Source organism: Lepeophtheirus salmonis, chromosome 6, assembly GCF_016086655.4.
Source record: "Lepeophtheirus salmonis chromosome 6, UVic_Lsal_1.4, whole genome shotgun sequence".
In the NCBI taxonomy this organism is placed as follows: Eukaryota; Metazoa; Arthropoda; class Copepoda; order Siphonostomatoida; family Caligidae; genus Lepeophtheirus; species Lepeophtheirus salmonis.
Window position 1 is genome coordinate 6,954,027 of NC_052136.2, and position 60,948 is coordinate 7,014,974.

The following is a 60,948-nucleotide window of genomic DNA, read 5'->3' on the forward strand; positions in this document are numbered from 1 at the left end:
CTGCCGCAAGCGCATCAATTCAAATTTGTATCTTACGCGTCGTTCTCCATCGTTGGGCATCTCTGTGACATCGTTGTGGCGAATTTAGCGAAAAGATCTTGCCCTACACCCGTATAAGATCAAGTTGACACAAGAACTGAAGCCACTTAACCACTTCAAACGTGGGGAATTCGTAAAATGGGCTGAAGGAAAATTCGAAAATGATCCTGATTTTCAACATAAAATCATCTTCAGCGATGAGGCACATTTTTGGCTCAATGGCTTTGTTAACAAGCAAAATATGAGCTATTGGGCCGAAAAAAACTCACAAGTGATTCTTGAGGCGCCATTACATCCCAAAAAAATATTGTTTGGCGTGGATTGCATGCTATAGGTATCACTGGGCCGTACTTTTTCGTCGACGATGACAATTGCCAGGTTACTGTGAATGGAAATCGTTACCGTGCCATGATAACCGATTTTTTTGGCCTGAATTGGAAGATATGGACTTGGACGATATGTGGTTTCAACAAGACGGTGTCACTTCACACATAGCAAATGTTACAATCGATTTATTGAAAAGTAAGTTTGGTAAGCGTCTTATCTCCAGAAATGGACCAGTCAATTGGCCGCCTCACTCGTGCGATTTAACGCCTCTAGACTATTTTCTTTGGGGTCATGTGAAAGCCTTGGTCTACCCCAATAATCCGTCGACGTTAGAAGAGCTCCGAACAAATGTTCAATGCGAAATTGCTGCAGTTTCAGACAATTTATGCGGAAAAGTAGTCGAAAATTGGGTTCAACGATTGGACTTTGTAAAACGTGCACGTGGTGGTCATTCAAACGACATCGAATTTCATTCATAAATTAACTTGAATGTATGTTAACGGCAAATAAAGAAATCGTCGATATCTCAAACCGTTTTTGTTTTATTTAAAAAAAATGTGAGCGCTGTTATTGAAAAACCCTTTAGTATCAAAACATATCGATCACTCCATTAGTCAGAATTGGTCTCAAGAAATGTGTCTTAGATTTGCAGACTTTGAAACAGTTTGTTTGACTTTTTTGTAGCAAAAATCTTCCATGCTTTTGTATTTTAATTCATTGAAAGCCTTTATTGAATATCATTAATGAAATTTAGCAAGGCTTTTACCATACGTATTTTTGATTATGAAATTTACGCACTGTCAAATAAAGCTACTCCAATAAGTTCCTCGAACAAGTACCATAAGTGCTTTAACATTATATTTTTATGTTGACTTTGATATGTTTGAATTAATGGAAGAATATTTAGGGAGGGATTTTATTTAATTAAGGTCAATATTAGGTGCACTTAAGGAGTAGGAGGTATAATCGAAGATACACTATCACTATAAATAACTAAACTAAATAACCACTCTCCTCGCTACTCAATACTTATTAATTAGAATTTAGATCGAAACAACCAAATTTTAGGTATTATTAAACCTTTGATAGCCATCTGGCATGGTGTATAGCACCAAGTGACATAAATTTTACACTTCGTGGGTGCATATCACCAAAAATATAATTAAACAAGTTAAATAATTCTTTCGAAGAAGATTCGTCTCCATACATTTCTTTGCATAATCAAGGGACTCGTGTCGCACATTTTCTACGAGACAAGCTATTTCACGACCTCAATTCCAGTATAATACTTAGCTATATTAATGGATGATCATTTTTCTTGAAATCTTTGGAACATTTGAGCATCAGGAAAAGAGGTAGGTCCAAAACATGACTGGAATGCTGGGCTTATGATTAATTCCATAATACAGACAAGAAGTCAAAGTTTTTTCTGAAGAAAAACACAAGTTCTAACATACCTACCCGTATTTGAATTTATTGCGTAAAATCAATTGAATTTGAATTTTCCTTCATGAAAATTTTTAACTATATTGCAGTGGTTAGAAATATCATCTAAGCTTTAAATAAAATAAGGTTTAATTACTTTAGTTATTGATTAAAATTTGGCTATTCAGACTTCTTGCATCAAGTAAAGGTCAGAAAAAGGTTTAGACTTGACAATGAGTATTTCTGAATACTCAATTACAATTTGTTAAATGGATTTATCTTATATTTATTCAAAAACAAAGCTCAGTAAGACATCGGAATATGGTGCAATTTATATCAACATAACCTGTTTATTCTATTTTGAGTAATAAATTAACCATTGCTAATCATTTGGAGCACGTAAATTGTAAATATACATATCATTTCTTTTACACGAAGAGAGATGAACATACTGCAAAAAACGCAAGTTATTATAGTTCTTACTCTTTTTGACCAATGAACCCAAAATATTAGTAAAAAATTATTGAATAATTTTGATAGAAAATTTATTTAGTTAAATTTCTTGTCCTTTAAGATTTGTTGTAACACAAAGTGATTAGATGATATGAAGGTCAAAACACTCTTGTTATAAAAAATAAAGTTATAAATTTTCAAAACTTTGCAACCCTTAAGCTACTTCTTCAGATTTTTCAAAACAGTTCAAATTTTTTTTCAATGTTTTTAGCGTAACAGGGAATATTTGTGACCGTCTGAGCTTAACATGTCTCAAATTTAAAAATAAGCTCCACTATAATACATATACATTTTCACACACAGGACAACAATATCTATGAATGAAGACAAACATGTTTGAGCATGCAGGGATCTCTTTAACATCAGAAAGAACAGTCAGTGTGTTACTTTAAATTTAATTTATTTTCAATTTATAACCTATAATTCAGAAATCCTGATTTAAAAAAAAAATCTAAAACTTGAAGAATTAAAAAAAAAACATTTTTGTTCTTAGAAACGGACAACAATTCTAATTTTAAAAATTAAATAAACCAAGTGTGTGTTATAAATGTATATTTATTTGCATACTGATCAAAGATAAATTGATTGATTGAAAAATAGAGTCAACAATTTTAAAAATACTCGAGATATGTCTTGAAAAAAACTACTATAAATATTGAATCTAATAGATTAATAATTTATGCTAAAAAATTAGAATTATATCTATATTATGACCAGGGATGTGAATATTGGGTACATTGAGGTGAGTTTTAATTAAAAAACTGTATATGTTGGTTAAGTCAAAATATAAGGGCTCTTTATAATTACACTATGCAAGTATTTTATCCTGTTCTAAATATTTTAGAGGCAGGAAGATTAACCCCAATTAAAATATGTTTCATATGATCGTAATTTTTTAGTATTATATTTATTAATTGGATATAAGTAATCTAATTGACTCATTTATATTTAATTTTTTAACCTTTTTTTGGCTCTAATATATTCATTAAAGTACATCATACCACCCCCAAGTAAAAAAATATTGATTTGATGGTATGATAAAAATGTTTTACCTATAATAATAACACACAATTTGAAATATTTCTAAATTCGAATAAATTTTACCAGTGGCACATTCAGCATTTTGAAATGAGAATATTATAGTATATGGTTATATTACTATGGCAAGTAACGCTAAACATTTTTTTTTTAAATAATTATATGTTTAATATTGTCATTGTTAACTTGCACTTCCTCGAAACTATGTTGTTTTAATTTTAGTTAGTAAGGAATGCATGGTATTCATCTCCAAATATGGATTTAATGGCTTAAGAGAGCCAAGTGAAAGAAATTGTAGAACTTCAGTGGGATCAATACTTATGGGTACTTTGACAGATAAGATTGTTAATAGAGAGCAGCTGACTGTATCGATCGGTGATGTGAAAGAAGCTCCTTGGGATTCCATCTTACAAACCAGGCACTGACTAAAACTAGGAAATATTATAACTGAGGAAAGCATGGAAATGCTGAATCTATGGAAATGTGAAAAATCAATTGTATCCAGAGTATTCGACACAAATGCATCTAACATAGGCAGTGTTACAGTTTCTTGACTTTATATGCAACAGGTCTTAGAACAGCTGTTACTCTGGGCAGCATTTCATCATCATATTGGTGAGGCGATACTGACACAGATATTCAAAGACCTGAAAATAGAAATGTCACAATTACCAGAAGTAATTCGTCTTCTAAATATCTCTAGACATTTTTGAAAGTGTGAGCTGCTTCAACAAAAAAAAGCTGACACTCTTTGATATAAGACTGTGGTACAACAATGGAGAAATGAAGCACTCCAGTTTGTCAAAAGTCTCAACATAACATCAGCATTAGAATTAAAAGTAATTCTCTGATCTGTGAGTCCTTTATTTAGATACCATCATCACTAAGAATTTTTGCCTCAAACATCCTGGTGCAGTGCACAAGGCCCGGTGGATATTTGAAATTGATATTTTCAATCAAAATAGTTCTTTTACAACACCATATATTATCTTGGTGTACTGAAACTATTTATTCCAAATATCAGAGCGAAAAGTTACATATCTTTGTCAGTTTTGTATATTTATTTATAGTTCATAGTGGAATACCTTAGAATGATTTGTGGCTGTACAAATAATCCCATCAATATATGGTAATCATTCCAACCGTGTCTAAGAGTGCCATATCTGCTCTATCTCGTCATCTGTGGTATTTAGCCACAGAAATGATACCACTTACCCTTATCAGTGATTTAACACAATTAAGTGAGCGACACATTATGGCTAAGAGGCTCATAGTAATTAAATATGAACTCGGTGACAGACAAGACAGCCATAATGGCTCATCTTTACACTGCTTGGCTTAGAAACTAATTTCGTGACCAAAAAAGTCACAGAGTGGATAAATTTGAGGTCTTATATGTCTTCCAAATCAAAGATCAATTCTATTAATGTCATGAAAGATTGAGCAAAAAGAGGCGTAAAACTAGGCTCGGACTTTACTCGTGTTCCTAAGTTAGAAGAACATTTTCAGAATTTGTTACAAGTAGTAGGAACAGATAGAATTGTGCAAGAGAAAGCTAATGTAATAGTGAGTAAACATAAGTAGCTGTGAAAATATATGTTCAATAATATTTTCATTTCAAAATGTAATGTGGCACCAATAAAATTTATTTGAATTTAAAATATTTCATACAATGTGTTTTATTATAAGTAGAACCTTTTCATCATACCACTAAGACAATATTGTTTACTTTGGCGGGGGAAAGGGGGAGGGGTTCTGACATGCACCTTAATATTCATACTGATTACAATTAGTCAGATAATAGATTTAATTATAATTAATTTTGAAACATATTCAAGCAACCTTACTTGATCTTTTTTTTTACTTAAGTTTCTGTCTATATTTAGTTTAATTACCCCCCCCACCCCCATGGCAACAGCCTTGTGCATACATGAATGATTTTAAATCATTGGTTAATATTTTATTTATTTGACCATAAATAAATTAAATACAATTCGTTCTTGAAAAAGATTTTATTTAGATAAGATTCACACAATGCTGTAATGAAATCACGTTTAATATTTTGGGGGTGGGAAAATTATAAATCGTATTCTTTTAAAATCTTGTTAAATTAGACATTACCATTTTTAGGCAAGAGTGCGTAATAACTAACTACTTCCATAATCTGTTTTATTAAAGAAACGAATAAAAGATTCATGCCCCTCTTAAAAAATTACAGCTGTACACATAGTAAATCTATGTTCAAGACATCAGTTGAAAAACAAAAATAAAAAATGGTATTCAACGTATAATCTACGTACGAGTACAAATATTATTTCGAAATTTCAATGTTGCTTATTTATTACTTAATTATAACAACCAATAATATATATTAACAATTATTAATTGATGCTACCATTTCACTCGGTAAATTAAAGTTACTTATTTATCATTAGAGAGGTTGTTGCATAGTAAATTCATAAATTTTGACAATTAACGCTTTGGTAGTGTGTATGAACCTACTCAGCATATCTATGAAATTTCAGTGAAAAAATGCTATAAAAATTACAGTTTATGTGTCTTGTACGTGTCTTACATTTTTTTATCAAATAAAATTATATTCTTTAAAAAATATATCTATTTCAAAAATATTATTATACACATTTAAAAAACCAAAAATGTGATTCTTGACACTATTTCCAAAATTCCATTGTCTTTCTACTCAAGGTTAATATTAATATTTCATGAAACTGCACAAATCTGTGTTTCTTGGGACTATATCCAGAATGAAAAAAGAAAAGGTTAAGTTTGTTAGGACAAAGTTGAAGCGTAATTTTCACCACTCGTAGGGGTTCTTCAATTTTTAAATATTCTACATATTAGTATTATTAGTTAGCAGATGTGGAAGAAAGTCCCTACATAGGAAGTCTAGAAGGGGTCCAACATATTTGGAATAAAGTCTTAAAACGAGTGTTTGCTCAGAATTTTAAGTCCGCAAACATTGATATTTAAAAAAAAATTATATCATAGTATCAACAATATTGTTAATTTTTCACAAAAATGTTTTATTACATTTTATAATTGCAACTCGTACAAACTGTATGTATAAGTTAGAATTTGAATAAAGAATGCATAAGCAAATTCTAAACAATTGTTAGTACAATAAGATTTGATCATATATCTTGAGAACAATAAGCGATATAATTTTTTTTTTCAATAAATCATTATTTAATTAAGTTATAAACCCTCCCATAGAAATTTCAAACTTTTAACTTTATTCTTTGATCTCCATTTTAAACAATTTATGCTCCTCCAAATTTCGGTTACACACACTTTTTATACAATATATAATGTATACATAAACAAATTAAATATATATAAAAGTTATTACACATAAAAATCCAATATTGAACATATTTTAGAAACTACATAGAAAGATAAACCATTAAATTTTGAATGGACGTCTAATAAAAGATTCAAAAATTGCCCATTAAATTAAAAAATGCTCTGTAGGAAACAATTGTTTTTACAGTCAATTCTCGATGAATTACCACCTTATGAAAACATATACTCTCTATACTTCATTATTTTTAGGTACCTAGAAAAATATTAAAACATATATCGGTGCATCTACATTATACACCCATAGATATATGTAGTTGTAAGAGTTAGGCATTTAAAAAAAATATAAAGGTCTTTTTCATATTGTTAATATATTATGTGTACGGTAGATGGACCTTAGTTTGTTATTTTTTCAAAATACTGGAGAAACATAGTCCAAAAATATTAATAAATAATGAAACTGTATAAATTTTCTGATATATTGATCAACTTTTAAAGATTATACATTGCCATTAAAGTCTTCTAAATTTATTAAGTTATTGAAAAAAAAAATCATTTTGAACTAAAAATAGAGAATACAATTGAAAATATCAAAGTTTAAAGAAATATTACTCTAGATTAGGGTTTCCCTAATTTTGTCAAGGGGAAACCCCTTGACTTCCATATAAATTTGTAGCAAATCCTCCTCCACCACCACCATAAACGCATATGAACATTGTCTTCCAAAATAAAAACAGCACATTAATGACTTAAACACAAAATTAACTTTAGGTTTTCACAATTCCTGCAATGGGATGGCTCTACTTGGTATAAAGATAATAGTTTCTTCACAAAGGTTGAAACTCACTAAGAAGAAGGAGTTACCATATTCGGTAATTCTAAGTTTGTTTAATTGCTTGGAAACAAGTATAGAAACTACATTGCATGCCTGTTCTTCCAGATATGATGCTGGAAAAGTAATCAAATATATACTCACCTTATTGCTTAAATGGATGGAGGTACGAGATTTTTTTTGTTGCCACCAATCTTCATATGATATCTTAAACTTTGGGATTAGCTCAATATTGTTTTTATTATGACTAATTCGTCCTCTACCTCTCTTGTTTCTTCACTACTAACTTCTAGGAATGGATTAATAACCCAGTCTGGTACTTTTAGCCATAGTATACCCTTATATCTTTTAAACCCACATTTTGTTGTTCGTCATAGTGTGATGTCGGGCCTTATTTAATACGGAAGACTGCGGTCCCACCCAGTTCAGTCCTGCATATTAGTCCTATCAACATATAAAGTTCGATCCTTGATGACGTCACCCATCTTCATTTCATTCCTTTTTTTAAAGTTAGTTCTAGTACGGACAGACTTAAGGACCGGTCTCAAGGATCGATAGGCCAATCTTAAGACTGGACGGTACTAGACCGATTAAATAAGGACCAATATAATACAAGTCCTTCATCTAGATATAACATAAGATCTAAACTTTTTGTAAAAAGCGTTATTCAATGTGAAAAAATGCATATTCCTCCATATACTACAGTTATTGATAGAAAAATGCATGATAGTTATGAAGTGATTAAAGGGTTTTTTGTGCTACCTCCGATTTAGTTGGACTGTACTCCACAATTTAACAGTTCCATTAAAATACAATATACTAGGTGAATGTCATAAGATATATACTTCATAAAAATATGCATTTTTTCACTTTGAATAACGTTTATTTAAAAAAGGTATACATCTAATTTGAAAAATAAAAGACGAAAAAGTGAGTAAAATACGTGGTAGAACTCTAATTCCCTAATAATTGTATATAAGAACTAATCATTTAAGAAGATAACTGTATTACAACTATAGATAGATTCCTAATTTATCTAAGGTATGTAATATTTAAAACTTGCTTCAATTAGACTTATGGAAACTGTTTTCAGTTATAAAAAAAACAATTCAATAGATAATGAGGAATTTTGTCAACAATGTATAGAAATTTAGTTTAAAATTAACTAAATTTGTTGATTTGACTAAAAAACTGTAATGTATAGTAAAGGGATAATATTTTAACATAAACACGTTTTCTTCTTAAAAAATGTAAAGTTTCAAAATTTAGGATCCTTAAATTACATTTAAACATATATAAAAAGTTACTTAAACTTCTTGAATCGTACTTTTATCAAAAGGACCGCATTTGAACCTCTCATTGTTTTGTTTTTTTTTACAAGACGTGGAGTAATTGCCTCTCTAAAATACATATTTAAATACTATTTTAATTTGCAATCAATTAAAGCAAGTCTTATAACAAATAAGATGCCCAAATATGAGTTTTTTTCAAATAGATGTTTCATTTAGGGAGTGTTTTTTTAGTGTATTCATGATGACTGTTAAAAAAAAAACGATTAACAAAACAAAGATAAATATTTAAGAGTATTCTTGATGACTCTTTTTGTGGGTGTAATCAAAATTGGAAGGGAGAAAAAAATCTAACTTTAATAAATGATTTATTTCTTTGGCAAGAGAAGGCACACATTAAATATTCAGTAACGTGATGGGATATAGTGTTCAGACACTGAATTTGATTTTTAAATATTAAATACATTTAAATTATAGATTCACGTATTGTCGGTCCGAAAACATATAATTATGTAAAAACATTTTGCAATTTACACCCAAAAATTTTATAAGTCTTGGTGTGGTCCCAAATCTGGATCCAGTGGAGTCTATTTTTTAATTAATGTTGAAATGGCTAAAAATATATCTATGCTTAACAAAATTTCTTGAGTTAAGGATTCGTTGAAAAGAATGGAAAATTATTTCAACAATTTGAAAAATATTTCGGAGGAGAGGAGCTTAGCTGTCATGACGTTTCATTAGATAAGTTGTATGTACATATGAGAGCAAGGGGAACAATATTCCAATCCCTTATCCAGGAAGGAATGACTACGTTTTCAATCTTCAATTTTACTCTGAGACCAACAATGACTTATACTTTTTTTAACTCCACCAGGGAAGCATCAGGGTTATTCTCTATCTTTCATAAGACCAGGCACATGTTGTTATTGCATACTAAGATTATCCCTCTCCCACAGGAATTAAATAATAATGATAACAGTATCTTGTTTTTTTTAAATCTGTTCTGGTTGTCAGCAAACAAATTGCACATGGAATGAATTTAAATTCTAAACTGCGTTAAAAAAATATTTATTTTAATTATATTTAACAATTCAAAGAACTGGATACAAGTATATAAATCAAATTTAATCTACGAGTTTTGGAATCTTCGATTTGAAGCAGTTTGACAATTTTTTTGTAAAGAAATTTATGGATGCAATAAAAAATATCATATCAATTTTTAATTGAATAGAAAAAAAATATTTTACTTAAGAGTATTGCAAACGTATTTTCTTATCGTAAAAGTGTTAAAACCAGGTGTTCTTAGAAATATTAGGCATCTAATTTGAGAAGTGGTGAATGTAGAAAAGATTTTTTTTTGCAAATAAAAAATTTCAAATACAAAAATTGTCAATTTAAAATCAAAAACTCTTATATTTCTATTTAAAAAAAAAACATTCATCATTGATTTTGACCGATTTCAAAAAACATACAAAATTCTGATCTTAAAAATAAATAAGGATTCTAAATTTAAAAGGTCAAAATAACTCTAATCACGCGTTAACCTATTGGCTATGTATGATTAACATTAAAAAAAAATTAGATACCTTGATTTCAAATGACAAAAATTGCTTTGTCCTTGATCCAAGAATTCAAATCTAAATAAATTATCACTGATTACATAGTTTACTCATAAGTTGTGAAAACTAAATCTAAGTATATTGCACTTTTTTATATGAAACTAAATTTATTCTCAACAAAAAAAAATTATTTTTAACATTTAAAATAGGAACATTTTCATTATTCTTTAGTAACGTAACCTCTCAAATAACTAAGTATATATAAAATACTATAAATTTATAGACTTCATCAAATTTCCGTTACAATAATACGTTGTGAATTAAATGTCCGCCTTAACAGTAAAATAATCAATATGAATTATTTAAAATGACTCTTTTCAGTAACATTTAAAGATAATGAATCTAAAAATTGATTAAAAAAACATTTTTTCATTAAACTTTATCAAATACATATCTACTTATTTTTGAAATTTTTAACATTCTAAATTCATTTCAATTCTTTGTACCTAGAACTAAAACTTTCAATTTTTGTTTTTAAACACAAAAAATTTATCGTTGATTTCACTATCTTGGAGGACTAAACAGTCAAATTGAAAGAAAAAAAAGTTATTTCATATATTTGAAAATACTGACCTACTGCATTGTATTGGGATGCCAAACTGAAACGGGAAAATAAAATAACTTCAACTATCAAAAATATATTCTAACATATATTTATGTTAAGTTGCGTATAGTAACATATGGAAGAACAAATTTTATTTTTGATATGTATTACTGTAAAATTAACAAAGCAGATATACTAGGGACAAGTTAGATTAGAGAAAAAAATATCTGTACAACAATTTGAGCAGGACAATTATAAGGAATAAATCAATCAAAAACATAGATCCAACTAAAGATGAGATAATCTATACTCAAAATATTTAAAATTTTGATCATTCGAGTTTATTCCCAATCATTACAGGAATTCCTATTAAATTCAATATTTACTTGAATAACAAAATACTTGTTTCAGCATCACTTTCAAGAAAATATTTGTGCCATTGAGCTTTAAAAAGATAATGTCTATTTGCACACGATGCAGTTCTAACTCCATTTGATTATAACTAGAAACAAAAATAGTAGAAACATCCATAAAATAGGAATAGAGTAGAAAAACATCTTCCAATAAATAAATCCAACATTGCATTATGTTATTTATACTTCAATGAATTTCCATGTCCACTTAATAACGATGGTAAATATGACGTCTTTACGAATCAACCATGTGAGCCATCGACGAATTGATGGTTGAACATAAGTAAAGATATTTCAGAAAAGAATGCACAACTTGAACCAAATTGATTAAATAATGTTTTGATTGATGAAATGTACTATAAATTTTTTTTTAATGACTTAAGTAACGAACAGGGTTATAAATACACGTAATATATATCAGTTAAGATCTTATCCAAAGGATAATGTCTAAATACATTAATAACTATATTGAAACCAAACTATAGTTAAAATTTGTTATATAATCTGATAAATTAGTGATGAAAATTTCATAAATTGTTAGTCTCTAAATAATGGAGGAGCTGAGTGTTTTTCATCATTAAGAGCCTTAAGCAGACAGAAGCATAAATGAATGATTTATTAATATGTACAAACGGACGCAAGATTTCTAAGCTATGTAATCAACTTCTCAGTAATGAGAATAAATTATATCGTATTTGTAGAATTATAACAGAAGGAGCTCATTAAATTTACATCGATGTAAATGATTTTACTTATTTCTATAAAAATAAATAAAGCATTAGTTGAGTAGAATAAAATATTTCAGTAATTAATTCATTGATTCTTGAGAATTATATGAAACGTATTGCAAGTTTGATTATTATCATAGATTTATCCTAATAGACCAAATTACAATGATAAATGAATACAAATATTTTTTTGCTTTGTTTTTTAAATCATTTTGAATAGATAATTTTACTGTGTGGATGGTCAACATTATCCTTCAGTTACTTATTTGCTTCATAAAATGAAAAGTTCCATAAAAGCTTTTCATTATACTATATCTTTGAAGAACTATCTGTATTTAGTATTACTTATTAGTTTGTTCATATTTAGTTCGAAACATATCTTCAGATCGGTAAAAGATGAATAAATAATCGAGTCATTGATAAACTCGGTCGCCTAAGAGTTTGCATTGCCTCAGGAGAGGATACAATTTATAATTATTTATTGAATAATAAAAATTTAAGATATCTAATTTAATACAAGTCTATGTTTTGCACAAATAAACTAACAACGCAGAGGAGAAGGTGAGACATATTTTACAGCTAAATTAAGACCCTAGTTAATATCAGTTACCTATTATATTATTCTTGGGGTAGTAAATGAATTACTCCTATAAAATGGAGAACCTTCTACATTCAAAATAGAATTAGTACATGGAAATTTTTGTCATTATATTGAAGTTCGTATGTATATTTTTTAATATGCATTTTGAAAACAATTTACACGAAGGATTGGCAATAATGCTTACTTCAGAGGGAGGAGTTAACATCATGACTATTAAATAATGAATACAAAAAGAAGAAAGAGCACACACAACAAATGTTTTTATTTTTCTAATTTTTTAACGTAGTCATTTCATTAGAAACTGTCCACTCTAGTCATAACTCAAACCCTCAACAGAATAACTATTTCATCCTTCGTGGTCCTTCATCATTGAAAAAAATTATATTAAAATGAAATAATGAATAATGCTTCCATCGACAAGCTATTGAACGAAAGTATTATCTACCACTGAGACACAAAGAGACAATAATGATAATTCATTCAGATTAAGAATCCAATGGGAAAACTTCAAGGATGAATAGATACTTGGTTTTTAAATTGTATAAAAATCAATAATTGACCTTCTCTTTTTCACCTCTGTTGGTGTTCAGTAAGTAAATCAAAAATCTTCCTTCCTATAGACTTCCTTGATCCATCTATGATACTTCAAAAAAACACCCCAAAAAAGTACAAGAGGTTGTACCATGTGTTTCTAATTTATGTATAAAATTTTAGGAAAAATAATTAATAATTCATACCTTTAATGCATTGCATAAAACTTTGTAAAGTTAATAATCATACAAGCATAGGTAATATTGTTTAACTTTAATTATGAGGATAAAGTTTGAGTAATAAAAATCCAATATACATTAATTAATTTTTGTGCTATACATGTGTATTAGAAATATGATGATGCACCAAACTTGTTCAAACCAATTTAACTTTTTTTTAGTATCGTGTATGGTCCTAATGAACCTATATGTGCAGTTTAATTAAAATCTTATAATATCACACATTTTTGGGTTCTTGAATGTGTCTAACAATTTTTTATTAGATATCTATATTGGATGAAAATTTAAAATCCCCCCTTCCGAAATAGTGTGTATGGGGTGCGTCGACATCAAAACAATCTTAAACATAAATAGGTTCATCCAACATAACAAAAGCTTTTTTTGGTTTATGGACCAATTGTTGTTGTTGGACATGTCATAACTAGTGACCTTGTATCAAACACCTTAAAATTATTATGTAATTACTTATCTGCTTTCATTTTATTTACTTAATAATAATCTTAAATCTTTGTTAGAAATAAGACAATAACGGTTTATCTATTAATTTTCAAATCATAATTTTAGACTTTGTTATGACATGACCATTCAATCCTCGTTTATATTTTTATTTGGATTCTTTTAGATTATACAGAAAATAAGTACCAATATGAGTATTACCTTTCATTGAACGTATTAAAGAAAGTAAAACATTTTTTATGATAACTGCAAAAGCGTAAATGACGTAGATACTAACGACGTCATTTCAACTAGAAGGTGATCGGCTATAACTTATAATACTCAAGGGTTATACATTATAGGCATCTTTTATTATTTTGTTCGTCTATATATTCTTCAATCCTAGCTACGAGTGAAGAAAATAAAAATATATCTAGGACTTAAGGAATGTCTGATCGGTCCTCATTTTTTAAATGGTAAAGATGAAGATTAGGCCGTCATAAGTCAGATTGAAAGGGATGTGACTGATTAGGAAATTACTCTTTGGGCCAATCCAACACTAGTTGTTGAAGATATTGTGAAAATTTGAATTTTTCAAGCTGTTAGTTTTTTAGTCATTTATCCAAATGTTACAAACAGTAATAAATAAATTTGGTTTTGGCTATCTATAGATGTGGTTTTTTATAATTATTCTAATGATTAAATTTTTTGCACTGCTTACAAGATTTTATTTGTTAAACCAATACATTTTTAATGCTTAATTTAGACCAGTTATTTTTTAATTTCAGATATCTCATTTCCTACGATTTTTTTTTTTTTTTTGAAACTTTGGGATCCCGTTAATAGATAATAAATACTGTGAAATATTTCTTTATATAGGTTTGACTCAACTTTTGAGTTTGAAAAAAAAATCAATAATCAACATCAATATCAATTTACTTTTTGCAAATTTTATGCTTATTTCAAATATTTTTTTATGATATTTGATATGTATCCAATCCTATAATATTGCAATTTCAAAGTTATAAAAATAGCATCATTTGGATTTGGTTTTAAAAGGAATATGACCTCAGTTCTTCTATTGATTTTACTTTATCTGAAGCAAAACTAATTAGGAGTTTAATTAAATAAGAGTGTTTGGTCCGAAATAGTGTAGTTCCACTGCGACATTGATTAGATTATATCTCTAAAATTCAACTGTTTAATTAAGTATATTAGGATGTACTTATTTATTTCCTTTTTTATGAAATATGTATAGTTCATAATCAAATAATTTTAAAAATCTTGGATTTTTAGTTTAACAAATTTTTGCTTTTAACAAAATTTTCATCAATATTGCAGCTGGATCCCATAAGAAAACATTTCATGTCAATATGCTTAATTCAAGTGAAGGAAAATAAACTATTTTGAAAGTTTTTTTTTTTTTCATGATTGGAAAAAAGTTGAAATAAGTTTATATTTTGGAAGATAAGTATTATCTTAGCTTCTACCTTATTAATAAGCTTCAAAAAATTTAAGTTATCATATGATATAAGAATTGATTAAAACGCATCTTTATTGTTGTTAATATCAAGAATAGATGTATAAAAATTGTCTTATGGAAGACGAATTTATTAAGTCAATTATTTTTTTTTTCTTTTTAATCATGTTTGAACTCAAATAAGAAGGTACATGTACTCAACATTTGATTAACTAAAGCAGCGTTGTACACAGATAAAATATGCACATATAAATTGCTCTTTATGTACTATGTGTTTATTCTATTAGGAAATCAAAGAAACGTAGTATAAATATCATTTTTTATACGTATATTTATACAGATGACATCCCTACTCCTCTCCTGTTTTTCCTATTCCCTGTTGCCAAAGTACTCACTAACATTAAAAGAGAATAACTATAATATATCAATAAAATCCAGATCCTTTATTCTACACGCAAAAAACAATTAAAAGCATACAATTTAAAACGAATGTAAATTTTTGAACTATACGTTTATAAAGTCATCCAGACCAAATAATCATATGACGTGGCTTGTTGTTCGGTTGAATTATAATTTGCACAGTTTTTTGTTATCAGAGAGTGTGCTTTTAAGTGGAGCATAGTTGTGAACAGAAGTCTTCCTCTTGAATTTCAATATCATATTTTTCTTCTATTTTTTATCTATATCATCTATCCTATCCATTTATCTCTGGATTTGGTGAACATATTTCAGAATCAATTCTGAGTTAGACCAACCCAGCTTCCAGAGACGTATATCTTATTTAATAATAAAAAGAAGATTAGAAATAATTAATTAACTATTAATTTATTTTGAGTATATGGTACAAAAATAACAAGCAAACATTCAGAGCTTAAAAATTACACCGGTTCAACTAGCTGAGATTCTGAAAACGTTTTTGTAAACCAATATTATTTCCACTATTTTAACTTTTTAGAAAATAATTTTGTACATTCCCTTAATTTTTTCTGTTAAAGTGCGGAATTTAGACATGCCCGGATTGAACAAAGACAATATATGCAAGATAATTTTTCTAATGTTGAGATAACAATTATATTTTACAATTTTTAAGATTTAAACTGCTGATTGATATAATCACAAAATAGGCCCAAACAATCAAATACAAAATTTTGAAATGTACTTTTAAATTTTCCAAGTAACTGAGGTCTAGACTAAATGCAATGTAACTATCACTAGTCTACCTCACTCGTATTTATGTAACATTTCTTTTTTGTGACACAATTTAAATGAAAAAGGAGTATATTATATATAAAATTTTGACATGCACATCAAGAGATAATATATTTTTGTTAGTTTTAAAAATAACTTTTTTGAAAACTAACATTTATCAAGATATATTTTTGTCTCCTAAATGCTAGCTTTTGTAATGGTATCCCATACGATAAACCCTTAATATTAAGTAAATTGTTTGACAAAATTTAACATTTGTTAATTGTTTATAAATGAAAAACAATAATATTAATGGTGGATATGACGGTTTATGTGTACAAGAAGAATGGGTATTACGAAAATATGTAAATGATGGCTTTATTGACCACATAAACTGTATCTATGTAACGAACTCCTGTTCTACTTTGTAAATCTACTTCAGTATATAATGACAGTACTATATAAATAGTACCCATGAAGGATGGTGTTAATTATTTGCTTGGAAACAAGTTAACGCACTCTAGTGGAAACGACAACATAAAAGAAAAGAGATCTAACTGATTTTTATTTTCTATCAGTCGTGTCTTTTGTTCATCTTGGTATAAAATTTAATTTCACTATCACTAAAGGATTGGTGATCCTTCAAAATAATATCCCGTATATATATCTAAAGACCGACGGTGGTTTTTTTACAAAGTTTTGACAGTTTGATTACCCGGAAGGCCCTCTCTGAGTGACCCATTCGAATGACAAATATATCGTTCGAAGAATAGAAACTGAAGTTAGAACATTGCGATAATAATAAGTGAAAATATAATTATGTCTTCAGATGGAAATACAGTCGGATATAATAATTTGCAATCTCTGAAGAAGAACTTGGCAACCAATAAGAAAAACATATCATATACCTGAATTATTGAATAGATGACCAGTTTCCTAATAGACCTACTAACTATGACGTTGAGAACATCATTTTTTTGAGGTGTTAAATTAGAGCAAAAAATGTACAAGGAATTATTGTATATCCTAGCTATAAAAAGATTATTGTATTATAACTTAAAGAAGCAATTGATATTGAAGATGAATTTGTTAATAACTAAGGAGCTTTTAGAGGTATTAAGGCTCAACGTAGGGACGAAAATAGAAATCCAATGATATGTAATAAAACTATTTTAATACATGCTCCACACGAGAATGTAACACCTGAGGATATTGGAAATGTCATCAAAGAATTTGGAGAGGTAGTTGCTCCTGTTAGAGAATGTTGGTTTCAAGACAGAAGACTTCAAACTGTGAAGAACGGGAATTTCATGATTAAAGCTACCTTAAGATATAAAATACCTGGTTTTATTCCCATTCAGAGTTTCAAACACAGAATTAATTATGATGGTCATTATATTACCTGTGCTAAATATTATCAGACAGGACACTTTGCAATGGACTGTGCGAACAGATTTGTAAAATGGCAAGATCATATCGATATAATAAAAATAAAAAATCAAACGCAGCAAAGGCATTAAGTCTGAGGAAAATGATGTAAAGATAGTTTTAGGGAAAGTGGTGGAAAAAGAGAAGTAATGAGAAAACAGGTGTGCTCATTATATTGAAGTTACTGAGAACATTTATGGATAAGAACAAGATATAAGAGAGAAAAACAATTAGTTGGAAACCAATATACGATCGTGTGATAAGAGTGCGGGAAATAAACTAATTCTATGACAGAGGAAAGTATGAATTGTATGAGTTAATCTAATCCTCTGATACAAAGAGGGATATAGTCATCACAAATAAATGCTCTCAAACCGTTGCAAGAAAAGTCTACTTCAGAAATAGAGGAAGGGCCTTGTAGAAATATCACAAAACAATGATTTCCAAAAAGATTGCAACTATTAATGAATATATGATATCCTCGAGATTGACAAGTAGATTGATCCTTAAAAGATCATAGCTTGACTCTGGGGTATCCCCTGAGAAAAAGGAAATTCCTTAGAAATTCATAAGAGCTAGTTGTATCATTTATTATATTATTTGTATTTTTATCATGACACATTATAATAAATTTTATATTCTTCTTTCTTTCATGCTATTATTAACAATCAAAGAAAATATATAATGTCTTTTACTTTGATTGGTGATTTGAATTTTGATCTTTTTAAAACTCCACCCTGCCAATACAATCATTTTGAGAAATTTAGCTTGCAAATTTAATATTGTAGATATCGTCTATGTGTTGAGCCTATTTGATATCTTTTTTTGGAGAAGGGGAAGTGATATGTCAAGAATTGACATGGTTTTGGCCTCTCTTCAATCAGTTTGTTTGTTGAAAACAGCTTCATACAAATCAGAGCTTTATTCCGATAATATGTTAGTTATTATGGAGCTTCAACGGAAAACAGAAAAATTACTATTTTAAAATATTAGGGAGAGTTATCGTAGTGCAGAGTCTAAGAAAAGTCCGCATAGAGCTAATGAGTTCTCGTAGCACTCAATTGAGGAAGAGTTATAGGAAAGTTATTTTGTATATTTCGCTATATTTCAGTGCTTTTAAGAAGTTTTACAATCATCTGATTTAAGCCAAGTATACCCAATTCTGTGAAATAACTTTTAGCCAACGAGAAGTGTATTTATGAAAATGGAAAAAAATCGAGTATCGAGCTGTCATTAAATATTTGTTCCTAAAAGTATAAGCTTAAAATTGATTCAAACAATAGTGGACATATAAAAGCTTGATGTGTTAAAATTTGACGGGTATAAGGCAATCCAACTTGGAGTAATTGAGCTAAAAACAAAATGGGTCCTGGAAGAAGATAAACTGAAGATGAAACTAAAAAGGCTTAGCTAGAAATTTTGATGATTCCTTTTCACAAAATCAAGCAGAACAGATGCCGAGAAGAATTATAATAGTTACTTTAATGCAATTTATTGATAAAAATAAAAAAAGAGAGAGATGAAGGATCCAAAATAAAGTCGAAATGATTCTTAAGTTGCGTTCAATTTTCTCTCGAACAATTCTGGAAGATTCCACCAATTATTTTCGGTTTGCTAAAGTTGCTGAGGCAGAAATGGAGGATACACAGAGTCTGGAAAGTAATTACCCTTTTATACTAAAGCAGCTGTCAGTTAAGGATAATTTCTCAGTGCAAAGAATAATGAAAAAAATATTTATAAATATCGGTAAAGTTCTCACGAATACGAAGGATGTTATTAATTATTTTCATGCTTGATTCTAGAAAATAGTAGTCACAGAAAAGAAATGTTTCACTAAAAGAAAATCAATATCAATAGTACTCCTGTGAATAACCTATTTACGAGGGAAAATATCGTTCATTAGATTAAGTTTTATATGCGGGATGGTAAAACATCAGGTCCTGATGGCATTTCTGGTAAAATAATTTTACTTTGTCCGGATGAGGTTACACCTTATCTACAAAAAACTGGTTACTCCATGGAGAGATTCATGAAAATCCCAAAAACGCAGACGAAGTGAGGGATAGCTCTCATTCCAAAAAAAGAGGATGGAATCTATTTTCATCACTGGAGGCCTATCACAGCTCTCAACTAATCCTATAGAATTATCACCAGAGTACTAGCTCTTGAAATGGAACTAATTTTGAATAAAAATATTGGAATTGCACAAAAAGGTTTTTTTAAAACATATAAAAATATCAGATGTATCTCGCTATATTTAGGCTGCTATTGACTGTAAGGAAAAGAGAAAAATTTGGTGTGATTTTAGCAATTGATTTTATTAAGCTTTTGATTGGATTTCTCATTGGACAATTATTAGAATACTCAGGGTTTTGCTCACAAGTTTTCTTTTTAATTCAGTTCCGGCAGTGCTATTTAATATCACGTTATTTTCATGTTTTAATTTAATTTTAATGTTTTAATTTTTTGTGAAAATTTGACTATTTGAGAATATTGAAAAATGATTATTTCTGAAGAGGTCTCTAATGGAGACAAAATCGATAAAATGATACTGATTCTGTACCAGGTAGGTGCCCTTAAAGGATTTTTTTTTTTTCAATTTTGAACGTTTATTGTGAAAAAAGAGTTACAAATTTAGTTTTTAATGTATGTGCTTTCGCTAGCCACACATTTTCTCCATCTTTCTGACAATTTATGGATGCCTATCCAAAAAAAATTGTTTGTATTCGGCTGCAAACCAGCCATCAATTCATTTTTTGCTTCAGCGGGAGAATAGAAGTTGAATAGAATTGAGTGCGTGGCCAATCGATGCAAACAAGGGATAATCTAAAGGCGCCAGGTTAGGTGAGTAAGCCGCATGAGAAAGAGGTTCCAAGTTGTACGATTCCACAAGGTGGCGGGTTTAATTATTATTAGATATTATTCATCTGGGCCATCTATAAATTTTTGAATATTGCAGAAGATAGTAAAACTTTTTAGAAACATCTTGAAAAAAAGAGCTAGTTTCTAGTCTAAATACAATTATGCTCTAAATATTACATATTTGTATTTTATTGATCTTAGTGGCTTCTTTGCTGTTTATTTATTTCTATGTTGACAGAAATTGATATGAAAATTAATGAATGCCCAATTGTTTTATTTTATTACATTGTATTCACTGTATAATTTTAGGGAAATTTTGTTGTTGAGCTGCGAATGTTTTTAAATTAAATTTATAAATTATAATGATGGTAATCCTTAATCTTGTGAATAAATTTTGAATCATAATATTTATAGAAAGGCATCTCCACAAAATTTTTTTTTATATTTCTTTAATGTTATTTGCTATCGAAATAAAGGTTTAAAAAAAATGCCTTTGATGAAAAATTTAAAACTCCCATAATCTTTGATACTAATTTGTAATATCAACATATATAAGTTTAATTAGATATGTTTAATATTTCAACAATCCTTTGTACATTTTATTTTCGGCTTCTGGCTTAGGAAGATGTTTTTTTTTGTTTACTTTTTCTTTTGTTTTTTTTTATTATTTGACCGGAACAATTCAATTTTACTACATTCACAAAAACTTTGATTTATCTAGTAAAAACGAAATGTAAATATTTTTTTTACTTTACCAGTCATAGTAGGTTAATAACATGAGAGTACAACCATTCAAATGAGAAAAAAAATGTATACTAATGGTTTAGTTGTGTAATTAGAAACAATTTTGATTGACAATAATTTTTTTCATGCATAACAGTATCATACTATTTATATGATACTTATATTTATTTATATCAAAACAAGATTTGTCTCGTTCACTGGACCGATAATGCTGTTATAACTGTAGCATCTAATATTCATAGCCTCAATCTAACAGTGAACGTAAACATGTGTTCATCGAAAGAAAAGAAAAGTGGTGGAGTAACAGTTGAAATGTATCAACATAATACATATATGGGTGAGACTGATAGAATGGACCAACAAAGCAATGGTTACAAGATAAATCAATAAGATCGAAAAAGTGGTGGTTGGCAATTTTTAGTTGTATGATTGATGAATGAGGTAGACCTTGAAATTTTTGTTCAGTAATCAGTAACGTCCGATGATAATATTGGACATTTCATAGAATCTATGCTCGTACAAGAATGGAAATGCGCACTGAAAACATAGTAGTCCAGGCCGTCCCAACGGTGCCCCAAATGTGAAGTTCCTCCCTGTGTAAAATCCTTCATTCAGTATCACCAGCAATCAGAGTAGTAGTTTCATTCTGAATGTATATTTTTTATGATTTAATATTTTAATTTAAAAATCTATGTGCAAAGGAAATCCACGTTTTTGTTCGTCAATGACATATTTTTATAACAAGTCTAACACACGTCTATATTTGTTGTACGCAAATACACGGAAATCACGTATAAATCATATTTTATTTAACCTGTAATTATCTATCACACAAGCGCCCAACCTATTATACATAGTTTGTGTAATATTTTGAGTATTTGAATGTAGATTTATATTTAATTCATTATTATATATACTTTAGGTATAAATGACTTCAAAAAAATAACAACGAGTGTAAAAAAAAAATAGGCGTTATTGGTTAAAAAAATCATAAAAATCAGCTATTTGAAGTCTAATTTTTTAATCAAAAATCAATTTTATAGGTATGTTGCATCAACTTCTCAGCAACTAAATATCCCCTAAGTTTTCTTGTATAAATTTTTAACATGACTAATTGCTTAGACAAAATGGTAATACAAAGTAACTCACTATTTTTGAAGAACATAATAGCCATCGTCATCATTAAAATTAATTTATTTGAAAATGAGTTAAAATTTTTTAGAATTTATGTCTAAAAGAGAAAAAATTGAAATAAACCATAAATTAAAAATATTTCCCATGCCGGGAATTGAACCCGGGCCTGCTGGGTGAAAGCCAGCTATCCTAGCCATTAGACCACATGGGAGGGATATAATCTTTTAAACAAAACATAATTTAAAGCACACATTGTTCAACACCGGCAAGTTCTCAAAGCAAGCCCATTGTTTCAATGAGCCGAAAAAATAGATATTATGTAACGTCTAGAATTAGGCAACTATACATATTTTCTCTATATTACAAAGATAAAAGTACCACCTAAATAAAAAAACTCCGAGTTATGGAATAATTTATCAGCTTATTAACATAAAAACTAAGAATGCCGCCACATAATAAAATTAATGAAAGGAAATTTAGTAAACAAAGATTTGTTATTTTACTCTTATTATACATATAGTTACTATGTACACATGTTGACTAAATTTAGAGCTATACCAATCTCTAGAAGAATATGATGGATTTACACTGAATTTAGACATTTTAAAATTAATACAATTATTTTTAATGTATTGTATTCAAATTAGAAAACATACATTTTGTAATATATCAATTAAAGAGCTGAAAAAAGACCTAGAATAACATTTTCTTTCTTATAAAATTTTAATTATTTATTTTGAATTTCCAAGTATATTCAAGTATAATTAAGCTTGTATAAAGCTAATGGACATGATTTTGGAAAAGATTGACTTTTTTCACATATTAAACGCTATGTTACTTTACTTAAGTCTTTGAAGATATTGAGTTTTTTTATAAGTGTGTGCATATTTCTTATTCCCTTCTGTTGTTTACTCTTTCTTCCTTCATCGGAAATTACTGATTTATCTACAATATTGGATATTGACTTTTCCTGGCTTTTTCTTAATTATTTTAGGATTTATTATCGATTTTTATTCATTCTTCTAGCAATTTTCTCTTTTTTATCAAGTTTTTGTGAAACATAAAGTGGAATTATTGAATTATATGTCCTTGATGTAGAAGCATGATGTTAGATAAAGAAAGTGTGAAAGAGGACACAAGAATAATATATGCAAAGGAGATAATGACTACAAAGCCTCTTAATAAATTATTAGTACAAAATCACAAATTATTCCTAGGATCCTCATTTTTTTACCAAAATCAAGTTTTGGATTCTATATTATATGTTATTGATGTACTCAGTTAGAAAAACCTCTTAAACCTCTTTAGTTCTCTTAGGATATGTGTACACTCTAAGCATGGTAGGTTCATTTCCAATGGTATTTGGTTTCAATAAATCAAAGTCATTTGATAAATTTGTTGTGATTAATTAAAAAAAAGTAATAGTAGTTTTTTGGAATGATCGGAGATCAAAGAGAAGCTGTCGTAAATCTTTCTAAAAGAGGTTTCAGTCCGAAGTACATTTTTTTGGAACTTATATACCGACGAGAAGTTTAATAGTTATTATAGGAGTCTGTCACTATGAACTCAAGGGCCAAAGGAATTAAGCATGATACTGAAAAGGACTGAAGAAGTGATAAAAGCCGTCCGGATGAGGATTTTCCAAAATCTATAGAGATTTAAAAACAATAAAGATTGAATAATGAATATGTCTAATTATTCTATGCACTAAATCATAAAGATTTCAGGATAATGGTTTTGGTTCTTGAATTAATCATTAACCTACAGAAGACTCCAGTTTAAAATAAGAAGTTGTGCATCATCACCGCTTGTAAAAATCACACAACCTCATCACATTGTATTTAGCAATAAGAAACTTTTTGGATTTTAGCCCATCAACCACATAATAGGCAAATAATCATATTTACAGACATCAACAATATCCCAGAGGATAAAAAAATTGTGTCCAGTGAGATGAAACGTACATTTGTGATGATTAAGGGGGCGATTTTGTTACGAAAGCAAAATAACTCAAAATCAATTAAAGATTCTTTACTTGCATCATTTTGGAGGGTTGTTGTCAAGCCGTGATTTTAATCTAATGGAACACGCCTCATAAAATATGAGCTCTAGTTAGATTTGGCCCCTGTTTATTGATCAAAGATGACTCAAAAGTGGATTTTATCCAACATATCCTTTAAATTGAAGGATTTATGAAGTCTTCCCTTGCCAGATTTATTCCTATGGAGTTATCTCACAAGAAAGACAATGACATAACTTAATCAAATAAAAAAAATCTTTGAATTCAGATATTGTTGGAGAATGAAATCGTATTATATTTAAATTTATATGTGGCTTCTACAATTGAAAAGACTCATTGACAATTAAGGAAGATAAATTGAACAATTATATATGATTTCATTTTATTGAAAGATTATATTTATAAAAAAAAGCTTGTTTTAATTAATTAACTGTGTATTTAATCGGTAATTAGAGAGAACGCTTATGCTGAGAGGTTTATATTGCATTCAGGACATTGAAATAAGATCTTTATATTTACTTGGTATAATGATCTTCAATAAAATTTATAAAGTTGAAAAATGCTCAGAGTTTATAACTATATCCATACTATCTGGAATATCTTATAAATATTTTTTTTTTAAGTGTTCATAATTTTTTTTACCCACAGGAAAGTATTCATATTGAGATTTGAAGATAAAGTAAAAAATTATTTGGTTTCAATTTCATTGGACATCAGTTTTTCAATTTATCCTCTAAGCAATGGAACTGGTTGTGGTTTATTCAAAATTTAAGAGTCAATGCATCTGCAATTATTAATTGACTTTGAATAGTAATATTTCTAAATGCTAAATTTCAGTTGTATAAAAACTTCCAGTTATGAGTTGAGTCGAAATTAAAAAAGTTTAATGAACGAACTAACATTATGTTGATATGTACATATTATCCAAAACTTCTATTTTATTTCAATAAAAATACACTGCCTAACTTTTGAATATATAATTATTAATTTTTTAAATTTACACTAGTTATTTTTATTGCATCAATTTCAGGGTATTGTCCACATTAATCAACATCTACTTAATTATAGGGACGTGACTGCATTAGTTGTGGAAACAATTTCAAATTAGATCATATATAATTCATACGGTATTTAGTTCAATGGAATAAACATATCTGAATAATATTAATGAAAACTAAATTTAGTTGATTACCCGGTTGATGTTAAGGCCTCTGAAGATATTTAAAATTGTGGAAACTTTAAGACTATATAAATTTAAAAAATAGGTATATATTAGGAACCTTCACGATATTAAATAATGTTCTCGTTAATTTTTTCTTCTTATTTTAAAAATTCAAGCTTATCAACAAGCAAGGATGATTATAGTTTTAATGGGGATCTCCAGAAATGAAAAAAAAGGTTTTTATAAAGGAGGCCCGGTTTTGCAGTTGTTACCTAATTTATATTTTTTATTTACCAAAGCTGTCATCAATAATTATTATTTTTTTTATTTTCACTTCGATATCACAAATTCAATGGATTTACAAAGTAACTTAGTGGTGTCAGGGATTCAGGAAGACTTTTGGGAAATTATATTTTTCTTTCCTTAGACGAAATTACAGGTAGAACAGGAGATTACTTATTTTTCTATGGACCCGTAGCATGAGGACCTGTACTCAAAACCAGAATAATGTAGATCATGATGATTCGGAATTTACCTGAACACTGAGAAGGTTGACTCAAATATAGGTCTGAATATTGGATCTAATGTACCTTTATTCTCCTCTTTAATTATATTTGTTATTTGCTATTTCGAGTAAGTAATTATTTATGGAATATGAAGATGATCTATAATGAAAATGCAAAATATTTAATGAAACTTGTGAATATAAGTAGATACGAGTATAATGTTAGAAAACAATTAATGATATACTAGACAAAAATAGGTAATAGCCTAATTCATGAGTCCACATTTTCAGTTGTGCGTACAAATATATCTATAACAAAGTTCTTATATTTCATGAATGTATGATTTATTGCTGTTGATTCTTTGATTGCATCACTGTTTTGATTATACTATTAAGACGGAATTGAAATGCTCGGCGTAATGATAAATTGTTTTCAATTACCATAATTAATTGATATAAAAAATACTTTAGAGTTTGATGGTATTTTCGAAGTAATCAGATTAAACCGTTGCTATTCCGTTCATACCATGAACGAGACCAGTAACAAGAAACATCATTGGAAAATGTTGGTGAAGGCTTTAATGTTTTTATATAAGCTTACCATCGATAATGGAAGCCTTAAGTCTGTCGTTACAGAAATCGGAGACTTTGTTAAGACTTTTGACTTCAATACTTATCCTTGTTATTTTGTCAAACTTCTTAACATACCTTAAAATAAGGACAACCTAACACCGAATATATAGAAAACCAATCATCACTGCAAGCATGGATCTTAGTTTTGTCTAAGAAAAAAAGATTCTCACATCCTACAAGTTCTTTCTTAATCTTTGAAAACACTAAATTGACTTTTTGATGGCGTAGCAAGGGGAAATGATATTGTCTGTATAAAATTCCATTAATTTTACAAAAAATTTAGATGACCGTCAATATGGAGTGAGAATTTTCTAAAGGCTTGGATCCCAAAAGTACAACGACAGCATGCCAAAAATCTGGAAGCTTTATCAAACATCTTAACTTTTTCTCCTTCATTATCAGCAGAAATGGAATTAGAATTAATATTGATATATAACAATTATACAATGAAATTCAATTTTTAAAATGAAATATAATTTATTTGTTTATTTGTTCTTGTTAAATGCATAATATTTTATTTAAACATTGTCAAGTTTGATATCTGTGAATAATAAAATAGAAAAAATACCAATTACTGATTCATGACTTTCCAGTATTGCAAACGTATTTTCTCATTGTAAAAGTGTTAAAACCAGGTGTTCTTTGAAACATTTAACATCCTATTTTAAAAGTGGCGAATGGAAAAAAATTTAGAAATAACTGTAAATAAAAAAATTCTCAATTTTTAAGTAAAAACTCAAAATTTTCGATTAAAAAAAACCATTAATGGTTAATTTTGACCGATTAAGAGATATATAACAAATTGAGACTTTAAAAATAAATAAGGATTCTAATTTCAAAAGGTAAAAAAAACAAAAAAACTCTAATCATTCGCTAACCTAATTGGGAAACTTGATTTAACATTATAAAAAGTGCTTGGTCCTTGGTCAACTAAACATAGCTTAAACATAAAAAATATAATTATAATTTGAAAGACATATATTTTAATCGAACAAAATAAAGTTTACATTTAGAATCGGAACATTTTTGTTATTTTTAGTAGCGTAACCTCTCTTATAATTTAGTAAAATATAAAATACTACAGGAATAGATCTGCCTGGGGTTGCCCAGGACATTAAAAATTAAAATTAATTAAAAATTTAACTGCTCAATATGAAACAAAAAAATAAAGACCGTAAAATTTTAAGAATTATTCTACCACCGTCCGGCCTTCAGGTTGTACAGGTGAAGTGTTAAAATATTCTATTTCACCACTGGTATAGCTTTGAAGAATTGTTATCAGTGCCCTACTTTAAGCCTTCTATTTTCACAGTTCCGTTTGATTTGAAATTTTAATAAAGTTAAGGAATGGTTTTGTAATGTCGTATGTGAAATGATGAGAGTCTTAAATACTTATATAATTAAATCGTTCTCTAGGTATATCTTGCATGCACGAACAAGAATAATTTTTAAGTTTTTCTTTTCTTGTAGCTCATTACATATGGGAAGCAGTCATGTACAGTTACAAACTGTTAACCAAGTTGAGTGAATCGCTATTTTTTGTAGAGGGCGAAAGACTTGTTAACTCATTTCTCATCTAAAAGTTTGACTGAAGTCATTAGGCAATGATGGTTTTTTCAATTCGGTAAATTGAATATGCTATCCCTTAGTTTATAAAGAATTTGGCAAAATAATGGCCAAAGCAGCTATAAAATGATAGTTTTTGCCAAATTTCTGAACTAATATTGAATTTAAGCATTCCAAAATGTGTCTTACACCCTTTTACGTCTAAAATTACATTATAAAATGTTTTTTGATGGCGTATTTACCAATTTTAGAGACTAAGATATAGATAATACTGTATCACGTGTAAAAAAAAAAAAGGAAGCAGTTGCATAAAATTGACTTGCTCACCTCAGTTATGAGGCCATGACCTTTCTTTTTTTTATTTAGGCTCAAAAACATTTATGTTATATAATATAAAATATGTAGGTAGAGGAATTGAGTTTTGCATAACATAAATGAACAGTTTAGTTTGAAATTATTCCCCTCCCGAAGAACCTTTCAGTAAAATTGAACAATTGATCAAACATGACCAGAAGTAGAAATATGAAATAAAAATACAATATGATGAGTTCAACAAGTTGAGACTCCCTCCACCTTTTCAAAAATTATCAATTATAGACTTGGGGGAGCGGAATATCGGTCTTCCCCAGATGGTTTAATTATCTTGGATATTGTTTAGCAGCGAGTTTGTATTTATTTAAATATATAGATACATAATTGCCTCCCTTTTAATCTTCAAATCTTTATTTCAATTCTCACAGTTGACTTATATAAATTTATTATTTGTTTAATGCAGTGTTTTATATTCTATATATTACTGAAATAAAGACAATTTGTAATTTTTTAAAAATAATATTTTTTATCTTATATCATATGTTTCGTGATTAACAGACATTTGGTTTGTAAATATATAAATGAGACATGACAATAAAAGCTAATCTAAAAATAAACAAGCACATCAACGTGGCATGATAGATGTGACAACTGTATGAGATTTTCTATGATCGTGGAATGATAGTAGGCCGCTTCATTTGCCCTTCTTTTACTTCCCCACACTTGTAATCTTATTTCAGGATGATACACCGTTTCCACCCATGCATTTTCGCTATTATGTATCTTAAAGAGAGATCAAGCATATACAATAAGGAACATCTTTGTCAATGTTATACTCCATCAGCGGAAACTCGTCTTTCCACAAACTTGAGAATAGTTTTTGTATTTGGGTCGGAATTGTATTGTTCTTGAATCATATCTACAGTTTTGGCTGAAATAACCATTTAGCTACCAAGTATCGACGCTGGACATTAACTAACTTTTGTTGGCGTAAACCAGTGTGCAAAGTCAATTATTTTGGAAAGCTGCTAATATTGTCTTAGTTCTTTATTATAAATATCTTGACAATTGTAAAGCTCTTTATGCTATCTCGTAAAACTTGACAAAAGCTGTGAACTGGAACAAATGCGTTTGTTGATATCTGAGTCATTAAACAAAGTACCTCTTGAGTGTTTAGTAATGTTGATCATTTTATTTTGCCCAATATGTCCTGCAAAAGGTGTGCAGAAGTACAAGTCACGACGCTACCACCTCCATTGTCATCTGATTTCAAATTGAGAGTCAATCCCTGACGTGAGGAATGTACTTTTGCAGTTGAAAATAAATATTAACCACAATGGTTTGACATAAATTTTTATAAATAATAAACTAATTTCAATTTAGATCCTGAGTTTTTATAAGTACAATTATGAAAATCAGTAAATTGCTTCAATTTATAATCTACAAAAAAATGATTTTGTTCAATTCATTTTTACAACCTGAAATTTGCAAAAAAAAAAAAAAAAATTAACACACTTAACTCAACGAAAAAAATGCTAGAGAACTACAACTGGTCACAATAGATTTGTATTTTACCTTATCGCAGTTTGTCCGAATCCAGTAATTAAAACCAGATTTATACGTGGCAAAAACAAGATTTTTAATCCCTTTGGAAAAGGGGCAATAACTAATAATATAATTAATTAATTATCAATCACTTTTAAATAAACTATGTTGGTAATAAAGTGTTTTATTTAAAATAAAAAACCCTATTTGTTTAAATATCAATAAAAAGTTATTTAAAGATAAAAAAGAAGAACCATTGAGTATTAACGTATCAAAGTTCAGTTTATTCAGGGAATTGACATTAAGGGAACGTCCATTTATTGAACTTTTATCTTTATTAGTGTACTACTATTATAAAATAAAGCTTTAAGATTTATAAAATTATGTTATTGCTTTTTGGCTAAAAGGAAGTTAGGTTGCCACACCCTGGATTTTATACTGGTGAAGTTAGAGAATGTAATATTAAATAGTCAGACTATGTAGACTCAAAAGGATATACATTATTTATAAGTTTTTATCGAAGAAGGTATGTTCTATGCTGAATATGAATATTTTTATCTATTTTGCTTAAGCCTATAATATTTTAATTAATTAGTTTTATTTTATATATACTGAAAAGAGAAAACTGATAAAGAAGAACTAAAATTGTGACATTTTTTTCTTTTGTTATTTCAACAGACAATTTAAAAAAATTGAAATTCAAATGGAAAGTAGGATAACGAAAAACCAATTGATCGGATTTTCTTTTTTAACAAAAATAGGCGAAGCAGTTACATTATTTCTTTAAATAACTCCGTCTCATTATTAAGTACAACAAAATGGCAAAAGTAGGTAAACAATTAAGGAGTACACGTGCATCCGGTGCTATCTTTGGTCTTGGAGCAAGCATAACAGCGAAGGATAAAGAAATTTGAGGTTGTAGCCTGCTAATGAGCAGGTGCTCAGAGGTTACATGTTCCACCAACGTGGCGTATTAACTCAAGGAAAAGAATTCAATATAACTTAAAGAGAGAATGCAAAGATTGTTCTGGACAAGATAATTCCATTTTATCTGAAAGGATACGTCCCCATGATTTAAGAGAAAAGTGGTTGTGAGGAAATTATTGAAATGGTTGAGAAGAATTACAAAAATTTAGAATTAACCATTGATCCCCGTTCATCTGTAAAAGTACTTTTGAAACTGGAAGACGTTCAAATGGATCTTCAAAATATTTTTTCTCTTTGGACAATAAATACAGAACATGTTATGAAAAACCCAAAAAATATTAAACTTCTTCAGTCCATGAATACTGATAAGATTTCATCATATGGTCATTCTGTTCAGGCACTGGCATCAGATCCATCGCAAAGAATTACAATGGCTGAAATATAAAAAATTCTAATGTAAGACTATAAAAGAAAGAGAAAAAAGAGTTTAGTAGATTGACAGTGAATAATCATGATGAATGTAATATTGGGCAAGAAGATTTGGTAACTTCTGGATCATCAAACCTCTAAAAATTGCTTCAGTTCTCTGGGATTATAAACTTATGGGTACTTTGACGAATAAAAATGAAATAAGAAAAAGGAGCCATAGTTGATTTTTTTAAGCATCTTCTGATCTCTGAGGTAGAAACTATCGATGCTTCATCGTGAACGGCTTAGTTTCAGGAGAAAACATAACTGAGAAAAGTATGGAAAAACTGAATCTATAGAAATGTGAAAAATCAGTTGAGTTGATAGTGTTTCACAAAACTGCCTCTAACACACCCTATGTTAGTGCTACTTTTATTTGTCTTCAACAGGTATTAGGTCAGCCACTACTCTAAGCAACATGCTGTCATCATATTGGCGAGGTGATGCTGACACAGATATTCTAAGACCTGAAAATAGAAGTTTAGAAATAACCAAAAATATCTGCCTTCGCAACATTTTTGAAAGTGTGAGCTGCCTCATAAAAGAAAAGCTGACACTCTTTGATCAAAGTTGTTATTCTGATGAAATTAAGACTGTGGTACAAGAATGGAGAAATGAAGCAGTTCATTTTGCCAAACTCTCTACACAACATCAGCATGATGTCTACAAGGAATTCTCTGAACTCTGCGTATTGTATTTAGATGGCCTCAGCAACAAGGATTTTAGTCTCAAGCGTCCAGATGCAGTGCTCAATACCGAATGATTGGCAAAATTGCGGTATTAAATCAAAATTGTTCTTTTACAACACAATATCTTATCTTTGTCACCTGGAACCATTTATACCAAATATCAGAGTGAGAATTTAGATGTCTTTGTCAATTTTGTATGTTTTATCTAGAGTTTAAGGTGGAATACATATACCACAGACGCGGATACTTCTTGGAAGATTGGTGTCTCTAGAAGAAATCCCATCAATTTCATGTAATCAATCCAATCATGTCTACGTGTGCCACGTCCTCCTCATCTGTGGTATTTAACCAAAGAAATGGTACCAATTGCGCTTTTCAATTATCTAAAGCCATCATGTCAGCAACCCAATATGGCTAAAAGGCTCATTTTAATGAAATTTGAACTCGGTGACAGACAGAATATATCATCTTTGAACTGTTGGTCTTCGAGGCTAATTTTCTTACCAATAAAAGTAACAGAGTAGATAAATTTGTCTTCTTAAATGTCTTCCAAATCCAAAATCAATTATATTAATGTCATGAATGACTGAGCAGAAACAGGCATAGAACTAAGCTCAGACTTAATTTCTGTTACTAAATTACAAGAACATTTTTAGAATGTTTTAACTGAAGTAGAAAAAGATAGAAAGAAGAGACCAAACGGACTCAAGAGAAAACTAATTTAATAGTTAGTAAATTCAATAATTGTAAAAATTATCACTTTGTGGAATATGCATTTACCTTTGCTTTGTATATTTCAGACTTTGGGCATCTAAAACAAAATTATAGTATTTTTTCATTAAACATGGAAAGCAAATAAAGCTATTTAATATCTTATATATTGTGCAAGAAAATAACAATAGGAAATATATTTGTGGAGCAAAAATAGAGGAAAAAATAATTTAAACTTTTTAAAATACACTTAAAATATCCTGATTTATAATACCATGCAACAACAGTTTTGCCTAGAGGATGAAACCCATATTTAAGCCGTAAAACACATTAAAACTTTTAACCTCGACAGATTTGTTGCTTAATGCCTCTTTTTTAAATAAAGTTTTTACAGTATAACTACGATATAGTGCTATATTTCGACATTAAAGAACTATATAGATGAATCAAAGTAAACAAAAAACTTATGGAACCATTTCTAGATTTGAAAAGTGAATATATATTTTATCGTGATGAAAATGAATGAAAATTGTATATAACCTCCAAAAAAAAATCAATTAAAATGAAGGTCCTTATTTAGGAGCTAAAATTGAATCGCCTATTAGTTTAAAACTAAATCTATATTTTAGTTCTAAGGGTATTAAAAAAAGTTGAAAGATGCTTCATATTCAAAATTATTGACTAATATTCACTTACTTATTCATTACATAGTACTTGTAAGATCCCCCCTCTCGGAATACTAATTTAATCTATATTCACTCACACAGCCTCGCCAGCTTATTTTATTAAATCTCTTAGCAAATATTAAAAACTAAATGTACCAAAAACAATCAAAATTGACATTTTTTAAAGGCATTTTTAAAATTGAAATATACGGTTTATTTTATAACTTCACCTATGATATGACGAACGAAATGTATGTTTATGACGTTCGAGAAGAAAAAATGATAATTATATTAGCTTCTATGTAAGGTCCTTCATTTTACTCGATTTTAAGAGGTTATATACATTTATAATCAAGATAAAGTGATATTTAATTTATTTTGCAATACTAAAATGTTTTTATCAATTTTTTATTTACTTTGATTTTCATATATATGTATAGATCTTTCATGTCAAAATATTACGCTAAATTATTACCTAAAAACTTGATTTAAAAGAATCCTTTAAATACCAAAGCTTTCAAGGTTGAAAGTTTTAATGGTCATTTTCGTGTTCTACCGTTAAAATAACACTAACAAATGTGGGGTTCAGCCTGTGGGTTCTCCAAAACCTTTATTTTGTTGCATTTTGTATTTAATTCAAAGCTAAAATTAAATCAGAAGGTAGCTACTAGTATAGCTTTTAAAAATAAATAGCCCCAACCGAAAAATGGTATTTGACAGGATCTCAATATATGAAGGTTGGCTTATTTTTTCCCCCTTTTTCCTTTTGACATTATTTATGTCATCTTGGCAAATTATTCAGGATAATTTGGTGAACAGGCATTTCTTTGTAGGACAATTTGTTTGTCGAATGTACATTTTGCCGAATGATAATTTACCAAATGGACATTTCGCCAAGGACAATATGGGATATTTAGCCAAAAAAGGATCTATGATATATTGATATATACTATTGAATATAGTTTAACAAACAGATATTGCAAACTAATTAGTGTTTTTTTTGCAGAATAATATATTTATTATCGATTATATTCATTAATTATTATTAAATAAACACAAAACAGTAGGATATTGTTTCAATATTTACGATTGTAGTATTTTTAATTAATTAAACATTTAAAAAAAACACAGCAGCTAGTTGAATTGAAGAAGAACAAATAACGTCTCCATTATCAATTAATTATCATTCGACAAGATGGATTATTAATATTGGAAAATACTCATGAATTGTAGAAGAAACCTAATATCATAATAATTAATTGATAACAAAGACGTGATGTGCACTTCATCCATCCGGATTGCTGTCATGTTCATTTATCAATTAATTTATATTAAGTGCACAACGGTAAAGGTTCAAACTACATTCGAACAGTACCCTATTGTGTTGTTTTCATATAATGAAGATTAATTAATATAATTTTCAAAAAAATATATGTTTTGGCAAAATAGCACTAAATAATTTACCTATATGACATATATATATATATATGTATATTAACAATACCTTTAACACAATAACTGCCTTCTTCTTTCAATTTTTCGTCAAGCATTAGTCTTTTTGACTTTGTTCAATTGCTCAGGTTCTTTTTTAGTTGTACCGTTATTTGAACCCTTCGTTCATTTTTTCACTCCGTGTCATTTTTAAATCTCGTATCTTTGTTGTCTCTTCATAAAAATTTCTAAAAGATATATCCGATCCCTTTTTTAACTTTTCTAAACTTTGGAGTATCAGGATTCTATTTACAGCTTCAAGTTGTTGAAGCTTTTGAAGTCGGTAAATCACCTACCCACACAATCTTTCCAAGGAAACATTAGTGACAGGAGTGACATAACTATTTCTGGGCTGTTTCTGAGCATCCTCTTCCCTGGCTTAAGGATATTGCACAGATAAAGACATTCGCTCATATATTATAATTATATGTTCACTACAGATTGGATTACTTGCTCTGAATAATTTTCTTTACTTCTGAGAAAATATTATTTCTTGTGAAATCTAATTAGGGCACCTTAAAGTTGAAGAAATTAATAGCGATAGGCTTTGCCATTCGACAATTTATATTTTATAAAAAACTTTTAGTCTTGAGCGTGTGGTTTCTTTTAATACTGTTAAAACATAAAATTGTTCATCCAGATGAACCCCAAAGGCAGGCTTTAAGTATTCTACATCCTGAAATCCTCTTACAATGCAAGCCAGCATATTTATAGTATTTGAATTGACGTTTAAAATTTCTTCTAACCAAGGTAAAAGATAAATTATAAATGCAGCCGCTCTCGACAAACAACCAAAGCATTGGTTTTTATACCAAAAAAGCACTTGTAGAACAACATTATTTTTCTGATACCAAAGGAATTCACTATGATAGTTCCAAGGTTTGTGATTATATTCTGGAGCCAATAAACGAAGCATACAGTCCAATACTTGCCCTGCAAATCATCCTTGCTTGGAACCAAAATCCAGATCTACCAAAAAGTTTTTGAAGATTGCCTCAAAAGTCGTGTCTTCCTAACCAAGGAGGGTATCCTATTCTTGGCTGAACTGAATCCAAGTGTGGTGTGAGTACTTCAAACCAGCTTGAGTATCAATATCAAACATGTCTGACAATATGACAGAAAATTCTTATTGTAATGTGATGAATCGGTAATGTGGTTATCTACCATTTGATATACATCCTTTGCATCTTGCATGTAACAGCGCCTAAAATTTGAACAATCAAATTGCACTGGTCAGCTATATCCTCCTTTCATTCTCCTTCTACTTTTATCAAAGGCAACAGAAAAGGTACATTTTGACAAATGTGTATGCATGCAACAGAAAACTTAACAACACCCTTCTTTGTTGTACTGTATGTTGCATGAGTTATCATTGAACCAGGCTCAGACGCAAATTCTATTCTCTGTCCTTTTAAGATATATGTATAAATTATTTTTACAATCAATTTTTGATCATCCAATGTATAACTGAGAATTTTTATCAAAATAACACGCTGAGTTTTAGCTACACACGCTCGTTACTACATCGTTACTTCTAAAACTATGTAGTTTCACAGTTCTAAGATTGGGGAGACATGAAAAACAAAAAAACATCATATTTTAAAAGTTTGTTTGAAATAAAACAATGCATCGATTTTTCATTTATTCTAAAATAAAATTAGTTTTTATGTGGCGTAATTAGTTAAGCTTTTATTTACAAAATAGTATTTGGTTCTAAAGATTCTAGTTCAAGATTAATATTTATTTGACCTCTTATTAATTATTTCCCCAAAAACGATAAAAAATCAACAATGTAGATGAACCAGACCTTTTAGAAATAAATATCATTTATAAATTGAAATCTTAATTATTCCATGCTTTTATTAAAATCATTGGCTTTTATAAACTATTGAAAAACCAGAACTTTATTTGTTTTCTATCGAACCCCTTACAATATGGTGTTTTTAACATTTAAATAGCATTTTCTTAGGATTTGATTATTTTAAATAAAATATACAATAAGTGCAAAAATCTTTTATTTGTATAATTTTCTTTTATATTTTGTACTAACAAGCAGAACTCAATTTTATTTCCCCAATAAACAGATAATTAATTCCGTAATATTGAGTGTTTATATTTTTGTGGTATTTCATATTTATACTAGTAGAATAATTACATATTATTACAATGGGCATTGAGAACTTGCCGGTGATGAAAATGTTAAATATAAGTTTTATATTGTTGAAAATAAGTATATCTCCCATATGGTCTAATAGGTAGGATACCTGGATTTTACTCAGCAGGGCCGGATTATCTGTTTGAACCATCAATCTTTTTCTTTAATTACATTTTTTTATAAATAGAGTATTTAATTTTTTAACACATTTTCAAATAAACAAATATTAATGTCGACCACCAAAATAATGCTTTTAAAATTAATTTGCCTTCCTTAAATCATCATTTTGTTGAAGAAATGAGTTATTTTAAGAATTTAATACCATTGAACTTAGAAAACATTTACAAGCTGAGAAATTAATGTACCATATCAAATGGATTTTTCATTGAAAAGTTTAAGTAGTTGATTTTTAGTTTTTTATCAAAGGATTAAACAACAGAAATATAAGTTTGTAGCTGTAGCTTCTTTAGTGTTTGATAAAAATGTGTTTTTGAATCCGTTTCTATGCTTCCTCATATTATTTGATACATTTTTTTGCTTAAATAATTTGCTTATTTTATGACGTATACAATGTCACTTACATCATAAAATCATTTGTTTCTCTAATTGTAAAAAAAATATGTATCTAAATATCTTCTTTTCTTTTTTTTCAAATATGAATAAGATTTTGAAATGTACCAAATAAAATATCAAAAATTTATAATTTATATTTTCAATTGTAACTTTATGAATAGTTGCAATATTTTTATATATTTTTTACATTTGCATATATGTACTTATGTTAACATATATATGACATCGTTACTGTTGTTGTATCTTGGTACCTTTTCTCCAAAAAGAAACAAAATAAGAGTCCCTAAATCATTATTGATTGACCTAAAATATATTGAGAAGGGATTATACATAACTAATTCATCAAGATATGTTGTAGGTCAGATGAATTAGGTGTTTGTATTAATTAAGGCTTATAGTACTAAAATTTCAATAATAATACGGGAAAAACAAAGCACCTGTTTTATGTATATTATACAGGTTGGGACTTTTATTTAACAATTACATTGTTTTTTTTAAATATGATTTCTCTTAAACTAATCATCTGATTTTAATAAAAACTAATGCCAAATGGCAGCTGGAAAAAACAACAACTAATAGTTCACGTTTCAGTGGTGTCTGCCCTTTACTAAGATTATCGGAGTTGTCTTTTAGACATTTTTAAATTAACGGGAATTGTACGTACATAAAACGTCAGGGAAACAGCTAACGTATGTGAATAATATACTTACAACTTAGATTAATATGGTACTTTATTTGTTTGATAACTTTAAATGTTTATTAGATTGTAATAAAGAAAAAATATATAATTATTCAATATAATAATTGCCTTTGAAGTCAATAGCAGCCTCGAGTTGACCTCGGGAACTGGAACATGTCTTAATGACAGGATCCTTTGCCAGATTTCGAAATTCCTCCCAGATCCTAGACTTAAGCTCAGATTTTGTTTTGCAAAAGGACTTGTTAGCGTGTCGCTCAACTGTGCCTCACACAAAGCCATTCATAGGGTTGAGATCTGGTAAGCTTGGAGACCAAACACAGAGCTCAACAAAGGGACAAAAAAAATTGACAATAAGGTTAACGTCTGCTTTACAATGAAGGACATGGAATGTTTCCAGATGAAGGACCGTCCTGACACTTCAGATGAAGGACCTGTCCGCCCTTACGGACTTTTAAATTTGAACATAGTCTTGTCCACCGAGGATTGCAACAAGGACACTCAGCCTTTTCCAAGGTTGTGAAATAAAAACTTCGTTACCATTTTTTAACTGACGCTGAACACTAATGTCTACCCGTCAAAATAACAATTAACGTCCTACAGTTTGAGTACATAGAAGAACTCTTGTTAGGATTTGCAGGGAAATAAAGGAGGGTTTATGAGTCAAGACATTCATAATTAAATTTTCTTTATGCATATTTTAAGAATTCATATCTTAGTTCATTGCACCCTATAATTAACAGATGATTAAAAATTACATGTTCTATAAAGAAAACCAATTTAAGGAAATTCGCCAACTGCTCATTTATTCAAATACATTTTAATATTAATATCTTGTTCTTGTTTAACTTGAGAGTGATTCTGCAAATCAGTGAGTTTCATGTTAATTAAGAAATGGTATATGTTTATAAATCATCATATCAACAGTATTTTTAGATAATTGATAGTTCAAGTCAAATTAATAATTTTATATATATTTTTTTTTCTTAAAGAATGAATGGGCATCTACATTTTTTTTTATCTTTTGAAGAATAAAATGAGTAAAATATTTACCCTTTGTTTTCAAAATAGGAAATTGATTTTTGAGGGTCTTGTTCATCAAAAGTATTGATTTTTTCGTGGCAAAAACTACAAAATGCTTGATTCATATTCAATCATTTGCAATTATTTATTTATATATGGATGCAATCTCTTTGGCAATTAAGCTCCAACTATTTTTGCTTCAAAAATTGAAACTAAATGTTAAAATCAGTTATTTACACAAAACATTATTTTGGATTTGTTTAATCTAAAAAAACAAAGTTAAGTTACTTTTTAATCATTTTTCAAAAAATGGGAATTGTTGAAATATATAAACAAATTGATTTTTAATTTATTTAGAAAATTAATTTGAAATCTAACCAAACTTTGCTAAATTTAATTAATTTTTTTGATTATATTGTCGTCATTGGTTTATTCTTATTTTCTAATTGAATAACTGTCTCTTTAACACTATTTTTCACGCTTAGGTCATTAATATCCTTTTTTTCAATATTTGTCAATTCATAAGGAAGTTTTTTTATTTTTGACAAAACATTTTTTGTGGGATGAGTTGAAGTTGTCGAAGAAATTGTTCTAGTTGTAGAAGTATAAAGATGTCTTGGTATGGGTGTATGCTGTTTTACTGAAATGACGTCATTGTTACAATCGATCTCATATCTCTCATCCGGCATTAGATAAAATGATATACATAATTTGACGAGTACGATAAGGGCAAATACCCAGAATATCCCATAAATATGGAGATATTCGATTATGGCTGGAGCTGTCTTGATGGCGATAAAAGATGAACAGGAGGAAATAGCAAAAATAAAGCGGAGAGTGGAGATAGATCCCTCTATGTGAGTGTAGAGAAAGTAATGAGGAATACGACAAAAACCAATGGAATAACTGCACATAATCGTGGCAAGCATCACGAGAGGAATCCAGTTCAAATTACTAATGTACAAAGATAAATAATTTTTTATATTAATTTGTTAAGATATACGGGATACGAATTCTTAAGTGTTCCATTTTTTAAATCTTAATTTATTGAGAACGCCATTATGATCAACAGTTTTCAAATGTTCTAAAGTTGTTATCTAATAGTCAATGGAATAATAGACTCAATTCAACCTCGAAATCGGCGAGAATCATCCTTTAATAAACACCTGTCTATGTCATTGAACTTTTCCTTTATTGCGTTGTTAAGGCCTTGGTGTCATAGGATTTGTGGTCCTTTGAATTGCCAGACCTGGAATATTTTTTCATGTTCCTATTTAGAGACTTATATCAACAGACATTCTCACACCACCAAGGCTAGTCTTATCAATGCCATCGAGGAATAATACAATAACATAGACAGGACTATGCTGAACCGTGCATTCAGCATTTTTTGTAGCCAAATTTATCCAACCACTGCTACTAAAAATGTTATAAATATCTAACTTTCAAATGGATGACGTAATTGTGAAACTAATTGTAAAAATTGTCGGTGACAGTTGAGAATCCGTAGCCTGTATAAGGACATACCTCGTGTAAAGTGCAGCTTGAGGAACAAACTCTGCTAAACTGCAATATGTAGCAATGGCTGTCAATGATGCAAGGACGATGATGCCAGAGGAAAAGTATAAATGCTTTTTAGGAAATGAATTGTCCTTCACGGTCATTGTCAAGCAAATTATGGCTGATATTGAGAAATATATTCCTTGTAGTATAACTGATGATATAAAAGGCGATATTGGTGGCTTCAAGAGCTAAAATAAAATATATTAATAAGATATATGTATATATAAATAAAAACATTCATTTATTCATGAAATTATTTTGATATAAATAAAATTGTAGAAAATATGACTTTAAATGTGTCTAGATATGTCTTCTATAAAAGTTGACAACATGTACTTTTTTATTTATTTAGAATTACAATGATTTATACATCTTTGATAAAATTTTAGTAATGGTTGCATATACAATTCAACCGTTCACAAAATTATATTGGAAAAAGCTGATTTAATAAATCGGAATATCTATCTAAGAGCCATTTATCCATTTTTGTAAATCCCTTTCTGATATAAAAAACAACAACTAAGGTTTAATAAAACTAAATGAAAAATACAAAATAAAACTTCTAAATTGAAAGAAATGTGTCCTATTATGAAATCATAAAGATCTTCAAATATTTATAGCTCTTAACTACAAAAATACAATAGTAATTATCTTTCTACTTTAAGATATTTTGCTCTCTAGGTGCCTTTTTTAGACCAATGACGTCCAAAAATTGTTACTTATTCACCTAGACTGCCAAAATATCCTATCTATAAGCCAAATATAACAAAGTAAATCTTTAAAGGCATCCTTGAGCCATCAATATTAAAATGGAAAAACCTGAAAATGTTGTATTCAAACAAATTTCTAGACACATTCCTACAAAATTTATTTCCTCTATAAATCCAATATTCTATTGACATCCATAATTTTGTGCCTAAAAAATTACAAAAGTGCATTTTCATCGATTTCTTATTTTCCCCATATTTTTTTTTTTTAATTTTGAATAAATTTAGAAATCCTCATTATGTGTATAGTTTTTTTGTTTTGAGTATCCAGACATTTTTTTATTTATAAATCAACCCCTTATTTAGTCCCCTTGAGCTCCAAAAAACAACTTTTGACCTCCCCCATAAAAATCGGCACCCCCGTTTTAGCTTGATCATGTTTAATAAGTGGACCAGTACAAAATTTTAGCCTCCTAGTTCCAATGTTGTAGGCCCCCATAAAGGACACCCTCACACCAATTAAAATGTAAACAGATTATTAACCTATTTAAGTATTACATTTGGTATTAATGTGACTATTTCACCGTATTTATGGTTTGTACAAAAATCCCTCCTTATATTTGTATATTATATAATATACTCTATTTTATATATACAGATTACAAGGGGTTACTTTTTTTTTGAAATATTTGCATTTTTTTATTTGGCCCTCCATTATAGTTATTGATTAATCATAAAAGTATTTTAGCTGAACCCATTAATGCAGACTGGGAATACATGTGCCCACTTCAGAAAGACTGTTATTAATACTGACCAAAAAATAGTTCAATGCTATAACAGATTAGCATATTCCATATAACTTTTTTAATGTTTGGTACAAATTACAAACATATGTAGTCAATAGCTTAGAAGTAGTATCCAGATAAAATAGGTAAAATGTGGTACGGAGAAATAAGGTGTAATCCTAAAGAACTAAAGGGTTTGTTTTTACTAAACAATATATATATATATATATGTATAACCTTTAGGCATAATTCCTATTTGAAGAACTATTCCATATTTTTGGACAATTTTATTTCATATTTAACATATATAAGTATAGATATAAAGGGTTGGAACAAATGTGCCCCCTCAGTGTTGATATAACACTGTAAGCTATTAGCCGTTTTTGTTTTACATTATCATTACTGTTCTTCTGAACTGGTTATAGATGCTCTACAAATGTATTGTTTTGAGCAATAAAGATGACAATTTATAGTTTTCCGTCCCTTTTATTTATTAAAAATTTTTTAGTTTGTCTTTGGAAGAAATACAATCTTTCCTCGAAGAGGAAAATTTTGACAGTGAGAGTCCGCTCAAGTTTTAACCATTGAACTGCCCATTGAAAAAACAGTAGCGTACACTGACTGTGTCCAATTTATTTGACAATGAGTTGAAATGTAATCCCAATCGTTTACCAGGAAGAATTTTGCTTTCTAAAGTCGTACCAAATTAAATTGAATCAGAAACACATCATACACTAGCAACAAAGAAGCCTCACAAAGAGACAACTATTTGGCATAAAAATTTGAAAACAATTGAATTTCATTTTACAGAAGAAAGTGGTGAAGATATAATTTTATTTGAATGAGCTTTAGAATGCATTGGCTGCAATTTATTTGTAATAAAAGTAAGATTCATACTATCAGAAGTCACTAGCATCTGATGCTATGACTAATATAAGAGTGTTTTTTGCAATACTAGTTCTCTCTGGTTACAATAAATTACCAAATCGACGATTTTTTTCATAAGAACCATAGTAATTAGAACAGTTCAAAAATATCTACCCTCTTTGGGGGGCTCTTTGGAAACTGTTTTTTTAGCCAGATTCCACAATATACATGTGAGTGAACTTTCATCATTTATTGATGGGTGAGAGTTGATTTTAAATGAGCTTGTACTCGGAATATTATTGTTAATAGAAAAAAGCCTCATCATCCCATTTTAAGAAATTGCATCGACTACCCACTGTCATATTCCCTGGACAGGAGCAAAAAATCTTCCTTTATTTGAACCTTCTTTTTCAACAGTTATATAGTCATCCACTTTACCACAATAGCAAGTAATTGAAGAATCAACAGATTTAAATAATTGGATCTGGAACTATGTTTTAAAAAAATGAACGTCGTCACTATGAAAATTTGAAAAATATTTGGTAGAATATGACCTTAGCTGTCATGACACTTTGTTTAATACCCTGCGAGTAGCTATGCTATCACGAAAATAAACACAAGTTCAACTCCTTACCTAGCAATGATTTAGACAGGAATGACTATGATATCGATCTTCAATTCCACTCCAAGTTCAAAAAGGATTACTTAACATTTATACGTTCTCTCTTCAAGAATAAAACAATAATGATAACAGCCTTGGAAAATAGAAAAACACTTTTCAGGCTGCAACTACGAAAAAATACCTTACATTATCATTTTTTTTTTCATCACTCGTGATAACCCCTGACAAATAATATATATATATACTTTTTTTTGCTCTAAGCTACACAAAAAGTTGATTAAGTTGCAAGATTATTAATTACACGCTACTACATTATATATACATATATGATAATCATTATGAAAGGTTAAAGGAAATAAATATAACATGTTACTTTACAAAAGAACACTCATTCATTTATCTATATGCATGGCATGGAAAATATTGTTTGTATTGCTATTTAATTTATTATGCAATAATAAAAGAGCGCGATTCTCCATTTTCATATTTTTTTAAATCTATATAGATACGTACCTTCAGAATACTGACATAATAGTAGTTGAATACGGGAAAGGAACTCCATTCTAAGAGGATAAATGACAGACATAGGTAAATGAAATTGTTAGTTAAATATGAATAGCGGAAGCTTTTAATCCAGTCTCTGAATCTGAAAATACAAATATAAAAGACTAATGAATTATCTTATGAATTAGTTTTTGCATATAAATGGAATAACATACGAAGTGAAGGAACTGTTTTCCTCCTCCCATTCCTCAAAGCTTCTCAATTTTGTTAAAATGGACTCAACTTCCTTGATATTACTTTTAGTATAGAACATCAAGGAATCGTGAGCAAGAGACACATTCTTCTTTTTCATCATGAGCCAGGAGGGAGATTCTTTCATTATCAAAATTAAGGACAAGAGGTTAATAGATCCAATTGAGATTGAAAATACTGCAAAAGCTGTTCGCCATGATGCTATCAATGATCCAAGGGACGCCATGATTAGTGTTCCAAGAATTTTTCCAACATATAACAAAAAGCCAACGGACGTGTAGGAATGTAGTCCAAGTATTTCAGATAATAGACTTAGCGAGGCTGTATGACTTGAAGATAAGGATATTCCTAATATAATTCGTCCTAAACAAAGAATGGGAATACGACTTCCGGTAGCTAATATACTTGAACCGAGGAGGAGAAAGGTTAGATTCCCTATAAGAGTAGATTTAGGACCCAAAAATGTCTCAAAGTAGTATGAGGTAGAGTATCCTATGACTTCTCCCAATGCAAGTGTTGATGCTATTTAAATATCAAAAAAAAAAATCTGATAATATATATATGTTGCCAGTCAACACAAAAACAAGCTAGAATATTTTGTTTGAATAGAAGTATTAATTACGTTTTGTATTCCAGAACTAATTATCGTTCATTTCTATGGACAAATTACTCTGATTAATCTTTTGGAGGTACAACTGCAAGCTGCAATCAAAGTAGCAAAAATTTAGTGTCACAACAAAATAATTAAAACTTAAAATATTTTATTTAAAAGATCATATTGAGGTCATATTAAGTCTCATGAATAAAATTAAAGCTTTTAACTATATTTAAAATTTTTGTTTATATTAATTCATCCCAGATCATTTGAAAACAGAGGCTTCAATTGACCAAAGTATGTCAATGAAATATTAAACCGTATGTTTATACCTAGGATGTAAAAAAATGATTCCATGATTTTTTTAAAGATTGTTTTTGTGTTAACTCCACACAAAGGTACTCTAATATTATCGATATTAAAAATATATAGCCTTATCATTCTTCAATAGAAGTACAAATATCAATTTTAAGCTAGTTAGGAAAGAGTACATGAATCTAGGATAAATGATGTAAGATGTTCTTTGGAAGTACATAAAACTTACGTACATTAACTCAAGATCAATGTTATCAAATCTCTAATTTCAATATTGTATGTTTAGATTACCTATCCAAGAAACTTGCTCCGTTGAAATATTTTCAAGCACTGGATCTTGATCTACATTATCCACTATCCTTGCACAAATAATAGATGACGAATGCTTAATAAATCCACTTATGAGAGATATCGATACCAGGATTGAAGATGCAAATATCTATGGGTTAAAAAAATACAAACATCACGTCATTTTAGAATTATTTACCTGATTTTGATTGAATGTTGCCATGATGTAGTATATTTCTGTTGGACCTAAATTGCAAAGTAGTAGGTATAAATATATATAGTTCAAAGCCATCCTCAACAACTAAAAAATATCTAAGATATAGACGGCATTTCTTAAGAGATCACAAAATATGTCCATATCAAATATTTTTTCTTTGAAATAATACCGTATGCATCATAATGGCTTGTGAGTGAGTAACAGAATCGTGATTTATAACTCCAGCTCAATAACTAAACTAATTCAGCCAATTTATATGTTTGATAATTCTGAAGTATTTACAGATATTTCTAAAAAAACTACACCATCCACAACAAAAAAGGGTTCCAATCTAGGTCTAAAGAAGCTACAGACCTTTTTTTTCAGTTATTCCTTACACACTCCTTATCAACAGATGTCTTCATACTGCTGATATTGGGGTTGATCGGTGCGACAGACTTTATTCTCTACATGTTGTCATATACTGAAGTAAAGTGGATTCATGTTTAATCATAACTGAAGTAGAGGCTTTACAAGTCATTATGACGCACACGGTATAAAAACTCAATTCTATATTAAAAAAATTATTTTTCCTTTATTTTTGGTCGATTTTTTTTTTCGACCAGCAAATAATTAATTATTAATCAAAGTATTAAAGAGTACAAAGATAATATTTTTTTCCAAGGGAATCTTTAAATTAATTTCTATTGTATTTCATTAATGTTCATCAATAACTTACTTCAATGGAAAACCTCATTATAATTCTTTAATAAGTAAGTAACTGAAAATTATGGTTAATTATATTTTTTTAGGTATAAATTCTAATTAACTATATATCCAAATTATTTCTATTAAATATAGGGTTTTACTGTAAGTAACAATACCTTGCTTAATAAGTGAGTTTAAGTCTCACATAAGTACAAAGTATTTATATTGAAAGTGCTTTTTTACTAACATCAATAATTCATTGTTTATAAGCCAAGGATACAACGTGTGGAGGATGCAATCAATCAAGACGAAATACTCAGTTACCTTTTGTTTATTTTTGTGTGTGGGGGAGCAAATACAAACACTGTTCTTATGTTAATTTTCGTTACTGTTGAATATAGTATTAATAGTATGTACACCTAAAGAGAATTTGTACAGAATTCTATAAACTTTTTTTTACAACTTTTCATACCATTTTGTAATTAATCTAAAAACCAACTAATTGTAAACAAGCTTTTTGAGACCGAAAAAGTTGAGATTTTTTGGACTGTGTTAGTTTTTACTATGTTAAACATACAAAATCGAATTAAATAGATGTAAAAATAAAATAAAATAGTAAACTTATCAAAGAAATGGTAATAGTTCAGTACAAATGAATGATCTTTCAAATTTATAATAGTTACTAAAAGCAGTAGTCTTTTTGGCTTTTTTTCAATTGCTAAGGCTTCTTTTTCAGTTGTACCGTTTCTGAACCTTTCCTTCATTTTTTTGACTTCATGTCATTTTTAGCGTTTGTATTTTTGTTGTTTCCTCATAAAAATTTCTAAATGATGTATCAGATCCCTTTCTTAACTTTTCTAAACTTTGTAGTATCAGGTTTCTACTTACAATTTCAAGTTGTTTAAGCTTGTGAAATCGTTAATCCCACCTGTCCACACATTCTTTTCATTAAAATATTAGTGACGGGAGGGATATCTATATTTCTTGGCTATTTCTGAACAGGATACAGTGGAGAGAATTCATCACAAAGGCTGTAGTCTCTTCTTTGTCTTCCCAGAACAATCCTCATCTCTGGCATAAGGAAAACGCACAGAGAAATACATTCGTTCATGTATTGTGATGATATGTTAACTACAACTTGGATTACATGCTCAGAATAATTTTCTTTTCTTCCGAGAAAATATGATTCCTTATGCAATCAAACAAAGGCTCTTTGCAGTTGAACAAATCGACAGCTCTGGATTTTGTTATCTGTTAGTGCATGTTTTTAGAAGAAACTTTTGTACTTGAGTGTGTGGTTTCTCTTGATATTATTACACCATAAAATGGTTCAACCAGGAGAACCCCAAAGGGTACAAACACAACAAGGGCTGGCTTAAAGTATTTTACATCCTGAAATCGTCGTACAATGCAAGCCACCTTATTTGTAATATTTGAATTGAAGTATAAAAAGTGTTCTAGCCAAGGAAAAAGATAAATTATCACTGCAACAGTTCTCAATGATATGAAAAAAGCACTTATCGAACACCATTATTTATAAGATACCGAAGGAATTCATTATGATATTTTCAAGGCTTGTGATTATATTCTGGAGCCACTAAACAAAGTAAACAGTCCAATGCTTGTCCTGCAACTGATCATTCCTTGAAATTAAAATACAGATCTACCAAAAAGTTTTTGAAGATCGCATCTACAATCATGTCTTCCCAATCAAGGAGAGTATTTTATTCATGGCTGAACTGAATCCAAATGTGGTTTGAGTACTGCAGAATAATTGACCAGCTTGAGTTTCAATATCAAACATGTCTGACAATATAACAGAAAACCCCTATTGTGATGTGATGAATTGGTAATGTGGTTATCTACCATTTGATATTCGTCCTTTGCATCTTGCCTGCAACAGCACCTAAAATTTAAAAAATCAACCTGCACCAGAATGCAACAGAAAAGGTACATTTTGACAAATGTGTATGTCTGGAACAGAAAACTTATCAAAACTCTTCTTTGTTGTACTGTATGTGGCATGAGTTATCATTGATCCAGATTCAGACACAGATTCTATTCTCTGTGTTATCAAGGCAAGACTCTTAGCCTTTATCAACTCATCGACTTGTCTCAGATTCCTAGGATGAGGTAGTGTATCAAGATCAAAACTTTGTTCATTTGCTCCAAGTACTTCCCATTTTCTATTGAATAAACTGGCATTCCCTTTCACAAGAGCTTGAGAAGCCTCAGATGTAGAGAGACCTTCCAAATCAGCTAAAGTATCTTATTTCTTATCTCTTACTTTTCTATCTGACTCTCCATGCTTCATGGAAAGTTGAATAATATTTTCGGATGATTGGCTATCATTAATGCGTGTAAGTCTCTTCTTCGTAGCTGTTGAAAGTCATTTTAAATTGGCTTGTTGTATATATATTCATAATTGAACTGAGGTTCTGCTATGGTATCATGTTCAATTTATTTCTCTTCGTGTTCTGTTATCAATTCACCAATAACTCCAAGCATATAATCAATTTCAGTGACACCTGCAAATCCAAATCTATCTTCCAATTCACTTCTATACATCTCAGATAGTTATGTCTTTCTTTTTGTCTCATCATGCCAGTATACCATATGGGATCTAAGCCTTTGTTGCAAAAAGTTTTTCTTTCAGACCGTTGATCTTCTAAATATTCATGTTCATTGATCGACATGTAGACACTAAACTCAGATTCGCATGTCTTTATCCTGTCTAGATCCGTTGCAATTATATCAAATATCTTATATCTCTTCTCTTGTTATATAATGTTATATTGCCTTTACAGATTTTCTTTTACCTCGCAACTTTTTCTTGTCTTCATTAAATATAAACCAATATTAATCAATCTTCTTCCAAGTACCAGCTGGAGTTATACAGTATGTAGTTTCATAATATCATTTACAATAGAACCGATTTTTACATCATTTACAGTATTTTGTAAGGTTGATTGTGCTTGCTACTCTCAATCAGATGCCCAAAACACCTATGAGGTCAGCATAGGTTGGGAGCTTTGTTCTATTTGAATACTCCACCATGAGTGGAAAATCAAGATTTGCATCTAAAAGAGCCCCTGAAGACCTTTTTCTTCTACTTCAGCTGCCCATCACTTCGCTATTGTCGTTTTTATAATTTAAAGGTAAGCTATACAGAAAGTAGTCCTACTTTTCAACAAATTGCAAAATGTTTCTCTTATTCACATTCTCAAACGCACTCAAAAACTGAGTCTAGATTAGAGATATCTATTATTGTTAATATTATGATTAAAATATATTAACTAGTTAATACGTAAGTACTTTTAGTCTATTATTTGTGAAGTAGCTTAGTAGGGGCAAGTTTTTCTACGTAACCAAGTAAAATACATTCAATTGGAAATGTTTTTTTGGAGTAGAACAGGATGGCATTGGTACAAACTTGTTGCTTATAAGTTAAATTTTATCAATCCCTGCTACGTTGCAGGTACTTGTAAATTACTTAATTTGTTACCATGTATTTAGGAAGTAAATTAAAAAATAAAATGTTTGAAATTTAAAAAGTCGTAGTAATACAATAAACTTATTACGACGACAAATCTATTTAGACAAAATATTAAATATAGGTATATGTTGGTAGGTTTTTAATTTTTAATTGACGATATTATGATAGGCAACGGTGATCAAGAATTCACCTTAGAAGTAAATATTTTAATATTAGATATTAATTATTACGTATTTTTGAACGGATCTAGTACAATTAAATTTTAGAAAGAGCTAATCTAAAACGCCAAATGCCCTCATTTTTCCCATTTGGTTTTCTTATAAATAAATTCATTTTTATATCCATTACAACATATTATTTTAATCCATACTTATTAGAAAAAAAATGTGAGGAATTAACTCTTCAATATAGTTTTTTGATTTGAATAATAATAATTCGTTTAAACATGATATATCATCACATTGTTAACAAACGCTATTAATAATTTTTTTGTACTTATTTGCAACTTTTAGCTATAAAAAAAATTGATAAAGTATTGTTAATGAATGAAAACCCCCATTTTCAATTGTTTCACTAATAATTAGAGAAGTACGAGAGGCAATTTGTATGTAATAATTAAAACAATCAAATTCTACAAATATATCCTCGAAATGCCCTTATTTTTCACATCTCTACTTATAGGTATCTATTAGTCGAGTAAAATTAATGAACAATTGCAGAATAATCCTATATAACAAGGTAGTTTAATGCCACTATTAGTCAACAATAACACAACACAAACTCAAGCTAGTAAAGTCTGGATAACATTTGTATTGTTAGTTTAATTACTTTTAATTTGTATTAACATTCGGAGACACAAAAAATTGTTCAAACTATTAATCCAATATATCGAAGGAAAGTTTTAGAGTATCGTTAATGTACTCAACAATAAGTTAGTGAAATAATGGGACCAATATGTTTATAAGTAAAACAATAAAATTGGTTTTGTTTTAGATTTTGTGAAAAAAGTAATTTATAATTTTTTTTACTACTTAAGTACATTAAATATGTATTAAATATTTTCTTACCGTGAGATTGGTCTTGAAAATTAATTTTTTCGTGTGTTTTTATATATGTCAATGTTAATTATTCAAAATGATTTACCAACTGCCACAAGAAGTCAAATTATCACACAAAAATAAAAACAAAAAGATTTATATTATTTTAGTCAACTCCTTTTCACGGTATGTAAACATTTCTTACCTTTTTACTTCATATCATCTTTATACAAATTAAATCAAGATAATGAACGTGGCATTATTATGTTAAGGTCAAAAATTATGATATCTTTTTTTTTTTAAATCATGTACGAGACATATGAACACATAAAAGGTCAAGGTAATATACAGGATAAACATTTGCTTAAAAGCAACTTTTTCTCCGACATAAATCTAGTATCCCATAAATTACTTCGCATAGAAGCAACATTATTCTAAAAAATCTTGATAACTGTAACTTTAGAATGTGATATTTACGTAGAAAATATTTTAAGTTGGCTTTAGTCGATATATCTTTTAAATATGAATATGTAGATATAAGTGTATATAACGATGTCATTGCTTCGAAAATTATCCATTGTTTAATTAAATTTTATACTTTGTTAAGGCATGTTTCCACCTTGATTACTCTTAACTTAAAATGACGTCATGTGCTCATTTTAAAACTAAGCGTAAGGAATGGGGCCAAGTATATTAAGTTCTCTTAAGTTAGTACGTATACATAATTATTTATGAAACATGAGTTCTGATCCTTGGTCTTTAAAAGTATAAAATCCTTTCGATTTACTTTCGACTGAAATTGATGAAAAAAATTTAATCTATTTTCTTTAAAAACATTTTTATAAAATAAATATTGTCATCAATAGTGCAGAAGTATTGTTAGCTTATATTAGTTTGCGACAAAGCGGCAGGGAGGGTTCTGTCTTACGGCAAAATAATACAATTCCCTGAATATAAATATTATTTAATATACTAACATAGATACCTATGTGAAAAACTTATTTTGTGCTAATAAGCTACAAAATGACATACCTTCCTGATAAAATATACATTTTGAATTTTATCTAGCCCGTTCAACTTCAACGTTGCAGAGGTAAATATATTCTTCATAGTACTTGTACTTAAATACATTGCAGGTACTTGTAAATTACTAAATATCTCTATCTCTTGTATTTAAAATTTCAATGAAGTACTTTTCTTGAATAAAATTGAATTTAGTTAGACAACCCCCTGCTAAGCATGCAATAATTGTTTACTTAATCCCAGAACTTTTAAAAGGAAACGAATATCTCGGTGTAAGGGTCGTTTACTACTTTTTAGTCAATTTTTTTTTATATTCTTGAATGAGTTAACTCCTTAAACCGCCCTCTTGATTGCGTCAACGTTAGCAAGATGTCGTGATTGACATTTTGAGATGAATAATGGATGGATTTGGTACTAGAGCTGTATTTGAATCGAACTTTTCCGACTCTAAGTCTATGAAAAAATGGTTCAATGGTTAGATCCTGAATGAATTAACGCATGAACATTTTAAATAGATTGAAAAGTAGTGACGATCCTTACCCTGAGGGATTCGATAAAAATATTAGGATTAAGTTAACAAATGTTGCATGCTCAAATCTAAAATGAGTGCGTGACATCATATTAAATCGGGAAAAATCAAGGTGAAACATAATGTCACAATGTATCAAAATTAAATTAAAATATATACTTTTTATTCTGAGTTATAACTTAGTCTTATCAACATATATATATATATATATATTAACACCCAGGATATCAATATAAATTAATTAATTCCAATAAATCTAATTATGTGTAGATTTTTAAACAAAATCACTGATAGAGAGATACATTTATATATTCCCATCAGCTGTTTTTCCTTATTTCATTCGTATATATTTTATTTTGACGGTAGAAGAAGATTTGCTGAATATAATAGGGTTGACAATAATATCATTAAAAAAATTGGACTCACCATTAATAGGTGAATAAATATTAATACTGAAAGCAATATTGAGGGACTTAGGCCCCATTGGCCCCAGGCAATTACAGCCCCAATATTGAAGTAAATTAAAATATGTAAGTCTAAGCCAAAAACAAAAAGAGTTATTTTCTATTTATAAACAATATTATTTAGTAAACCTAAATTCACTGAAATAATTTGAGCAGATTATTTATTTGTTATCATCATATATGTACTAGAATAGATTTGATTTGCCCAGGATTGCAGGACATTAAAAAATTAAAATTAATTTAGAACTCTTCTTCTTAATATAAAACAAACATAAAGACTGTAAAATTTTAAGAATTATTCTCATGTTGTTTTTATGAGTATGAGTGTATTAAATAAGGGCACTTTTCTTTCAACTGATGATGAAGTAATTGCTATATTACGGGACAGAGGCGAAACTTGCAGTTTCGTAGACGCTCCCCTGACCATCAAGGAAACCTCCTAATCTCCCAAAATATACCCCAGCTCTCAGATTGCACAAATGAAGTGTTGGGCCAAAATACAGTTTAAACTGTACCTTTGCTGTGTTTCTAGGCACCAAGGAACCATTCTAATATGCTAAAATACACCCCAGCCACTGGTTGTGGATGTGAACTTCTGGGACCGGGGTAAGCTACATTTTTCCACTGACCCATCCTTGAGCATCAAAGAACATCCTAATATCCCAAAATACATCCCAGCTCTCATTTTGTAAAGGTAAAGTACTGGGTCTCAAGGCAATTTAAACTACAATGCCGCCACATTTCTAAGCACAACAACACCTTTAAATGTACTAGAATACACCTTCGCCCACGCGTTAGGGTCCCTGAGGAAGGTGAAATTCTTCCACTGTCACTTCTCTGAGCATCAAAGGAACTGTCTTATATCCAAAATATAATCCAGCCTTCAGGTTGCACAGGTGAACTGCTGGGCCAAAATACAGTTTTAACTCTACTGCTGCCGTGTTTCTAGGTACCAAGGAACCCTTCCAATATTTTATAATATAGCCCACTGGCTGTGGAGGTGAACTGCTGTGACCGAGGCAAGTTAAATTTATCCACACCCCTTCATGAGCGTCAAGGATCTTTCATCATATCCCAAAATACACCCCATATCTATGGTAGAACAGGAGAAGAACTGTGGCAAATTGAATTTTAAAGTTTACCGCTACTGAGTTTCTATGCACCAAGAACACTTCTAATATGGTATAGTACAACCTAGCTAACGGTTTGTGTTGGTGAACTGTTGGGACCGAGGCCCCTTCTCTGACCATCAAGGAACCTCGTAATATCCGAAAATGTACCCCGGCTCTGATGGTGTACAGATGAAGTATTGGGCATTAAGGCAGTTTAAACTCCACTCCCGCTGCATCTCCAAGCACCAAGAATTCCTTTTAATATGCTTGAATACACCCCCACTCTCCCGGTTGTTGCCTGCTGGTCCCTGGTTCAATTCTTCCATCCCCGCATCCCTGAGCATCAAATAAGACTTATAACATCCGAAATACCCCCGGCCCTTACGTTGTTCAGGTGAACTGCTGGACCCATGACCAGCTAAATTTAGGCTGTACAAGGGAAGTACCGGGCTTCAAGGCAGTTTAAACTACACTACCACTCCATGTACAAGACCAATAACACCTTCCTATATGCTTTAATATACTCCGCCCTCGGGTTGTGCAGACTTCCTGCTGTGATGTACACCTCATTGACTAAAATATTGTAGTAATAATTGGAAAAAAATGTAACAAATTAGGTTATGTTCTCAAAATTTTCACTTTTTTAGAAATAATTCTTTGTTTTCAAAAAATATTTTTATTATTATTATGAATTAAAAAGGGAAATAAAATATGGTTTTTTTTCAAAAATTATTCAAAATTTCCTTTACATTATGACAAAAATTGTCAGAAAATTTAAAAGTTTTGTGAAAAAAAAAAATTATCCATTTTCTAGAACAGGTTCTAATTACGGCTCTGTATGTGCTACAGGTGAGCAGTACACTAATTGTTCTAAGCAAACTGTTTAGAGCTAATTATTTATCGAAAAATCAGGACAATAAAAGGGATTGTACAACACAAATACCATCCAGATTAAGTCAATTCCTCTCATGGACATTTTCTATCATACAACATTACAAATAATTTTTATTATATTAAATATATGTATCAATTGAATTATAATAAATATGTATGTATTTGTCAAATCATACTCTTCTTCATATATCATATGTAATCCATTTTTACAACAAAAATTTACCTCTCAGTACGTTATTTGAATATTTATTGATTACACAAGGCGACAAAAAATATCTGATAAATTCTATATTCACTTCTAGTGGTACGTGGTGCATTATAAAAATTCTGTAAGTAGGTTTTTTTTGTATCAAATCTTGTTCCTAAAGAATTTTCGATTTGAATATTTTTACTCTTTGTATAGGTTTATTCCAACTTTTGAGTATGTACAAAATCAATAATAGACATGAAATTTAATTTATTTTGTTTATGGATTATTATGTTGATTACTTTTTTTTTTAACTCAAAAATGCCTGAAACCTATGAAAGAGTACAAATACTCAAAAATTATTTGAAAAATTATCGAAAACCAGATTGATAGGAAAAAAATTATGACATATTACATTTAAAAGAATAACAAAATAAATAACATTCAAAAAATTATTTTCTGTCACATTCAGATCAAGTTGATACCATTTTGTTAGACGATTTTTCATTGGTTTCCATCCTCTCAAACTTTGTCTATACAATACTGCTTGACATTAACCAATCTTAAAATTGGGCCAACCTTCATTAAGAAGGTTTAATGAACTTGATTCTTCATAATTTTTGTCTATTATTTATTTAATTAAGGCTTTTAATATTAATAAAAAATATTTTAAACAGAATTATGAAGAAAAAAAAATGAAATTTATTGTCTATTCCCAAAATTGGAAAGAAACAGTTTTAAAAATGAGATTAAAAGTATTAATATTTAAACATTTTTATATAATTTTTATATTTGAAGAATAACTTTTTTATTTATTTTTCACTCATTTGAAATCATACTGTTAAATAACGGAAGTTTTTGGAAAAGTGTATTTTGTATTCACAGTACACAAAGATTATGTGTAGGTTTATAAAACTTATTTTTTTCAAAAAAAAAAAAAAAACGTTTCACTTCATTGTATCATATTAAGAAAATACTTTCCAATAAAAGTAAAGAATTTCACCTAGAAAATACAAACAAAAACCTTAGTTTAATTTTATTTCTATATATATTTTTTTTTAGTTTAACTTTACGATCAGCTTGTAATAACGCAGCCTATACACTCTCCCCAAATCATCATCAACATTTTTTATAATTTTTGGTCAGTGTGTTTATTGCCACAACAGAACACTATGTGTTAAATTTCATACCTATGAGAACAGACGAACCTTTTTTGGAGCCCCTTAATGTTTGGCTCTTTCCAAAGTATCCTCGAACTTCATTGGAACATAACTCCGCTCAAACTTAACCGATTTAAAAAATGTTTCCATTCAAATAATCACAAGAACAAGTGCTGCAGTTCAATTTAAAAAAAAATATTTATGCAAAAAATACTCACGCAAACATTATTGCAAAATATTAAAAATGGCACCTCAGTCAAGCATTAAGTTTGATTTTGTCAATTTTTGTGATAAGTTTAACTTTCATATACACTATGAGTTTGCAAAAAACAAGACTAGGATCTTATTTGAATCATTTTCATTTAGGCAATTAACTGAAGAGGTCATATTTGTCATAATAGTAAATTCCTTATTTTTCTTGAAAAAATATTTAATTCCATGTTGTACCCTTAGTTCCTGACCCTTCTAAGTTATAAATATATATAATCACGTTAGATATGTATTTTAATCATGCATAATACAACCTTTTCCTACAAATTGAATCATTTCATTATTTTATCAAAATAGAACAGTATTATAAGTTTTGCTTAATATCTTCATTTTTCTGTTAAAAAGCATTAATTGTTATTTTCTATATTTTCAATTTTTCTACAATCAACCGATTAATTTGATATTGATATCAAAATAAATATACGATAACTTAAAATTTTCTTTATCGTACTAAATCACACATTTTTATTATTTCTACAATAACATCAGGTTGATTATCTTTTTTTTAGTTCTTCCTACTGATTTTGTAACGATTTGCGAAACTCGTCACTTGATTAACAGAGAATAAAATGTTAGAAATATGAAACGTATATACCCTTATATCTAACTGTTATGTAACCTGTGATTAATCTAGAGAAGGTGAATGATTTTATATGAACAAACCATTAAATTCTCTACTTGGCTGCATCGCTCTACTTACTAAGTCGGAGCAATTTATCAGTCTCCAGCATACAAGCATTGAACGGAAAATAATACTTCATTTTCTCATAGAACATAGGCTGGTCCTTTGCAAGACTAGTTGAGAAAAAATTCCACACTTCCCACAAGTTCCCATTGTAGCTTGCCAGGTTTAAGAAGGTTTGACAGTGCTTGTACTAACCAGTCTAAAAAGTTGAAAATAATTTTATAATTTTTAAATGTGGCCTCTAAATACCTATATAATTAGTTAGCACTTAAATAAATATACTGTGATGATATCATTCAAGTTGTAGTTGGAGAAAAGAGCATATAGGTAATTACAAAAATTGTAATTTTTTTCGTATTAGAAAAACCGGGTGCTTTTTTCCACCTTTTAGGAACACTGATGACATCGTTGAGAAACATCCTGTACTACAAATCTGTAATTTTCAGAAAAGTCTTCAATGGTAAGGTACAAAGGGTATTCTGGAATAGCCAGCCTAACTATGGCTCCTGTACAACGATGTATATTTACCAAAAAGAAAAAATTGCGGGGAAAAATATTATTTTACAATCTGATAGATCTGGTAAAGATTGTAGCTCTGTCAAAAAATGTTGTAATAATCCAAAATACAATAGCTCCATTTTTCATTGTTACCGGTTTTCATTTCCTTTGAAAAGGTATTCCGTTACATATTTGTAGCCAATGCCCTGACACTTGAAAATTGAACGTCCAGCAGTTGATGTTGATGAGGTGAAGAAACTATGAAGCAGGTTATTGAACTTTCTGAGTCTTGTCTAAGTCGAATTTTAACCACTGATACTCACATTGCAGAGGGTAGGAAACTCACGGCACAAACTATTTAACATTGTGATTCATGCTTTAATAAATTGTTAGGCTCTACAAATTTTAAGATAGTTTCTTCTGCTCTATTATAAAGAAGGTTAAAAAACGATATCTCCATTTTTACTGTTTGGATTATCCAATAAGAAAAGTTAATACTCCAGAAAAGACCCAAGCAATAGAAAATGCAATTTTAAGGGTTGCGGAGAAAATGAGACAGTTGGAACCTTTAAACGTGGGAGACTTTAGAGGTAATCTTTAGCTGTTCACTATACTATTTGTACGATTAAAATTACGACTAAACTTTGAAGTTTGATAATCTTATTAAATTTCATCCTTTACTCTTAGTGTGATACTTGATGGTCTTGTATAAAATTATTCTCAATTTTAGAAAAAGTTCAAAAATTTTACATAAAGACATTTTTTTTTGTGTTCGTTTTAAACATGTTTACTTGACTTCATTGTAATGTTTTCTTGTCTTTTTTTTTTACAGAAAAGTAATTTTAAACTACAATGTTTATTTATATATGTAAGATGCAACTTTTTTGGATAAATAAACAAGGGGAAAAAATAAATAAAAGAGGAAAAATTATTTAATATTTTAACTTCTAAAAAATAATTATAACACTTATATATTTTAAAAATGAATCAAACTTTACATATTCCTATGTCAAGCTACAATGTTACAATAAACAGGCTATTATTTTTTTTCAGTTAGTTTTCACAATTATTATTCCGTTGTTAATATCCATATTTACTTTAGTTTTGAAAAGTTAATAATTAATATTTTTGGTCAAAAAAATTAAGCAAATTTGTATATAATTAGTAACTTACTTTTGCTTGTTGAAAAATCTGTTGTTGTTTTTATTTAAATATACTCACAATCAGTTTTTTTAATTCAAAAAAAGTACAATGTATTTTTCCTTCACCAAAATTAACTCTTGTACGATATAAATGTACCTTATTATGAATTATAAAAAGGTTTTTATTACATATGATTTTTATTTGTATATCATACTTTATATAACTCCAGAACTATTGTTATGAATTTGTATCATTTCATACTCGGTTTTGATTCTTATATTGATTAAATTATCCATCCAATGTATATAACAACACTTTGTAACAAAATTATGGTCTTAGAACGTCCACCGGCTAAAACCCACTTATATTAATATTATTTAAGCCATACAACAAGAAAATAACCATTAAAGTCTTCAAGCGCAATTGTTTTGGCCTTTAGAACCTTTTAAAAAGAATATAGTTTTTAGAGTATAACTAAGGTTTAGTGCCATGTTTGGAAGTGAAAGAACTATATACTCTGGTCCTCAAAATTATGAATACCCGTGTTAATTTTTGTGATTATTTATTTCTGTTGTCAAACTAATTTACTTTTTAAAGTTTTTTTATGGGTTAAACGTGAACAACAAATGAAAGATTCACAGCAATACTAAAATACTTAATTCCAGGATCTTTGATTTCAACGGATATTTTATTGAAGAATAAGCAATAAATTATGTGTTCAAAATTATTGATAATTTATCCTTATACTCGTGAATCGTGACCGATAATTTCATTTCCAGTTAATTCATTCCCTGTCTTTTCATTCCTAGTAATTTCATTCCCAGTAAATTCATTCCTTGTAAAATTCATTCCCAGACATTTCATTCCCACTATGAAGAGGAATTGTTATTGACGTCATACGGTTAATATTTCTACACTAGTTAGTAGTTTTTGTGTATGTGAGACGGATATGAATGAGTTATGGTGTTTAGAAATGACGTCATGATAAATCTTTAAAAGTGAGTAGGGATGGAATCCCGATCTGTGGATATTATTAATACCTTGGGAAATAGAAGTAAATCCCGTCATTACTCTTCTTCTTGTTCATCCTCTATCACAACTCGCTCCTGCTCATCAATCGACCATCATCAATTTTATCATCTTCCCTTCCTCTTTTCACAATTCAAATCTATGTAA

The 60,948-nt window shown here is 29.1% G+C and overlaps 1 protein-coding gene and 1 non-coding gene across 2 annotated transcripts; both read right to left on the reverse strand.

Annotated features, from left to right (window-relative positions):
- Nucleotides 1–22,869: 22,869 nt before the first annotated feature.
- TRNAE-UUC (transfer RNA glutamic acid (anticodon UUC)) lies at nucleotides 22,870–22,941 on the reverse strand. Its single transcript has one exon. It is a non-coding gene; the product is annotated as a tRNA-Glu (tRNA).
- A 16,026-nt stretch (nucleotides 22,942–38,967) lies between these two features.
- Nucleotides 38,968–51,991, reverse strand: LOC121120225 (facilitated trehalose transporter Tret1-like). The gene is made up of 7 exons (XM_040715064.2): nucleotides 51,838–51,991; nucleotides 46,570–46,616; nucleotides 46,374–46,521; nucleotides 45,136–45,694; nucleotides 44,930–45,062; nucleotides 41,400–41,623; nucleotides 38,968–40,826 (listed from the first exon to the last, which is right to left on the reverse strand). Exons 2-7 carry the CDS (start codon nucleotides 46,591–46,593, stop codon nucleotides 40,283–40,285), a joined length of 1,632 nt encoding a protein of 543 aa, XP_040570998.1. The 5' UTR covers nucleotides 46,594–46,616; nucleotides 51,838–51,991; the 3' UTR covers nucleotides 38,968–40,282.
- Nucleotides 51,992–60,948: the final 8,957 nt, after the last annotated feature.

Excerpts from the sequence above, each read along its gene's own strand:
- LOC121120225 (XM_040715064.2), bottom strand. The coding sequence starts at position 46,593 with ATGGCAACATTCAATCAAAATCAG. Across the intron at positions 45,063-45,135 it reads GAAAACAGTTCCTTCACTTC|ATTCAGAGACTGGATTAAAA; the intron begins GTATGTTATTCC and ends TTGTATTTTCAG. Across the intron at positions 41,624-44,929 it reads ATTATGTCAGTATTCTGAAG|CTCTTGAAGCCACCAATATC; the intron begins GTACGTATCTAT and ends ATTTTATTTTAG.